Here is a 71,295-nt window from a genome sequence, read left to right on the forward strand (position 1 = left end):
CCCACTCTCTCTCTGCTGCCCCTTTATACCGGCCCCGCTGGGGGGGTATCCCACTCTCTCTCTGCTGCCCCTTTATACCGGCCCCGCTGGGGGGGGGAATCCCAGTCTCTCTCTGCTGCCCCTTTATACCGGCCCCGCTGGGGGGGTATCCCACTCTCTCTCTGCTGCCCCTTTAGACCGGCCCCGCTGCGGGGGAATCCCACTCTCTCTCTGCTGCCCCTTTATACCGGCCCCCCTGGGGGGGTATCCCACTCTCTCTCTGCTGCCGCTTTATACCGGCCCCCCTGGGGGGGAATCCCACTCTCTCTCTGCTGCCCCTTTATACCGGCCCCGCTGGGGGGGAATCCCACTCACTCTCTGCTGCCCCTTTATATTGGCCCCCCTGGGGGGGAATCCCACTCTCTCTCTGCTGCCCCTTTATACCGGTCCCCCGGGGGGGAATCCCACTCTCTCTCTGCTGCCCCTTCATACCGGTCCCCCTGGGGGGGAATCCCACTCTCTCTCTGCTGCCCCATTGTACCGGCCCCCCTGGGGGGGAATCCCACTCTCTCTCTGCTGCCCCTTTATACCGGCCCCCCTGGGGCGGAATCCCACTCTCTCTCTGCTGCCCCTGAATTCTGGCCCCCCTGGGGGGGAATCCCACTCTCTCTCTGCTGCCTCTTTATACCAGCCCCCCTGGGGGGGAATCCCACTCTCTCTCTGCTGCCCCTTTATACCGGCCCCCCTGGGGGGGAATCCCATTCTCTCTCTGCTGCCCCTTTATACCGGCCCCCTGGGGGGGAATCCCACTCTCTCTCTCTGCTGCCCCTTTATACCGGCCCCGCTGGGGGGGGAATCCCACTCTCTCTCTGCTGCCCCTTTATACCGGCCCCGCTGGGGGGGTATCCCACTCTCTCTCTGCTGCCCCTTTATACCGGCCCCGCTGGGGGGGGGAATCCCAGTCTCTCTCTGCTGCCCCTTTATACCGGCCCCGCTGGGGGGGTATCCCACTCTCTCTCTGCTGCCCCTTTAGACCGGCCCCGCTGCGGGGGAATCCCACTCTCTCTCTGCTGCCCCTTTATACCGGCCCCCCTGGGGGGGTATCCCACTCTCTCTCTGCTGCCGCTTTATACCGGCCCCCCTGGGGGGGAATCCCACTCTCTCTCTGCTGCCCCTTTATACCGGCCCCGCTGGGGGGGAATCCCACTCACTCTCTGCTGCCCCTTTATATTGGCCCCCCTGGGGGGGAATCCCACTCTCTCTCTGCTGCCCCTTTATACCGGTCCCCCGGGGGGGAATCCCACTCTCTCTCTGCTGCCCCTTCATACCGGTCCCCCTGGGGGGGAATCCCACTCTCTCTCTGCTGCCCCATTGTACCGGCCCCCCTGGGGGGGAATCCCACTCTCTCTCTGCTGCCCCTTTATACCGGCCCCCCTGGGGCGGAATCCCACTCTCTCTCTGCTGCCCCTGAATTCTGGCCCCCCTGGGGGGGAATCCCACTCTCTCTCTGCTGCCTCTTTATACCAGCCCCCCTGGGGGGGAATCCCACTCTCTCTCTGCTGCCCCTTTATACCGGCCCCCCTGGGGGGGAATCCCATTCTCTCTCTGCTGCCCCTTTATACCGGCCCCCTGGGGGGGAATCCCACTCTCTCTCTCTGCTGCCCCTTTATACCGGCCCCCCTGGGGGGGAATCCCACTCTCTCTCTGGTGCCCCTTTATACCGGCCCCCCGGGGGGGAATCCCAGTCTCTCTCTGCTGCCCCTTTACACCGGCCCCCCTGGGGGGGAATCCCACTCTCTCTCTGCAGCCCCTTTATACCGGCCCCCCTGGGGGGGAATCCCACTCTCTCTCTGCTGCCCCTTAAAACCGGCCCCCCTGGGGGGGAAATCCCACTCTCTCTCTGCTGCCCCTCAATACTGGCCCCCCTGGGGGGGAATCCCACTCTCTCTCTGCTGCCCCTTTATACCGGTCCCCCGGGGGGGAATCCCACTCTCTCTCTGCTGCCCCTTTATACCGGCCCCCCGGGGGGGGGGAATCCCACTCTCTCTCTGCTGCCCCTTCATCCCGGCCCCCCTGGGGGGTAATCCCACTCTCTCTCTGCTGCCCCTTTATACCGGCCCCCCTGGGGGGGAATCCCACTCTCCCTCTGCTGCCCCTTTATACCGGTCCCCCTGGGGGGGAATCCCACTCTCTCTCTGCTGCCCCATTGCACCGGCCCCCCTGGGGGGGAATCTCACTCTCTCTCTGCTGCCCCTTTATACCGGCCCCCCTGGGGCGGAATCCCACTCACTCTCTGCTGCCCCTTTATATCGGCCCCCCTCGGGGGGAATCCCACTCACTCTCTGCTGCCCCTTTATATCGGCCCCCCTCGGGGGGAATCCCACTCACTCTCCGCTGCCCCTTTATAGCGGTCCCCCGGGGGGGAATCCCACTCTCTCTCTGCTGCCCCTTTATACCGGCCCCCCGGGGGGGGGGAATCCCACTCTCTCTCTGCTGCCCCTTCATACCGGCCCCCCTGGGGGGTAATCCCACTCTCTCTCTGCTGCCCCTTTATACCGGCCCCCCTGGGGGGGAATCCCACTCTCCCTCTGCTGACCCTTTATACCGGCCCCCCTGGGGGGAAATCCCACTCTCTCTCTGCTGCCCCATTGTACCGGCCCCCCTGGGGGGGAATCCCACTCTCTCTCTGCTGCCCCTTTATACCGGCCCCCCTTGGGGGGAATCCCACTCTCTCTCTGCTGCCCCTTTATACCGGCCCCACTGGGGGGGGAATCCCATTCTCTCTCTGCTGCCCCTTTATACCGGCCCCCTGGGGGGGAATCCCACTCTCTCTCTCTCTGCTGCCCCTTTATACCGGCCCTCCTGGGGGGGAATCCCACCCTCTCTCTGCTGCCCCTTTATACCGGCCCCCCGGGGGGGAATCCCAGTCTCTCTCTGCTGCCCCTTTACACCGGCCCCCCTGGGGGGGAATCCCACTCTCTCTCTGCTGCCCCTATATACCGGCCCCCCTGGGGGGGAAATCACACTCTCTCTCTGCTGCCCCTTAATACTGGCCCCCCTGGGGGGGAATCCCACTCTCTGCTGCCCCTTTATACCGGCCCCCCGGGGGGGAATCCCAGTCTCTCTCTGCTGCCCCTTTATACCGGCCCCCCTGGGGGGAATCCCACTCTCTCTCTGCTGCCCCTTTATACCAGCCCCCCTGGGGGGGAATCCCACTCTCTCTCTGCTGCCCCTTTATTCCGGCCCCCCTGGGGGGGAATCCCACTCTCTCTCTGCTGCCCCTTTATACCGGCCCCCCTGGGGGGGAATCCCACTCTCTCTCTGCTGCCCCTTTTTACCGGCCCCCCTGGGGGGGAATTCCACTCTCTCTCTGCTGCCCCTTTATACCGGCCCCCCTGGGGGGGAATCCCACTCTTTCTCTGCTGCCCCTTTATACCGGCCCCCCAGGGGGGTAATCCCACTCTCTCTCTGCTGCCCCTTTATACCGGCCCCCCTGGGGGGGAATCCCACTCTTTCTCTGCTACCCCTTTATCCCGGCCCCCCTGGGGGGGAATCCCATTCTCTCTCTGCTGCCCCTTCATACCGGCCCCCCTGGGGGGGAATCCCACTCTCTCTCTCTGCTGCCCCTTTATACCGGCCCCCCTGGGGGGGAATCCCACTCTCTCTCTGCTGCCCCTTGATACCGGCCCCCCTGGGGGGAATCCCACTCTCTCTCTGCTGCCCCTTTATACCGGCCCCGCTGGGGGGGGAATCCCACTCTCTCTCTGCTGCCCCTTTGTACCGGCCCCGCTGGGGGGGTATCCCACTCTCTCTCTGCTGCCCCTTTATACCGGCCCCGCTGGGGGGGTATCCCACTCTCTCTCTGCTGCCCCTTTAGACCGGCCCCGCTGCGGGGGAATCCCACTCTCTCTCTGCTGCCCCTTTATACCGGCCCCCCTGGGGGGGTATCCCACTCTCTCTCTGCTGCCGCTTTATACCGGCCCCCCTGGGGGGGAATCCCACTCTCTCTCTGCTGCCCCTTTATACCGGCCCCGCTGGGGGGGAATCCCACTCACTCTCTGCTGCCCCTTTATATTGGCCCCCCTGGGGGGGAATCCCACTCTCTCTCTGCTGCCCCTTTATACCGGTCCCCCGGGGGGGAATCCCACTCTCTCTCTGCTGCCCCTTTATACCGGCCCCCCGGGGGGGGGAATCCCACTCTCTCTCTGCTGCCCCTTCATACCGGCCCCCCTGGGGGGTAATCCCACTCTCTCTCTGCTGCCCCTTTATACCGGCCCCCCTGGGGGGGAATCCCACTCTCCCTCTGCTGCCCCTTTATACCGGTCCCCCTGGGGGGGAATCCCACTCTCTCTCTGCTGCCCCATTGTACCGGCCCCCCTGGGGGGGAATCCCACTCTCTCTCTGCTGCCCCTTTATACCGGCCCCCCTGGGGCGGAATCCCACTCTCTCTCTGCTGCCCCTGAATACTGGCCCCTCTGGGGGGGAATCCCACTCTCTCTCTGCTGCCTCTTTATACCAGCCCCCCTGGGGGGGAATCCCACTCTCTCTCTGCTGCCCCTTTATACCGGCCCCCTGGGGGGGAATCCCACTCTCTCTCTCTGCTGCCCCTTTATACCGGCCCCCCTGGGGGGGAATCCCACTCTCTCTCTGGTGCCCCTTTATACCGGCCCCCCGGGGGGGAATCCCAGTCTCTCTCTGCTGCCCCTTTACACCGGCCCCCCTGGGGGGGAATCCCACTCTCTCTCTGCAGCCCCTTTATACCGGCCCCCCTGGGGGGGAATCCCACTCTCTCTCTGCTGCCCCTTAATACTGGCCCCCCTGGGGGGTAATCCCACTCTCTCTCTGCTGCCCCTTTATACCGGCCCCCCTGGGGGGGAATCCCACTCTCCCTCTGCTGCCCCTTTATACCGGTCCCCCTGGGGGGGAATCCCACTCTCTCTCTGCTGCCCCATTGTACCGGCCCCCCTGGGGGGTAATCCCACTCTCTCTCTGCTGCCCCTTTATACCGGCCCCCCTGGGGCGGAATCCCACTCTCTCTCTGCTGCCCCTTAATACTGGCCCCCCTGGGGGGGAATCCCACTCTCTCTCTGCTGCCTCTTTATACCAGCCCCCCTGGGGGGGAATCCCACTCTCTCTCTGCTGCCCCTTTATACCGGCCCCCCTGGGGGGGAATCCCATTCTCTCTCTGCTGCCCCTTTATACCGGCCCCCTGGGGGGGAATCCCACTCTCTCTCTGCTGCCCCTTTATACCGGCCCCACTGGGGGGGGAATCCCATTCTCTCTCTGCTGCCCCTTTATACCGGCCCCCTGGGGGGGAATCCCACTCTCTCTCTCTCTCTCTCTGCTGCCCCTTTATACCGGCCCTCCTGGGGGGGAATCCCACCCTCTCTCTGCTGCCCCTTTATACCGGCCCCCCGGGGGGGAATCCCAGTCTCTCTCTGCTGCCCCTTTACACCGGCCCCCCTGGGGGGGAATCACACTCTCTCTCTGCTGCCCCTATATACCGGCCCCCCTGGGGGGGAAATCACACTCTCTCTCTGCTGCCCCTTAATACTGGCCCCCCTGGGGGGGAATCCCACTCTCTGCTGCCCCTTTATACCGGCCCCCCGGGGGGGAATCCCACTCTCTCTCTGCTGCCCCTTTATACCAGCCCCCCTGGGGGGGAATCCCACTCTCTCTCTGCTGCCCCTTTATTCCGGCCCCCCTGGGGGGGAATCCCACTCTCTCTCTGCTGCCCCTTTATACCGGCCCCCCTGGGGGGGAATCCCACTCTCTCTCTGCTGCCCCTTTTTACCGGCCCCCCTGGGGGGGAATTCCACTCTCTCTCTGCTGCCCCTTTATACCGGCCCCCCTGGGGGGGAATCCCACTCTCTCTCTGCTGCCCCTTTATACCGGCCCCCCAGGGGGGTAATCCCACTCTCTCTCTGCTGCCCCTTTATACCGGCCCCCCTGGGGGGGAATCCCACTCTTTCTCTGCTACCCCTTTATCCCGGCCCCCCTGGGGGGGAATCCCATTCTCTCTCTGCTGCCCCTTTATACCGGCCCCCCTGGGGGGGAATCCCACTCTCTCTCTCTGCTGCCCCTTTATACCGGCCCCCCTGGGGGGGAATCCCGCTCTCTCTCTGCTGCTCCTTGATACCGGCCCCCCTGGGGGGAATCCCACTCTCTCTCTGCTGCCCCTTTATACCGGCCCCGCTGGGGGGGGAATCCCACTCTCTCTCTGCTGCCCCTTTGTACCGGCCCCGCTGGGGGGGTATCCCACTCTCTCTCTGCTGCCCCTTTATACCGGCCCCGCTGGGGGGGTATCCCACTCTCTCTCTGCTGCCCCTTTAGACCGGCCCCGCTGCGGGGGAATCCCACTCTCTCTCTGCTGCCCCTTTATACCGGCCCCCCTGGGGGGGTATCCCACTCTCTCTCTGCTGCCGCTTTATACCGGCCCCCCTGGGGGGGAATCCCACTCTCTCTCTGCTGCCCCTTTATACCGGCCCCGCTGGGGGGGAATCCCACTCACTCTCTGCTGCCCCTTTATATTGGGCCCCCTGGGGGGGAATCCCACTCTCTCTCTGCTGCCCCTTTATACCGGTCCCCCGGGGGGGAATCCCACTCTCTCTCTGCTGCCCCTTTATACCGGCCCCCCGGGGGGGGGAATCCCACTCTCTCTCTGCTGCCCCTTCATACCGGCCCCCCTGGGGGGGAATCCCACTCTCCCTCTGCTGCCCCTTTATACCGGTCCCCCTGGGGGGGAATCCCACTCTCTCTCTGCTGCCCCATTGTACCGGCCCCCCTGGGGGGGAATCCCACTCTCTCTCTGCTGCCCCTTTATACCGGCCCCCCTGGGGCGGAATCCCACTCTCTCTCTGCTGCCCCTGAATACTGGCCCCCCTGGGGGGGAATCCCACTCTCTCTCTGCTGCCTCTTTATACCAGCCCCCCTGGGGGGGAATCCCACTCTCTCTCTGCTGCCCCTTTATACCGGCCCCCCTGGGGGGAATCCCATTCTCTCTCTGCTGCCCCTTTATACCGGCCCCCTGGGGGGGAATCCCACTCTCTCTCTCTGCTGCCCCTTTATACCGGCCCCCCTGGGGGGGAATCCCACTCTCTCTCTGGTGCCCCTTTATACCGGCCCCCCGGGGGGGAATCCCAGTCTCTCTCTGCTGCCCCTTTACACCGGCCCCCCTGGGGGGGAATCCCACTCTCTCTCTGCAGCCCCTTTATACCGGCCCCCCTGGGGGGGAATCCCACTCTCTCTCTGCTGCCCCTTAAAACCGGCCCCGCTGGGGGGGAAATCCCACTCTCTCTCTGCTGCCCCTTAATACTGGCCCCCCTGGGGGGTAATCCCACTCTCTCTCTGCTGCCCCTTTATACCGGCCCCCCTGGGGGGGAATCCCACTCTCTCTCTGCTGCCCCATTGTACCGGCCCCCCTGGGGGGTAATCCCACTCTCTCTCTGCTGCCCCTTTATACCGGCCCCCCTGGGGCGGAATCCCACTCTCTCTCTGCTGCCCCTTAATACTGGCCCCCCTGGGGGGGAATCCCACTCTCTCTCTGCTGCCTCTTTATACCAGCCCCCCTGGGGGGGAATCCCAGTCTCTCTCTGCTGCCCCTTTACACCGGCCCCCCTGGGGGGGAATCCCACTCTCTCTCTGCTGCCCCTATATACCGGCCCCCCTGGGGGGGAAATCACACTCTCTCTCTGCTGCCCCTTAATACTGGCCCCCCTGGGGGGGAATCCCACTCTCTGCTGCCCCTTTATACCGGCCCCCCGGGGGGGAATCCCAGTCTCTCTCTGCTGCCCCTTTATACCGGCCCCCCTGGGGGGAATCCCACTCTCTCTCTGCTGCCCCTTTATACCAGCCCCCCTGGGGGGGAATCCCACTCTCTCTCTGCTGCCCCTTTATTCCGGCCCCCCTGGGGGGGAATCCCACTCTCTCTCTGCTGCCCCTTTATACCGGCCCCCCTGGGGGGGAATCCCACTCTCTCTCTGCTGCCCCTTTTTACCGGCCCCCCTGAGGGGGAATTCCACTCTCTCTCTGCTGCCCCTTTACACCGGCCCCCCTGGGGGGGAATCCCACTCTCTCTCTGCTGCCCCTTTATACCGGCCCCCCAGGGGGGTAATCCCACTCTCTCTCTGCTGCCCCTTTATACCGGCCCCCCTGGGGGGGAATCCCACTCTTTCTCTGCTACCCCTTTATCCCGGCCCCCCTGGGGGGGAATCCCATTCTCTCTCTGCTGCCCCTTTATACCGGCCCCCCTGCGGGGGAATCCCACTCTCTCTCTCTGCTGCCCCTTTATACCGGCCCCCCTGGGGGGGAATCCCACTCTCTCTCTGCTGCCCCTTGATACCGGCCCCCCTGGGGGGAATCCCACTCTCTCTCTGCTGCCCCTTTATACCGGCCCCGCTGGGGGGGGAATCCCACTCTCTCTCTGCTGCCCCTTTGTACCGGCCCCGCTGGGGGGGTATCCCACTCTCTCTCTGCTGCCCCTTTATACCGGCCCCGCTGGGGGGGTATCCCACTCTCTCTCTGCTGCCCCTTTAGACCGGCCCCGCTGCGGGGGAATCCCACTCTCTCTCTGCTGCCCCTTTATACCGGCCCCCCTGGGGGGGTATCCCACTCTCTCTCTGCTGCCGCTTTATACCGGCCCCCCTGGGGGGGAATCCCACTCTCTCTCTGCTGCCCCTTTATTCCGGCCCCGCTGGGGGGGAATCCCACTCTCTCTCTGCTGCCTCTTTATACCAGCCCCCCTGGGGGGGAATCCCACTCTCTCTCTGCTGCCCCTTTATACCGGCCCCCCTGGGGGGAATCCCATTCTCTCTCTGCTGCCCCTTTATACCGGCCCCCTGGGGGGGAATCCCACTCTCTCTCTCTGCTGCCCCTTTATACCGGCCCCCCTGGGGGGGAATCCCACTCTCTCTCTGGTGCCCCTTTATACCGGCCCCCCGGGGGGGAATCCCAGTCTCTCTCTGCTGCCCCTTTACACCGGCCCCCCTGGGGGGGAATCCCACTCTCTCTCTGCAGCCCCTTTATACCGGCCCCCCTGGGGGGGAATCCCACTCTCTCTCTGCTGCCCCTTAAAACCGGCCCCGCTGGGGGGGAAATCCCACTCTCTCTCTGCTGCCCCTTAATACTGGCCCCCCTGGGGGGTAATCCCACTCTCTCTCTGCTGCCCCTTTATACCGGCCCCCCTGGGGGGGAATCCCACTCTCTCTCTGCTGCCCCATTGTACCGGCCCCCCTGGGGGGTAATCCCACTCTCTCTCTGCTGCCCCTTTATACCGGCCCCCCTGGGGCGGAATCCCACTCTCTCTCTGCTGCCCCTTAATACTGGCCCCCCTGGGGGGGAATCCCACTCTCTCTCTGCTGCCTCTTTATACCAGCCCCCCTGGGGGGGAATCCCACTCTCTCTCTGCTGCCCCTTTATACCGGCCCCCCTGGGGGGGAATCCCATTCTCTCTCTGCTGCCCCTTTATACCGGCCCCCTGGGGGGGAATCCCACTCTCTCTCTCTGCTGCCCCTTTATACCGGCCCCCCTGGGGGGGAATCCCACTCTCTCTCTGGTGCCCCTTTATAGCGGCCCCCCGGGGGGGAATCCCAGTCTCTCTCTGCTGCCCCTTTACACCGGCCCCCCTGGGGGGGAATCCCACTCTCTCTCTGCTGCCCCTTTATACCGGCCCCCCTGGGGGGGAATCCCACTCTCTCTCTGCTGCCCCTTTATACCGGCCCCCCTGGGGGGGAAATCCCACTCTCTCTCTGCTGCCCCTTAATACTGGCCCCCCTGGGGGGGAATCCCACTCTCTCTCTGCTGCCCCTTTATACCGGCCCCCCTGGGGGGGAATCCCACTCTCTCTCTGCTGCCCCTTTATACCGGCCGCCCTGGGGGGAATCCCACTCTCTCTCTGCTGCCCCTTTATACCGGCCCCCCCGGGGGGGAATCCCACTCTCTCTCTGCTGCCCCTTTATACCGGCCCCCCTGGGGGGGAATCCCACTCTCTCTCTGCTGCCCCTTTATCCCGGCCCCCCTGGGGGAATCCCACTCTCTATCTGCTGCCCCTTCATACCGGCCCCGCTGGGGGGGAATCCCACTCTCTCTCTGCTGCCCCTTTATACCGGCCCCCCTGGGGGGGTATCCCACTCTCTCTCTGCTGCCCCTTTATACCGGCACCGCTGGGGGGGAATCCCAGTCTCTCTCTGATGCCCCTTTATACCGGCCCCGCTGGGGGGGTATCCCACTCTCTCTCTGCTGCCCCTTTATACCGGCCCCCCTGGGGGGGAATCCCACTCTCTCTCTGCTGCCCCTTTATACCGGCCCCGCTGGGGGGGGAATCCCACTCTCTCTCTGCTGCCCCTTTATACCGGCCTCGCTGGGGGGGTATCCCACTCTCTCTCTGCTGCCCCTTTATACCGGCCCCGCTGGGGGGGAATCCCACTCTCTCTCTGCTGCCCCTTTATACCGGCCCCGCTGGGGGGGTATCCCACTCTCTCTCTGCTGCCGCTTTATACCGGCCCCCCTGGGGGGGAATCCCACTCTCTCTCTGCTGCCCCTTTCTACCGGCCTCCCTGGGGGGGAATCCCACTCTCTCTCTGCTGCCCCTTTATACCGGCCCCCCTGGGGGGGAATCCCAGTCTCTCTCTGCTGCCCCTTTATACCGGCCCCGCTGGGGGGGTATCCCACACTCTCTCTGCTGCCTCTTTATACCGGCCCCGCTGGGGGGGAATCCCACTCTCTCTCTGCTGCCCCTTGATTCCGGCCCCGCTGGGGGGGTATCCCACTCTCTCTCTGCTGCCGCTTTATACCGGCCCCCCTGGGGGGGAATCCCACTCTCTCTCTGCTGCCCCTTTATACCGGCCCCCCAGGGGGGAATCCCACTATCTCTCTGCTGCCCCTTTATACCGGCCCCCTGGGGGGGGGAATCCCACTCTCTCTCTGCTGCCCCTTTATCCCGGCCCCCCTGGGGGCGAATCCCACTCTCTCTCTGCTGCCCCTTTGTACCGGCTCCGCTGGGGGGGGAATCCCACTCTCTCTCTGCTGCCCCTTTATACCAGCCCCCCCTGGGGGGAATCCCACTCTCCCTCTGCTGCCCCTTTATACCGGCCCCCCTGGGGGGGAATCCCACTCTCTCTCTGCTGCCCCTTTTACCGGCCCCCCAGGGGGGGAATCCCACTCTCTCTCTGCTGCCCCTTTATACCGGCCCCCCTGGGGGGGAATCCCACTCTCTCTCTGCTGCCCCTTTATACCGGCCCCCCTGGGGGGGAATCCCACTCTCTCTCTGCTGCCCCTTTATACCGGCCCCCCTGGGGGGGAATCCCACTCTCTCTCTGCTGCCCCTTTGTACCGGCCCCCCTGGGGGGGAATCCCACTCTCTCTCTGCTGCCCCTTTGTACCGGCCCCCCTGGGGGGGAATCCCACTCTCTGCTGCCCCTTTTTCCCGGCCCCCCTGGGGGGGAATCCCACTCTCTCTCTGCTGCTCCTTAACACTGGCCCCCCTGGGGGGGAATCCCACTCTCTCTCTGCTGCCTCTTTGTACAGGCCCCCCTGGGGGTGAATCCCACTCTCTCTCTACTGCCCCTTTATACCAGCCCCCCTGGGGGGGAATCCCAGTCTCTCTCTGCTGCCCCTTTATACCGGCCCCCCTGGTGGGGAATCCCACTCTCTCTCTGCTGCCCCTTTATACCGGCCCCCCTGGGGGGGAATCCCACTCTCTCTCTGCTGCCCCTTTATACCGGCCCCCCTGGGGGGGAATCCCACTCTCTCTCTGCTGCCCCTTTATACCGGCCCCCCTGGGGGGAATCCCACTCTCTCTCTGCTGCCCCATTATACCTGCCCCCCTGGGGGGTAATCCCACTCTCTCTCTGCTGCCCCTTTATACCGGCCCCCCTGGGGGGGAATCCCACTCTCTCTCTGCTGCCCCTTTCTACCGGCCTCCCTGGGGGGGAATCCCACTCTCTCTCTGCTGCCCCTTTATACCGGCCCCCCTGGGGGGGAATCCCACTCTCTCTCTGCTGCCCCTTTATACCGGCCCCCCTGGGGGGGAATCCCACTCTCTCTCTGCTGCCCCTTTATAACGGCCCCGCTGGGGGGGTATCCCACTTTCTCTCTGCTGCCCCTTTATACCGGCCCCCCTGACTGAATCCCACTCTCTCTCTGCTGCCCCTTTATACCGGCCCCGCTGGGGGGGGAATCCCACACTCTCTCTGCTGCCTCTTTATACCGGCCCCGCTGGGGGGGAATCCCACTCTCTCTCTGCTGCCCCTTTATAACGGCCCCGCTGGGGGGGAATCCCACTCACTCTCTGCTGCCCCTTTATATCGGCCCCCCTGGGGGGGAATCCCACTCTCTCTCTGCTGCCCCTTTATACCGGCCCCCCAGGGGGGAATCCCACTATCTCTCTGCTGCCCCTTTATACCGGCCCCCTGGGGGGGGGGGAATCCCACTCTCTCTCTGCTGCCCCTTTATCCCGGCCCCCCTGGGGGGGAATCCCACTCTCTCTCTGCTGCCCCTTTGTACCGGCCCCGCTGGGGGGGGAATCCCACTCTCTCTCTGCTGCCCCTTTATACCGGCCCCCCTGGGGGGGAATCCCACTCTCTCTCTGCTGCCCCTTTATACCAGCACCGCTGGGGGGGAATCCCAGTCTCTCTCTGCTGCCCCTTTATACCGGCCCCGCTGGGGGGGTATCCCACTCTCTCTCTGCTGCCCCTTTCTACCGGCCCCCCTGGGGGGGAATCCCACTCTCTCTCTGCTGCCCCTTAATACTGGCCCCCCTGGGGGGGAATCCCACTCTCTCTCTGCTGCCCCTTTATACCGGCCCCCCTGGGGGGGAATCCCACTCTCTCTCTGCTGTCGCTTTATACCGGCCACCCTGGGGGGGAATCCCACTCTCTCTCTGCTGCCCCTTTATACCGGCCCCCCGGGGGGGAATCCCAGTCTCTCTCTGCTGCCCCTTCATACCGGCCCCCTTGGGGGGGAATCCCACTCTCTCTCTGCTGCCCCTTTATACCGGCCCCCCTGGGGGGGAATCCCACTCTCTCTCTGCTGCCCCTTAATACTGGCCCCCCTGGGGGGGAATCCCACTCTCTCTCTGCTGCCTCTTTATACCGGCCCCCCTGGGGGGGAATCCCACTCTCTCTCTGCTGCCCCTTTATACCGGCCCCCCTGGGGGGGAATTCCACTCTCTCTCTGCTGCCCCTTTATACCGGCCCCCCTGGGGGGGAATCCCACTCTCTCTCTGCTGCCCCTTTATACCGGCCCCCCTGGGGGGGAATCCCACTCTCTCTCTGCTGCCCCTTTATACCGGCCCCCCTGGGGGGAATCCCACTCTCTCTCTGCTGCCCCTTTATACCGGCCCCCCTGGGGGGGTATCCCACTCTCTCTCTGCTGCCCCTTTCTACCGGCCCCGCTGGGGGGGAATCCCACTCTCTCTCTGCTGCCCCTTTATACCGGCCCCCCCTGGGGGGGAATCCCACTCTCTCTCTGCTGCCCCTTTATACCGGCCCCCCTGGGGGGGAATTCCACTCTCTCTCTGCTGCCCCTTTATACCGGCCCCCCTGGGGGGGAATCCCACTCTCTCTCTGCTGCCCCTTTATACCGGCCCCCCTGGGGGGGAATCCCACTCTCTCTCTGCTGCCCCTTTATACCGGCCCCCCTGGGGGGAATCCCACTCTCTCTCTGCTGCCCCTTTATACCGGCCCCCCTGGGGGGGTATCCCACTCTCTCTCTGCTGCCCCTTTCTACCGGCCCCGCTGGGGGGGAATCCCACTCTCTCTCTGCTGCCCCTTTATACCGGCCCCCCCTGGGGGGGAATCCCACTCTCTCTCCGCTGCCCCTTTATACCGGCCCCCCCGGGGGGGAATCCCACTCTCTCTCTGCTGCCCCTTTATACCGGCCCCCCTGGGGGGGAATCCCACTCTCTCTCCGCTGCCCCTTAATACTGGCCCCCCTGGGGGGGAATCCCACTCTCTCTCTGCTGCCCCTTTTTCCGGCCCCCCTGGGGGGGGGGGGGGGGGGGGGGGGGGGGAAGTCCCACTCTCTCTCTGCTGCCCCTTTATACCGGCCCCTCTCGGGGGGAATCCCACTCTCTCTCTGCTGCCCCTTTATACGGGCCCCCCCCTGTGGGGGAATCCCACTCTCTCTCTGCTGCCCCTTTATACCGGCCCCCCTGGGGGGGAATCCCACTCTCTCTCTGCTGCCCCTTTATACCGGCCCCGCTGGGGGGGAATCCCACTCTCTCTCTGCTGCCCCTTTATACCGGCCTCGCTGGGGAGGAATCCCACTCTCTCTCTGCTGCCCCTTGATACTGGGCCCACTGGGGGGGATTCCCCCACTTTCTCTGGGCTGCTCTCTCTCTTTCCCTCTCCCTCTGCTGCTCCTTTATACCGGGCCATGGGTTTGGGGGGGGGGGGATTCCAGCGCTCAGTTTACGTGAAAGCTGCATTGATACACGCTGCATGAGTTGTTTATTTTTCTTAAAAGAAGTTAACCCCTTCCAAGGTCGCCGACATCTGTTTTACTTCACCAGGCAACAATCATTGCATTTATTTAAAATAATTGGCATAATTTAAGTGGATATTTCCCCATGGTGTCAGAATGAAATCATGAAATGACAAATTAACCCCTTGGGCTCTCAAGAGGAGCCACAATGAATTTTCTGTTTTTCATTTTAAACAGGGACCATGGTTTTCAGGGCCGCAAAATTGTTGGTGCAGGAAATGATCCGGTGCCGTTAAGATTTTAAGGCTTTATCTGCAGATATCAAATGTCACAGCGTGGTTACGTTTTGGACTAAGACTTAAGCCCTATTAAAAATTCAAAATTACATAGAAGGAAAAGCAATCATCAGCCTTGATCAAATTTCTTCTATACTTCTCTAACAATAAACCAATTTGCTTTTCCTCTTTTGAAATCATTTTGATTTGTTTTGCTCTAACTCATTTATTTTCCGAGACACAGTGCTTCAGGGTGGGGGGTGGGAGAGGGACGATATATCCAAAAGTAATTACATGCACTTCTGTCTCTACTGTAAAACCACCAAGCCTGGACATAATTTGTTTTCAAAATTGTAACTGATAAGATAAATTGACACGAGTTGCTGTTCAAGCACTCGAGAAGGGAAAATTCACCTGAAATTTAAGGGCAAAATCAAATTTATTTAAAATAAAAAGGAGTCCAGTCCAAGTGGTTCCTGTGCAATGCTGTGTATCAAGGAAGAAAGTATGAACATTGACAAGTCCTGTCAGTCCAACAATACTGCTCTCTGGAATTGGGACAATTTTGAAATGATAAAATGGAACTCTGAAAGAGTATGGCACTCCTGCAAAGGACAAGGAGAATATGCTGCGTGACTACTTCCAACCGATTGATGATAGCTATGTCTGATCACTATCCCTAATTCCTGCTTCTTATCTCGAGAGATAACCCAGATAGATAATGCCGTACTCATACCTGTCCCGACTCACAATGTTACCAACATTACTGCAGAGATAGGTCTACAAAAGGAGACATTACTGAACAGCTTGTGCAGTAGTTCAGTCACCCCACACATCCCGTCCCTGAATCTGAAGCGTATTTTGGAACGTACTGCTACATCTGAGAAACATCTGATACATATGCAACAGGACAAGGAAAACACTGAAGAGGGTAGATAAGTTGGGGAATGCAGAGTGGTGGGAGGTGGTATATAAAACAGGACAATATCCTTGGGCAAAAATGTTCCTTTAGTAATTTTGGAAGCTATTCTGACCGTAGTAACAATTATAATGATGTGCTGTAATAAAAGACTCCTCAGTGCCTATAGAAATTGATCATGTTAGAAACAACTGTGGCTGTTAACCAGATTAAAATGAAATAATGAAAGAGAATAAGAAGGTTGTAATAGGTGGGTCAGTACTAGAGCACAGCACCCATGTAAGGGGGGGAATTCGGCATCATTATCCGTTGCTGCCCTCAGTCTATTTACGAAATAGACTGAGGGCAGCAACGGCTCACGGGTGTGTTTATAACTTAAAACTGCAAACGAAGCTTTTGGAAAACTGCGGACTTGTTGTTTTCATGGGAATAGGGATAAGTTATCAGCTTCAAGCTCTGCTAAAAGACAGCCTTGTGTATGTTGTGAATATCCATTGCCTGAGGAATGACATCAGACCTTCAGACCCAGTACATATCGAGATAGAGTTAAAAACATATGTATATTGAAAATGGTGGTGTCGCGCAAGCGCACTAAATAGGATGAAAGGAGGGTGGGGATGGTGTACAAACCCAATATAAGAACAGCCAGTTAGTTAGAATTCTCAAAACTCCTAGTGACATGGGTGCTGACAGGAGGAAGACTGATCACCATCTCTCTGGACAGCTACTGAGATTGTATGTTTAGGCAAACTTATGTATGTCTTATATCATTGCTAGTAAATTGTAGTGGCATTTTTGTTGAAGTCGGTGAATAAAATTACCACCTTCAAGTTCAGCGACCCTCACTATTTAGGAGCGGAGCAGTAAGATTTAAACAACTCTTACTGTTTAAGAACACTCACCCCAGGTTGTCCCTCAGCCCAAGCCCTAAGCTCTTACCTCTTACACTCCCGAAGACAGTGTATCTTTTGAACAATTGGTACTAGCAGAAGAGGCTGCAACTCTGATTGGATGACCAGAAGGATTAACAGCCAGGAAGGGATTTTACACTCATTTCTGGGTTGTGCACAAGACTTTGAAATGTGAGAATCAGGAGTTACTGAATGTCCCACTTCCCGACCCCTCACTGAACACGCAACACCCAGAGTCTCCGGACCTTTCACCCACCTGCATCACACTGAGTGTCTCTGCTTGCTGCATTTTGCTGAGTATTGCTCGCAGTATCTGGTCGAGATTGTCTCCTAATTGTGAGCCAGCCTTTGAGATGAGAGTGGAGACCAGTCGCCCTACGAATGCCGCTGTGTACTCAGAGGTGCGGGGGTCCAGAAGCTGGCTGACCACCTGCATGACGTACCAGAGCCCGTTGTGACCCTGCTCATCGTGCCACTGTGCTATCTGCTCCAGTGCTACAGCCACGTAAGCCCTCAGACACTCGCCACCATTCTGTAAAAGAACAGAGCTCAGATGAAGTGGGGCAGATTCCATCACCTCAGGTACATCGGCTAGTATACATCACACATGAAATAACCCATGAACCTTCCAATGATCACATACTATAGAACCAGAATCATATAGCACAGGCAGCCATTTGGCCCATCATGTCTGTGCTAGATTTTTACCACAGCAATCCACAACTAATCCCACTGTCCCGCTCCCTCCTCATAGCCCTGTATCAATCCCAAACTAATCCCACTGCCCCGTTCTCCCCCATAGCCCTGTATCAATCTCAAACTAACCCCACTCTCTCCCCCCCAGCCCTGTATCAATCTCAAACTAACCCCACTCTCTCCCCCCCAGCCCTGTATCAATCTCAAACTAACCCCACTCTCTCCCCCACTAGCCCTGTATCAATCCCAAACTAACCCTGCTCTCCCCATTGCCCTGTGCCAATCCCCAAAATATTCCCACTATCACACTCTCTACCACAGCCCTAAATCAATCCCAAACTAATCCTACAGCCCCGTTCACTCCCCATCGGCCAAATCAATTCGAAACTAAACCCATTCCACCCCCCATAGTCCTGTATCAATCCCAAACTAACCTCACTGCCTCGCTCTTTCCCTACAGCCCTGTATCAATTCCACTGTCTCACTCTCCGCCCATAGCCCTGTATTACATAGAAATTATAGCACACAAACAGGCCATTTGGTCCAACTGGTCTTTGCCGATGTTTATGCTCCACACGAGCCTCCTCCTATCCTGCTTCATCTAACTCTATCCTTCTATTCCTTTCTCCTTCATGTACTTATCTAGCTTCTCCTTAAATGTATCTATACTAAAATCAAGCATTGCTTCTTTGCTTGCTGGAGTACTGATCTCTGATGCAGTCCTGCATACATTTCAGAGAACATTCATAAAATCATAGAAAGTTACGGCACAAAAGGAGGCCATTCGGCCCATCGTGTCTGTGCCGGCCGAAAAAGAGCTATCCTGCTTAATCCCACGTTCCAGCACTTGGTCCGTAGCCCTGTGGTTTATGGCACTTCAGGTGCACATCCAAGTACTTTTTAGATGCGATGAGGGTTTCTGCCTCTCCCACCCTTCCAGGCAGCGAGTTCCAGAACCCAACCACCCTCTGGGTGAAAAAATTTCTCCTCAGCTCCCCTCTAATCCTTCTACCAATTACTTTAAATCTATGCCCCCTGTTCACTGACCTCTCTGCTAAGGGAAATAGGTCCTCCCTATCCACTCTATCTAGGCCCCCAAAGAAAACAACCCCAGTCTATCCAATCTTTCCTCATAGCTAAAATTCTCCAGTCCTGGCAACATCCTCGTAAATCTCTGTACCCTCTCTAGTGCAATCACATCTTTCCCGTAACGTGGTGACCAGAATTTCATCGGATACATTACCTTTACTCCAGTCCATCTAGGTAATAGTTAACATCACCCAATATCACTGCTGTGTTGTTCTTGCACACGCTCCGAACTGTCGAGATCTCCCCTCGATCTCAACTCCACTATAATGCACATCGAGAATTGTACCAGTTCCCTTCATGTTCTTCAGCACTATTCATATAGATTCCCAGAACAGAAATTGTTTTGTGAATGTTGATTGTTATGAAGCCAATTCTCATCAGTATCAGGTACACCCAAAGCAGGTTCAGGTGTCTGATATAGTTCGATGTCATTTAATATAGATTAATGTAGTATTAGGCATGTGGGTCAGGCTAAAGCCCACAGTGTAAGCACAACGCAGGGCTTCTGTTGAGTGTCTAAAGGCTGATTACCAGTGCTCAGAGGCTGGAGCAAAAACAAATTGCATTGCAAAAAACAGTGACCATGGTCACACCTCACCTGGAATACAGTGTCCAGTATCAGGCCCCTCACATGGCGGGTGATAGAGACCCCGGAAAGGCCACTCGATTGATACCCAGTTTAAAAGCTCTTAGCTGCTACCCTTAGTTGAAGAACTGGGTCTTTTTACTCAACTAAAGTGTAATCTTCAAAGGAGGGTCAATTGAGGCCTGAGGGAGCGGCAGCCCCCCGCCCCCCCCCCCACCAACACACCGCGAGGGAGCGGCAGCCTCTGCCCCCCACCCCCCCCCCCACACACCGCGAGGGAGCGGCAGCCTCTGCCCCCCATCCCCCCCCCCACACACCGCGAGGGAGCGGCAGCCCCCCCTCCCCCCACACACTGCGAGCAAGCGGCAGCCCCCCCTCCCCCCACACACTGCGAAGCGAGCGGCAGCCCCCCCTCCCCCCACACACTGCGAGCGAGCGGCAGCCCCTCCCCCCCCACACACTGCGAGCGAGCGGCCGGACTCTCAGATGCCTGAACCCAAGAGGGTGTTTGTTTTCAGGAGATGCTCGTCACTGTGTTGCTCCTCCTACCTGCATGGTCGCGTTGTCGTCCGTGTGGAGCGTACACTGAGCAACTACAGGAAACGCCTGACAGATCAGCACCTCAGACAGCGGCAGCTTGGTGTTCCGCACCACAGTCGTCAGTATGTCGATAGCAGTCTGCAGGAAGATAAAGGGACGCTTGTCAGGACATCTCCATTTCCCAGGAGCACACTGTCAACACAATGCTAGGTGTGTGGGAATTACTCACCGCACAGAGTCCAGAGGGGATTTTATCAGAAGGGGCATGCATGATGCTAACGAGAGTTGGAATTAACCTCATCTGCATGGGGCCCTGACAGGCCTCGATCTGTGCAAGCTCCTTAAAGATATCCTGTGCCAGAGATGCCACCACTGGATCTAGGAATTCAAAGTCAGCAAACACAATGAGAAAAACATCTTTTATATATACCGTGCACAAGAACATCCTGGAGGAGTCTGCCATCAGCCCCATTAATAGAGCAGCAGTGGAATAATGCAGCCGGCACTGACTGTGGAGACTTCACACATCAAATATTCACTCAGACTAGACACAAACCAAATGTCTGCAGTGTAAACCATTGCGACAGGCCCACCACCCCAACGAAACAGGTCTCCCAAGACCCCCTGCCCCCTGATACAGGTTCCCCCGAGACCCCCTCCCCTGTCCATCAAATACATAATTTTTTTTGTTCTCCACTTTCGCACTGATCGACATATTAATTTACTTGGATCTGTTTTGTCAATCTCCTTCATAATCCTGGAAACTTCAATTAGATCGTCTCAAACTCTTCCTCAGAGAAAACAAATCCGACTTCATCAACCTTTTCTGTGATTTAATCCCCAATAGCGAGAACTGCCCTATTGCTCACCTCTGTACCTTATGCAGAGCGATCTCTTCACTATTCTCCTTTCTGCTCACTTCCATTAACCCAGCTCACACCTGGTTGATAACATTCCCTATTAAACAGGTGGGAAATGCACGAAAACAACCCTGTCCAACTCTCAGATTCACTTTGTTCAACGCTTTACAATTAATTCAAACGCCCCCCTGTGCTGCAGCCTAAATAAATCTGGATGGGGCTATCTAACTGAACCTTATTTATGGAAATCTTCAGCTTCATTACTAAGATCATCTCACAATGCTCAAAGGTTTGAAACCCTCGGATATATTTAAGTGAGATAAGATGCTGCTTCACTACTGTCATGGACTGGATAGAGTGATCTTCCTCCAAAACGTGGACTGATTCACGCTTCATTGAGATGCAGCCAAATTTCTCAGTTGTTAAGTGAACAGAAAGAGAAACAATTGAAGTAAATCTCACCACAATATGACTTGATCCTATATATCACTCCTCGTAAAGAATAAATAAAACCACATTGACCATAACAGGCTGAAAACATCAACGAGTGGGGGGGGGGGGGGGGGGGGGCGTGCAGGTGACACCCCCCCCCCCCCCAGTCAACGTGAGGTCCTTAAAACAAACTCCTGCTGTTTTCAGAATATTCTCCCAACAAAATTTGACTGGGTGGTTCATGGGGAAGATTTACCCGCCCCCATCTAATTCTAGAATCAGGCAAACTTCCAACGGGCCCAGAGGCACATCATCTTCCCCTCCCCTACCCACCTCCACCCCCTTTCCCCTCCCACCTGGATTTTAACTCTTTGTGGCATCACTTTACCATGAACTTCAACATAAATCATACCCAATTCCTGCCATGGTGAAATGGTCTAAAATCCTGATACGCTACAAGGATATTGGCCTACAATGGACAGGTTCATTTATAGGAAGATGCAGCTGCCACCTGCTCCGACCCACATACCGTTGCTGTACTTGAGGAAGATTGCAATGGTAAGGGGACAGACTTTATTTTCCACACTGATGGTGAAGGCAGGGTCCACGGTGCAGACAACACACAATGTCTCCATGACAAGGGTCAGCACTTCAGAACTGAACTGAGTGGCAAGATGAATCAAACCGTCCAGGATGTTGGGCAGGAACGGCTGTAAGACATGTGTACACTCGGAGATTTTCAACTGGTCACAGTATCTGTGGAAAAGGGAAGAGGATATATTAGACTAACTAATAGATCATAACTCCACACATATTTACACAATCAGCAATATATTAAAAATCAATTCCATTCATCACATTGCATCTGACTGGCTCAAATATATTTACGAAAAAGAAACAAAACATAATGTACAATCCAAGAGAAAAAGAGAGCGAGAGCCAGCCATCTTCTGGTTTCTGCTCAGAGAGAGTCAACATGTCTGACTGATCTGGTTGAATTTTTGAGGTGGTCACTAACATGGTGAACAGGGGAGTGTCTATGGACATTGTCTTTATGGGCTTCCAGAAGGCATTTGATCAGGGTCCACACAAGAGATTATTAGTAAAAATGAGAGCATGTGGAATTGGAGGAAACCTTATGACATGGGTTAGAAATTTGTTAGAAAGTAGGAGACAGATTGGGGATAAAGGGAATGTGCTCTGATTGGTGGGGTGTGACAAGTGATGTTCCCCAGGGATCTGTACTGGGGCCTCAGCTTTTCACCATATTTATTAATGACTTAGATGAAGGAATAGAGAGTTGTATATCCATGTTTGCAGATGACACTAGGTTAGAAGCCACAGTAAGTTGTGTGGATGGGAGCAGGAAGTTACAAAAGGACAGACAGATTAAATGAGTGGGCAAAACTGTGGCAGATGGAGTTCAATGTGGGGAAGTGTGAGGTCATCTATTTTAGTCCTGAGAAAGATAGATCAGAGTATTTTCTTAATGGTGAGAGACTAGAAACTATAGAGGAGCAAAGAAATTTAGGAGTCCAAGCACAGAAATCCCTAAAAGCTAGTGGACAGGTACAAAAAGCAAATCAAAAAAGCTAATGGAATATTGGCCTTTATCTCATGGGGGCTGGAATACAAAGGGATGGAAATTATGTTAGTTATACGAAGGTCTGGATAGACCCCATTAAAAGTACTGCATTCAGTTCTGGGCACTGCACCTCAGGAAGGATATATTGGCCTTGGAGGGGGTGCAGCACAGATTCACCAGAATGATACCGGGACTTAGAGGGTTAAATTATGAGGACAGGTTGCTTGAGTATATGAGATTGAGGGTTAATCTGATCAAGGTGTTTAAGATGATAAACAGATTCAATAGGGTAGATGCAGAGAAACTATTTCCTCTGATGGGGGAATCCAGAACAAAGGGGGGAGAATCTTAAAATTAGAGCTAGGTCATTCAGGAGCGAAATTAGGAAGCACTTTTGTTAGGTAAGGGTATCAAGGGATAGGGAGCTAAGGCAGGAAAATGGAGTTAAAATACAGATCAGCAATCATCTGATTGAATGGTGGAACAGGCTCGAGGGGCAAAATGGCCTCCTCCTGTTCCTATGACAGTTACGAGTACGGAAAAAGTTAACCCAGAATATTACTTTCAATTAAACCGTAGAAGTAGAACAACGGAAAATAGCTTTATATTAGGAAAAGGTACTTTTAGGACCAAAGTCAGGAAATTTGTCTTCAGAGTGGCCAACATGTGGAAGAGCAACGGAGGCAACCAACACACCTTACTCCACAGACCAGTCACCCTCCAAACCCAAATAGTGACTGCTCCCAACACAATGTGCCAATCGCAGGCCCCTCCAACAGCAGCTCACCGTCTCCCCCACCTCTTACCACAAAGCTTCTCTCACATTTGCAGCTTACCCCCAGATGGCTCGTACAGCAGAGATTCGCACTGATGGCGGTTGGGTCTCATGCAAACCACTGACTGTTGCTTGTAGAAACTGCTGGATCAGCTCAGGAGTCATAACAGTGGTGAATCGGCTGGCAGCCCAGAGCGCACGGCCCAGCAGGAATGGAGATACTGTGAGAGAGAGAGAGAGAGAGAGAGAGAGAGAGAGAGAGAGAGAGAGAGAGAGATACACACTTGTCACAGGCTCCTCTTTCACTGCCCCGCTCAATCTCTGCAACACGTTTCCAGGCGGCAGAGGGGTGTAATTTGAGCAGGTGCCCAGCTGTCTCTTTAACCCTTTATTACTCAACATTTATTGTGCAGTCTGTACTGTTTGGGAACACATCACAACTTATTCCTTATCTTCTTCACAAAACCATTGATCACCCTGTTCAACAACTTCTGCGCATTTTTGTCTTTATCAAACTGAGTAGCTTAGAACTGAGAAGTACTCAGTATCAAACACTCCCAGGGCAGGTACAGCACGGGTTAAATACAGAGTAAAGCTCCCTCTACACTGTCCCATCAAACACCCCAGGGCAGGAACAGCATAGGTTAGATACAGAGTAAAGCTCCCTCTACACTGTCCCATCAAACACTCCCAGGGCAGGTACAGCACGGGTTAGATACAGAGTAAAGCTCCCTCTACACTGTCCCATCAAACCCTCCCAGGGCAGGAACAGCACGGGTTAGATACAGAGTAAAGTTCCCTCTACACTGTCCCGTCAAACACTCCCAGGGCAGGTACAGCACGGGTTAGATACTGAGTAAAGCTCCCTCTACACTGTCCCGTCAAACACTCCCAGGGCAGGTACAGCACGGGTTAGATACTGAGTAAAGCTCCCTCTACAGTGTCCCATCAAACACCCCAGGGCAGGTACAGCACGGGTTAGATACAGAGTAAAGCTCCCTCTACAGTGTCCCATCAAACACCCCAGGGCAGGTACAGCACGGGTTAGATACAGAGTAAAGCTCCCTCTACAGTGTCCCATCAAACACCCCAGGGCAGGTACAGCACGGGTTAGATACAGAGTAAAGCTCCCGTTACACAGTCCCATCAGTTTGAACCATATCTGGGGCCGTTTTGTGCTTTGGCCCATTGAGCTGGGCCCAGGCTGCCTACACTTGTTTCACATAGAATCCTTACTACTGGATTCCCACTCACCTAATTGCTGGGTTCTCAGACTTATGGTGATGCTGCATTTAACATTTATTGACCCAGGTACCAAATGACATATTATTCACCAAATTAAGGCTTGGGCAGGACAGTTTTCAATGTCTAACTTCCAGAGTCTGGTCGAAAGTGAGTGACAATAAGCTCCAAGCTCTCTGGGCTCGTCACAGTACTTCCTGAATCGCATGCGATCTGCATCTGCTACCAAACCTTCCCGCAGTTCAGGGCAAGATCATTTCCCCAACTCCACCCAGTGCTGACAGTGATTTTTGCTGATAGTTTTCTATCAGTTTGTACTGGACACTGCCTGGGATAGACTGAATGGTTCAGGCCCTGGGTGAGTATGTTCAGCTGCAGTCTGCGGCCTACCTGACAGGTTGAGGTCAGCGAGAACGACATTGGTGAGGAATCCGTGCATGTCGAACTGTATCCGTCCGTTCTTCACGCTCTCGGTGATGACGCTCTTCACAGATCCCAGCACCAACATACAAGCCTCGTGAATCTTCCACCTGCCGCAAAAAGATCACAAGGGTCACTTACCTAGGGCGGACTCTCACACCAGCACAAAACATTCACTAAATCCACACACACACTGTACAGGGCTCTGCAACAAACAGCAGCCTCCGAGTGGAAGGATAGAGCACCCACCTGTCCGTCCTCAAGGTCACTGTGGGGGGCAAAACCACAGCACTGACTGCAGGCAAACTGTTAAAGAGCATCCCTGGGAGATCCGGAGGGCAGCACCTATAGAGGTGAGAGACCAGGCTGCCCGCCCTTGGCCCCAGGCCAACATCGACTTACATTGAATCGACATCACTGAAACAGACCATTCAACCCAAATGGTCTATGCCGATGTTTATGCTCCACACGAACCTCCTCCCACCCTACTCCATCTAACCATATCAGCATATTCTTCTTTTTCTTTCTTCCTCATGTGTTTATCCAGCTTCCCCTTAAACGCATCTATTCTATTCGCCTCAACTACTCCTTGTGGTAGTGAGTTCCACATTCTAACCACTCTTCGGGTAAAGAAATTTCTCCTGAATTCCCTGTTGGATTTATTAGTGACTATCCTATATTTATGGCCCCTAATTTTGGACTCGCCCATAAGTGGAAAATCCTCTCTACATCTACCCTATCAAACCCCTTTCATAATTTTGAACACCTCCATCAGGTCACCCCTCAATCTTCTCTCTTCTAGAGAAAAAGCCCCAGCCTATTCAGTCTTTCCTGACAGGTATAGCCTCTCGGTTCTGGTATCATCCTTGTAAATCTTTTTTGCACCTTCTCCAGTGCCTCTGTATCCTTTGTATAATATGGAGACTAGAACTGTTCACAGTGCTCGAAGTGTGGTCTAACCAAGGTTCTATACAAGTTTAACATAACTTCCCTGATTTTCAATTCTATCCCTCTAGAAATGAACCCGTGCTTGTTTTTTTTTTAATGGTTTTGTTACCCTGTGAAACCCTGTAACAGCAATGAATATATCACCGTTAAACGAAAACGGGTCAATCTCCCACTTCCCCATCCTTACTCTACCTGCTCAGTGTATGAAAACAATAGACTGGCCATCAGACCCCCCAGTGGAGGCTGAACCCAGAGTGTGTCTGTTGCCCTGGTGACAGTACAGTTCCTTCTCTTACCAGTGCACATTGCCATCACTCTTGGCCTGCTCCGCTTCCTGCAGGTGTTTAGTTGCGGCCGCTGCTAAGGCGATGGCACTCTCACTCTGGAAGTCACTTGCGACAGCCTGCAGTGGGGAATGAAAACCTGCTGTTAGCTCCCCTACAAGGTGCGGTTATCAGGGAGAGGAGAGGCAAGAGGAAGGGGGGCTAACGGCTCAGCTTTATGAAGGTGTCCGTACTGGCTGGGCAAAGGGATCCTTAATTCAGCCAAATAGGAGCAAGGTCTGCGTCTGCACAAGACTCAACTCAGACAGGATCGGCAACAAGACTTCATCTAAAACTAAATAATGCAGCAAATGCCAGGGTGGGGGTCAGACGGCCCTGATTCTTCCGCCAGCTCTTTTTGGTATGGGTGATCTCTATGCGCTCTTCCCTTAATCCGATCCTACCCACCCCCCACTCCCGGGCCACATCTCAGCCTCTCTCACAATGCACCCGGTCACAAGTCACCCAATCTGGTTGGGATGCATCCTAGGTTGCTGAGGGAAGGGTGGAAATTGCGGAGGTACTGGCCATAATTTTCCAAACATCCTTAGATTTGGGGGTGGTGCCAGAGGAATGGAGAATTGCCAATGTTGCACCTTTGTTCAAAAAAGGGTGTAAGGATAAACCTAGCAACTAGAGGCCAGTCAGTTTAACCTCAGTGGTGGGGAAACTTTTAGAAATAATAATCCGGGACAGAATCAACAGTCACTTGGACAAGTGTGGATTGATTAGAGAAAGCCAGCACGGATTTGTTAAAGGCAAATTATGTTTAACTAACTTGATAAGAGTTTTTTGATGAGTAACAGAGAGGGTAGATGAGGGCAGTGCGGTTGATGTGGTGTATATGGACCTTCAAAAGGCGTTTGATAAAGTGCCGCATGGTAGGCTTATCATCAAGATGGCAGCCTATGAAATAAAGGGGATATGAGCAAAATGGATACAGAATTGGTTACAGGACAGGAAACAGAGAGTAGTGGTGAACGGTTGTTTTTCGGACTGGAGGGAGGTGTACAGTGGTGTTCCCTAGGAGTCGGTGCTGGGACCACTGCTTTTCTTGATATATATTAATGACTTGGACTTGGGTGTACAGGGCACAATTTCAAAATTTACAGATGACACAAAACTTGGAAGGGTAGTAAACAGTGAGGAGGACAGCGAAAGACTTCAAAAGGATATAGACAGGCTGATGGCATGGGCGGACACGTGACAGATGAAATTTAATGCAGAAAAATGCAAAGTGATACATTTCAGTAGGAAGAACGAGGAGAGGCAATATAAACTAGAGGGCACAACTCTAAAAGGGGTACGGGAACAGAGAGATCTGGGGGTATATGTACACAAATCGTTGAAGGGGGCAGGGCAGGTTGAGAAAGTGGTTAAAAAAGCATATGGGATCCTGGGCTTTATAAATAGAGGCATAGAGTACAAAAGTATGGGAGTCATGATGAACCTTTATAAAATACTGGTTCGGCCACAACTGGAGTACTGTGTCTAGTTCTGGGCACTGCACTTTCGGAAAGATATGAAGGCCTTAGAGATGGTGCAGAAGAGATTTATTAGAATGATTCCAGGGATAAGAGACTTTAGTTATGTGGATAGACTGGAGAAACTGGGGTTGTTCTCTTTGGAGCAGAGACGGTTGCCAGGAGATTTGATGGAGGTATTCAAAATCATGAAGGGTCTAGACAGAGTAGATCGAGAGAAACTGTTCCCATTGGTGGAAGGGTCAAGAACCAGAGGACATAGATTTAAGGTGAGTGGCAAAAGAACCATAAGGTGACATGAGGAAAAACTTTTTTACACAGCGAGTGGTTAGGATCTGGAATGCACTGCCTGAGGGGATGGTGGACGCGGCAGATTCAATCATGGCCTTCAAAAGGGAACTGGATAAGTACTTGAAAGGAAAAAAATTGCAGGGCTAATAGGCTGGGGGAGTGGGACTAGCTGGATTGCTCTTCTATGGAGCCGGCACGGACTCGATGGGCCAAATGGCGGCCTCCTGTGCTGTAACCTATGACTTTATGACAGCCCAAGTCCGTTCATGATTTTATCCCAGCAGCTGGAGGGGAGGTGTTTTGGAATCTAACAGATTGGAGTGTATATTCCTGGAACCCCTCCTCCAGTTGAGCAGCTACACTCCGAGCCATTCTCCATACCCTCAGGACCTTGTTTCTGCAGCACTGTGCAGCTATACATCCTCCCTGCCCTCACCAGCAGGAGATCTTGGGCAGAGATCCGCACGGAATACGAGAAGGTGTCATCATCCTCATCCTCCACAAACTGATGCGGGTTTCCCGTCCAAACCTTAATCTGCAGAGAAAAAAAAACATACGACTGAACTCGGGCGGGATCGCCAAACATGGCACACATGCAGGCTCTCGCTACAAGATCTCATCTCAATCCAAACAATCCAATCCAAGCAAATGCCAGGCACGGCATGTTACATAAGCTGCTCAGTGATGGTCTGTCCTGTAATGGAGGGCATGGCACGTGGAAATGAAGCACAGGGAATCATGAACCCACTCTATTAACTCACCTATCTGCCTTCACTTTACTATACAGCTTTTAAACTCATTAGTATTGCATTCATGTGATGGGCCCTTTAACATTGTGATTTATATACAAGCTCCTGCAATGCAGGAGATATATTATAGGATGGCCTGGGCTGTTCCAAACTGTGCACTTGACAGGCAATAAAATATGTTCACTAAAAAAAAATCACGCTCTTCAGGCAGGATCCAGACATCAACTATGTCAAGTTAACTAAAGGCTGGGGTGGCCTTTAAGATAAAGAAGTCAAGACAATGAATTACGAGAAATGGTGGACAACATATTAGGGCCACAATCTCCCAACAAGGAGAATCAGCTCCAGCTTGTTTGGTGATCGATATAAACGGGTGCGGATCAGTGAACATTTGCTGTGACTCACAGTTCAGCGTCCTATCTCTGATCTTAGGTGATCTGGCCGCATGGAGTCCAGTACAGGAGCTGAAATCTCACCTGTTCCTCGGTGATCTGCATGTACAGGATGATGTAGTAAATCAGCTCAGGCAGGGCCTTCTTCACGGTGCTCTTAAACTTCCTGTTCTCCAGTAGTGTGTGCACAAACTCAAAAATATTGAACACCAAGTTCTCAAACCCCAGCACCTCACCTCAGAGGGAAAAACAAACAGAAATCACTCAACCTGTTCCATTAATAAGGTCAGTCACTCCGAAAGCTGGAATTGGGAACATAAGGTGCACAACTGCCAACTACAGCACTGCAGCTTTCCCAGGGCGCCTAGAGATTGATGAAATGAAACACTATGATTTGGATCCCACCCGCAACAGGGAATCTCAGCGAGCGTCAATCCAACTACAGCCCTAATCACCACAGCCAATCCCAGGCAGGTGGCAGCGTAACATACCAAACCCAACACCAGATTGTACATTATACCCCCAACCACAACCCCTTTAACCCCCTATTCATTCAATCGCTGCTCTCACTGAGGTTGCTCTTTTGCAGCTCCCCCCAGCCCACTGATGAGCTCACACACAGAAATACACAGTAATTCACAGGAGGCCATTCGGCCCAACCAGTCTGTTAGTGTTTATAGTCGTGGCTTTCAAAAAGGAATTGGATAAATACTTGAAGGGAAAAAGATTTGCAGGGCTATAGGGAAAAGAGCGGGGGAATGGGACTAATTGGATTGCTGTTACAAAGAGCCGGCACGGGCTCGATGGGCTGAATGGCCTCCTTCTGTGTGTAACTATTCTATGATTATATTTACCCACCCTGTTCCCATATCCCTTTATTCCCTTTTCCTTCATCTACCTGTCCAACCTAATCCTGAATGTTGACATAGTTTCTGCCTCAACCACTAACCCTGGAAGTGAATTCCACAGCCTCACAACTCTGAAGAAGTTAATCCTGCCCTCTGCTGTAAACCTCTCACATTTAATCTTGTATCTATAGCTTCTCATTCTAACTTCCATACCGGGTTAATTTCCTCTGGTTAAAGTTGGAGTAACAATTTCCCAGCACTCAGTGTTTAGCTCCCACTTACCATCCGAATCCACCGGATCATCCACCTCTTCCATGTAATTCACCTCTGTCCTTACGTAAGTGTCATAACGTTAAGGGAAACAGCAAGTGGTTAACAACCTCAATCCTTAGATTGCCTCAGTCCCCATGACCCACTATGGACATAAATAAAGATCACAAACGCTGCCTATATGTCACTTATTAATCTCATCACTCCACAGATTTCCTTACTCACCACTGAACAGGCTGTTTGGAACTATTCTCACTACAGGTCAGGGTCTTGCTAGTCACCAATCGGCAACACATCAGCCATTCCACGAGTAAAGTAGGTGAACAGGCTACTGTCACACAGCCTGAGCAGTGTTCAGACCTGCACCTGTCTGGGGAGATGAGGCATCGTGAGCTAGAGGGAGGAGAGAGAACTTCATAGAAGACACTGTGGCAAGAAACGGAGAGCAAATCAAGACCGGTAAAAATAAAAACATTAATAATTAAATTCTACATGTGCTAACCTCCATTCCCATTAAGGAGCAGATCAGGTGCCAACCCACCCTGAACTGGGCTGGGGACCTGCGATAGGAATCCATCCTAAAGCTGAGGAATCACGATTTAGCCAACCCCTCTCAGACTGCATGGAGGGAGCTGTTACCATCCGCTGGTACCTCACAGCACTGTGGGGCTGGAACTTACTCAGTTTAATATCAAGGGCACTTGAGATGCATTACAAGCAACAGGCTTGAAGCATGGTGGAATCAAGGTGAGAGGACCATCCCACTCCTGGAGCACTCCGGCCTGACAATCCAGCACCAACTCGGTGAATATTTACAGCCCAGCTTTGATTCAAAAGATTAATATCTCAGGAACGTTCTCATTCTTCTGAGTTTGAGGAGATCGACAGACCTGCACTAAGAACAGTTTAAACCAATGGCAAGATAAACCATTTACAAAAAAAGAAATCCCACCTATTTCTGCCCACACTACTTCCTTACACATTGCTGGGTTGCGGATAAGGTTTGAAGGGGAGTGGCACTGAGCTGTGTGAAGGATATATGGCCGCACTCTCTGTCAGTGTACTCCACACGATCGGCAGAATCTGCTGCATCGATGAAACCATGTGCTTCGGAAAGTTCTTCACCAGGGCTGTTACTGCCTGAAACAGAGAGGGAGGGGGAGAGAGAGAGAGCACATATGAATGACCGTCATTGTCTGCAACACAGAAAGAATCAGGAGTGTTACATGGCCCCTCCGTCACACGGCCAGTATTCCTTGAGCTCCCCCCGTGGCCCTGGTCTGACCATCAGTAAATGGGACAGTGTTCAGTCCCATGAAGGGATCAGCCATCTGCTACAAAAGACTCATTTTACAGAACACAGACGCATGCGATTAGCGGCCGACTGTTCCTGTCCAAATCACAAGAACGCACACGGTGTCCCGAGGAAAACTCACTGTCTGGGTGGAAGGTTCTCAGAGGGGCAGGCACCTCTGGGTTTCCTGGTTTCATTCCTTCCTGGAGCCCAGGGTTTGTGCAGTATTACTGAACACAGAATATAAATCATTAAATGGCTCCACTTTCCTTACCGACAACGAAAGAGATTATTCGGTATCATGGGCCCAGACTGCCAGCTTTGGTTACAAGTGTTGCCTCCTTCCTCCTCACTACCCACCTTCAGCACCTCCATCTTCAGCCCGCTGTCAGAGCTTGGGCCATCATGCATCTGCAGGGCCTGTACAAATGCTTCTGTGAACTGCTGGACCACAGGGAAGATCAATGCCTTGGCCGCACCCTGGCAGATATACAGAAAAAACCTTCAGGTATATTATGTCGCATCGCGCGCGGACACAGGCGCCACGCCCACGCGGACACAGGCGCCACGCCCACGCGGACACAGGCGCCACGCCCACGCGGACACAGGCGCCACGCCCACGCGGACACAGGCGCCACGCCCACGCGGACAGTGATACCAGTAAATTACGGATACCTTATGCATGGCATCAGTTGTCCTTATGCTCAAAATTTTGCATTGTATGTACTGTAAAAAATTTTCCCAATGATCTTGAAGAACCAGCTGAGATTATGATCAGCACCTAATCAACTGCACCAATGCTAAGAATCCCCCTCCCACACACCAGCGTTCAGCTCTGTTCACAACAGTTTTGCAGTCTAAATTCCAGTTTCATTTCAAACCACTCTCACTTGGAGCAGAGTGTAACTTCAGTAATGAACTGCGTTTCTCAGTTCAATTTACCAGCACTGGCAGTCATGGGACAAAGTGGGAAATGTGATGACAGGTTGTGCCGGTATTCTGAAGCTGCCAAAGGCAAGTCTTAGAACAGATTGAGAACATTTGTGAGGGAAAACAACAGGTCACGCTATGTGTAGGAGTGAAACTGCAGTTTTCTGGTTGAGCAGCAAGTCTGCAGGAAGACTGACAGAGTTGGGACACTCAGGCCTGTCCATCGCTCAATAGAGCTGCAGAGAGACAGAGGCCCGGGACAGCCGTCCACCTTCACTCCCCAAAGACCCTCAAAGAAGCGGGTCCACCTTCAGAAGCCGAGGGAAAGAAGACGATGGCGGGGTCAGGGGTCAGAGCTGCCCGCGGGATCTAGATAAAGTAAAAAAGGAGAAACTGTTTCCAGTGGCAGAAGGGTTGGTAACCAGAGGACACAGGTTTAAGGTGATTGGCAAAACAGCCAGAGGTGACATGAGGAAACTATTTTTTACGCAGCGAGTTGCAATGATCTGGAATGCACTGCCTGAAAGGCTGGTGGAAGCAGATTCAAAGGGAATTGGATAAATATTTGAAGGGAAAACATTTACCTTGGGCTATGGGGAAAGAACGGGGGAGTGGGACTAATTGGATAGCTCTTTCAAAGAGCTGGCAGAGGCACGATGGGCCAAATGGCCTCCTTCTGAGCTGTACTTACTATGATATATCACAAACCCACATACATGTAAATATAATCACACACATATACATACATACATCAAACACATATCTCTCACACACAGTAATGAGTGGCACCAACCCACACCCACAGTACAGGAAAGTACATTCAGGGCACAACATACTGCAATATTTAGTTGATGCTGCAGTTTTACTTTAACCTCTAATATTACTGCTGCAAATATTCACCCCACTTTCCCGTTGGACGCCACCCCCTCCATTCCCCTAGTGAATATGTGGAACAAAGAACCACAGAAAGTATTTAATTCTGGGGCAATCAACACTTTAAAAGGAACTGAATCAATCTTCATCGGGAGAAGGGATTGAGGACTCTACAGATTGAATGGATCTGTTTGATTGACATGATGATTTGGAGGAGTATCTGGGGGGGGGGGTAATGAAGAATCCATGATTGAGGTAGTGATGCTTGGAGTTTGGAAGGAGTAGGCCCGATGAGCCTATTGACAGTTTTATTCTAAGCTTTAAGCCTTTCACTTACCTTCTCAACCTCCTCAATGGCACAAATAAGGTTGGCACATGTGGTGAAGATCTCAACTGCACGCGCTCTAGTCCGAATGCTGTAAACCTGCAGAAACAAACTGCAATCAACACCCACAGCTTCTCAACACATCATCTCCATTCGCATTGAATTACCAGTCACAGCACATGGGTATCGGTGGATCTGTTTGGGTAGAAAAGGAGTGTGACCGAGTGTGAGTGAATGTCGAGTGTGAGAGTGCGTGTCTACGAGTGCGAGCAAGAGAGCCAGTCTGCGTGTAAGCGTAAGAGCCCGGGACCAACAGGGGTAAGTCTATTTCTGAAAAGCCAAGGTTCCTCGTTCCGCCAGCCACGTGGGGGAATATGAGTGAGTTGCAATGACTTCACACAAAGATTGAAAAGTAGCAGCAGCAATCGCTGGGCAGCCTGTAGACAGGATTGTGACAGTGTTGCTGGAAGTCCAGGTGAGGTGAATGCAGGCACCATCGAGTGATCTTCTCCAGACACGTCCAGCAAACAGCCATCCTGATGGTGGGGAAAGTGTTCACTCTCAGGTAAAATGGGTAGCGGCAAGATTAGTAATCTTTCTCAGACACCCAAAGCAGAGCAACACTTGCTGATGACCAAGTACATCTGGGTGATTTCAGTCTGCGGCTGCTAGCACACTTCGCTGAGATGAACAGGTAAACTACTTTCAATTTGTCTTTTGAGAAGCTTAATATTTGGAGACCACAAATTGGCAGAATAGAAAGGAGCTGCTCTCCTCTCTCGGCCTTCTGCAACTTCTGCCAGTCAGGAGAATCAGCCATGCTCCCCATTAATGCTCCAAGCTGTATCCTGAGCACCCGTGTATATCATCCACTTGTGGTCTCACTCCCCACTGATCTACAGTGATGAGGCTTTCTCAGTTAGCAACATTCGCTAAACAGGTCACTTTGAGTGGGGCAGTTTGGGCGGGGGCTTGTTATCGCTGATTAGACTGGGTACTGGCAGCTGGCAAGAACCTTCTTGTGATAAGCCTGATGGAGGGGGAGTGCTCGGAGTATGTACATTGTGCAGAAATAGTACAAGGGGTTCCATTAGCAGGTAACCAAAGGAACATGTGCGACAGCAAACCCTTCGCACCAACTGGTGACTACCTCACTACGGCGCAGACACGATGGCCAAATGGCCTCCTTCTGTGCCATAACTTTCTATTATTCTATGTTCGGACTCACTCAGTCAGCACCATGGAGCCCAACAGGCCAGTTCAAGAGGATCACACACACTACGGGGACAAGAGATGCATAAGCAGGACCCAGGAAGCAAGGCAAGCCTCCTGAGCTGCGGTCCCAGAGGTGCATGTTCTGTACGAGCTGTGTTTGCTGATAGTCCGTAGTTTGCCCAATATGTTCACACAGTGCTCCTGCTGTACACTTGATGCTCTTTACCGATCAGCTTTCAGATAAACTATTTTCTCTGGTGGGGGAGTCCAGAACAAGAGGCAATTTCTTAAAATTAGACCTAGGCCTTTTGAGTGAAATCAAGAAGTGCCTATTCACACAAAGGGTAGTGGAAATCTGGAACACTTTTCCCCCAAAAAGCTGTGGATGCTGGGAGTCAAATGACATTTTTAAAGACTGAGATCGATAGATTTTTGTTGGGCAAGGGTATCAAGGGCTATTAAGCAAAGGCGAGTAAATGGAGTTGAGGTACAGATCAGCTATGATCTGATCGAGCCTGTTCTGCAATTCAAAGGGCCGAGTGGCCCCCTCCTGTTCCTGTGTAACCCCCTCCTGTTCCTGTGTAACAGGCTGGAGGGACCAAGTGGCCCAGTCCTGCTCCTACGTAACAGGCTCGAGGTTGCCGAGTGGCCCCCTCCTGTTCTTGTGTTACTATTAGTGATTCCAAGTTATGATAACTGTGCTGCAGGAATTCACTGATCAAACACAGATCGAAAACAGGGAATGAAAATTGTCTTGTGGGTCAGGTAAAGTTTCACCACTCCTACCTGGAAAGGGATGCAGGCAGTTGGAGAGCTGCAAAACACTGCTGACTGGAGAATTGAAGGCTCCCTCTGTTACTTTTAGGATGGGCACAATCTGATCGGAGAGATCCACCTGCATTTTCTCTACCTGTTCCATGTCTAGTCACAGAATTCAACTGACTGCACAAAACTGCACATCAGTCTGGAGAGGCCCAGTGTCCAACATGGCCACAGAACCGGGGGGGCAGCCCGCTCACTCCCACAGAACCGGGGGTGGGGGGCAGCCCGCTCACTCCCACAGAACCGGGGGTGGGGGGCAGCCCGCTCACTCCCACAGAACCGGGGGTGGGGGGCAGCCCGCTCACTCCCACAGAACCGGGGGTGGGGGGCAGCCCGCTCACTCCCACAGAACCGGGGGTGGGGGGCAGCCCGCTCACTCCCACAGAACCGGGGGTGGGGGGCAGCCCGCTCACTCCCACAGAACCGGGGGTGGGGGGCAGCCCGCTCACTCCCACAGAACCGGGGGTGGGGGGCAGCCCGCTCACTCCCACAGAACCGGGGGTGGGGGGCAGCCCGCTCACTCCCACAGAACCGGGGGTGGGGGGCAGCCCGCTCACTCCCACAGAACCGGGGGTGGGGGGCAGCCCGCTCACTCCCACAGAACCGGGGGTGGGGGGCAGCCCGCTCACTCCCACAGAACCGGGGGTGGGGGGCAGCCCGCTCACTCCCACAGAACCGGGGGTGGGGGGCAGCCCGCTCACTCCCACAGAACCGGGGGTGGGGGGCAGCCCGCTCACTCCCACAGAACCGGGGGTGGGGGGCAGCCCGCTCACTCCCACAGAACCGGGGGTGGGGGGCAGCCCGCTCACTCCCACAGAACCGGGGGTGGGGGGCAGCCCGCTCACTCCCACAGAACCGGGGGTGGGGGGCAGCCCGCTCACTCCCACAGAACCGGGGGTGGGGGGCAGCCCGCTCACTCCCACAGAACCGGGGGTGGGGGGCAGCCCGCTCACTCCCACAGAACCGGGGGTGGGGGGCAGCCCGCTCACTCCCACAGAACCGGGGGTGGGGGGCAGCCCGCTCACTCCCACAGAACCGGGGGTGGGGGGCAGCCCGCTCACTCCCACAGAACCGGGGGTGGGGGGCAGCCCGCTCACTCCCACAGAACCGGGGGTGGGGGGCAGCCCGCTCACTCCCACAGAACCGGGGGTGGGGGGCAGCCCGCTCACTCCCACAGAACCGGGGGTGGGGGGCAGCCCGCTCACTCCCACAGAACCGGGGGTGGGGGGCAGCCCGCTCACTCGCACGGAACCGGGGGGGGGGGGGGGGGGGGGGGGGGGGGGGGGGGGGGGGGCAGCTCGCTCACTCGCACAGCTGAACCTGCCAGTGTGCAAACCAAATGCTCACTAAGTTGCTACATTGATTTCCCTTCAGTTTGGCCAATTATGGTCACACTCTCCCCACAAGCCCTGAAGTTCAGAAAAATCTTATAGACCTCAGGTGCAGTCAGCGCGCGGAGCAGGATTCGGTTGGGAAGTGATTTAGCAAAAGTGGACTGGAAACAGCTACTTGAAGGTAAACCAGTGTCAGAGCAGTGGGAGACATTCAAGGGATTCAGAGTAAACATGTTCCCACAAAGAAAAAGGGACTGCCAAATCCAGAGCCCCCTCGATGACAAGGAGCATACAGGGCAAGATAAGGTAAAAAAGGGAAGCTTATGTCAGACACCGAGAGTTCAATACTGCAGAAACCCCAGAGGAGTATAGAAAGTGGAGGGGTGAAATTAAAAAAGGAAATTAACAAAGCAGAGAGGGAATGAAAAAATACAGGCAAGTAAAATTAAGGAAAACCCAAAAATGTTTTATAAATACATAAAGAGCGAGTGGATAACTAAGGAAAGAGTAGGGCCTATTAGAAACCAAAAGGGTAAACTATGTGTGGAGGCAGAAGATGTGGGTATGGTTCTAAATGAATACTTTACGTCTGTCTTCACAAAAGACAATGCAGAGACTGTAGTTGAGGAGGAGGAGTGTGAAATTTTGGATGGGATAAACATAGTGAGACAGGAGGTATTAAAGGATTTAGCATCTTTGAAAGTAGATAAATTGCCAGGCCCAAGCTGTTTAAAAAGGAAGGGAGGAAATAGCAGAGGCTCTGGCCATCATTTTCCAATCCTCACTGGCTACAGGCGTGGTGCTGGAGGATTGGAGGACTGCTAACACTGTACCTTTGTTGAAAATGGGAGAAAAGGATAGACCGAGTAATTACAGGCCAGTCAATCTAAACTTGGTGGTGGGCGAATTATAGGAATCAATTCTGAGGGACAGGATAAACCGTCATTTAGAAAGGCACGGGTTAATCAAGGACAGTCAGCATGGATTTATTAAGGGAAGGTCATGTCTGACCAACTTGATTGAATTTTTTGAGGCGGTAACAAGGAGGGTCGATGAGGGTAGGACGTTGTAGTGTACACGGATTTTAGCAAGGCTTTTGACAAGGTCCCACATGGCAGACTGGTGAAAAAAGTAAAAGCCCATGGGATCCAAGGGAAAGTGGCAAATTGGATCCAAAATTGGCTCAGTGGCAGGAAGCAAAGGGTAATGGTTGACGGGTGTTTTTGTGACTGGAAGGCTGTTTCCAGTGGGGTTCCACAAGGCTCAGTACTAGGTCCCTTGCTTTTTGTGGTATATATTAATGATTTGGACTTAAAATGTAGGGGGCAGGTTAAGAAGTTTGTAGATGATACAAAAATTGGCCATGTGGTTTCTTAGTAAGGAGGAAAGCTGTAGACTGCAGGAAGATATCAATTGACTGGTCAGGTGGGCAGAAAAGTGGCAAATGGAATTCAATCCGGAGAAGTGTGAGGTAATGAATTTGGGGAGGGCAAGCAAGGCAAGAGAATACTCAATAAATGGGAGGATACTGAGAGGTGTAGAGGAACAAAGGGACCTTGGAGTGCATGTCCGCAGATAAAGTGGTTATGGTGGCATACGTGATCCTTTCCTTTATTAGCTGAGGCACAGAATATAAAAGCAGGGAGGTTATGCTCGAACTGTATAAAACACTAGTTAGGCCACAGCTAGAGTACTGTGTACAGTTCTGGTCACCACATTACAGGAAAGATGTGATTGCACTAGAGAGGGTACAGAGGAGATTTACGAGGATGTTGCCAGGACTGGAGGATTTTAGCTATGAGGAAAGATTGGATAGGCTGGGGTTGTTTTCTTTGGAACAGAGGAGGCTGAGGGATGATTTAATTGAGGTGTATAAAATTATGAGGGGCCTAGATAGAGTGGATAGGGAGGACTTATTTCTCTTAGAGAGGACAATAATCAGGGGGCATAGATTTAAAGTAATTGGTGGAAGGTTTAGAGGGGAGCTGAAGAAAAGTTTTTTCACCTAGAGGGTGGTGGGGGTCTGGAACTGACTGCCTGAAAGGGTGGTAGAGGCAGAAACCCTCAACTCATTAAAAAAGTACCTGGATATGCACTTGAAGTGCCGTAACCTACAGGGATACGGACCAAGTGCTGGAAAGTGGGATTAGGCTGGGTTGCTTTATTTCGACCGGCATGGACATGATGGGCCAAATGGCCTCCTTCTGTGCCATAAATTTTCTATGTTTCTAATTAAGCAGTTTCATACATTTTACGTTAAAGGTGCTATATAAACACAAGTTGCTACTGAACTTAATTTTTTTATACATAAAATTCAGAAACCCAGAATTGTTTTCTGGATGATGCAGGCAGAGTGCCTTTGTTTGTAGGATTTTTGAAGTCCTGGGGATCCCAGACTTAAAGAATGCCAATCACCCACCTCAGCCATCGTAAAAATCTTGTACATTTCTGGCAATATCACAGGAGCCACCAGCGGCATCTGGGTGTCTGTCACCTCCCGGGTAAACTCTGTAGGGAAAAGCAACACAGGAGTCAGGAAGCCAGCCTGGAACTCAGAACCCCTGCCCAGAACTGCTCATTAATCGTACCTGTGAGTACGCGCATGGCCCCGTGCACCGCATTTACATCACCGCTGATCAACATCTCCATCAGCAGTCTGAAGAGCTCTGGCCACGCCTCAGGCCAGTCCCAGTGAGCTATTGCCGATATAGCATAGGCTACACTCGATCGCACCTTACTGATCGACTCTCGCAGTCCGTTCGGTAAAATCTCTCTGATGGCCGCCTTTGCCTGTAACAGAAGTTAAAATGAAAGGACAGATAGCTGCAATGGCTTTTATCAATCGTTCTCAGGGTGTGGGTAATGTTAGAAAGGCCACGTTTATTGGCGAGGCAGTGATGGGCTGCTTTCTTGGTTGGACACATCGGAGGGTACAGAGTGGGGCTGCAGTCTGATGTAGGCAGCCCAGGTTGGGTGGGCCAGGTTCCCTTGCCTGGATAGTGAGGAACTCGGTGGGTTTCACAACTTGCCAGGGTGGGATGTGAACTCAAAAGAGTTCAGATTTGCTGGTCCAGAACACCACTGTACATACATACTTCAAATCAGCTCTCAATCAGTGCGCAACATTTCAAAACCTGCACTGCTTTAAAACACAAATTTATAGTCTAATTTGGGTTGTGAACGGTCTGGTTCAGCCTGAGACTGCGGCCGGGGAGGGGGGATTGAGTTGGCAGCGAGGGCCAAACTCAATGGCTTCAGTCTGCCCCAACTGGGAGTTCAACAAACCTGCAACTCTTGCAAGTTGGATACTGAACAAGCAGTTTGACTGCACAAGGCAATCGAGGGTCAAGGGAAGTGGTGGGGGGGATGCTGGGTGTTATCTGCATACATGTGGACACACGTCAGGCCCCCTGCCCCAATCCACAAGCACGACAAGCAACCTACAGACTCCACAATTGCAGCATTAGCACAAGATCACAAGCTTGTGTGGGAGGGGATGATCTCCCATGCAAGGAACCACACCGATGGGACAATTGAGAAACAGCAAACCCCCACATGGAAGGCTCCCAGGTTGGAGTGCTCACTAGTGCTAGAACTCACAGCGACAAGCGAAGGTGTGACGTCAGGGTCTGAACAAGGGCGTCTATTTGATTTACGCAGCGAGTTGTTATGATGTAGGATGCACTGCCTGAAGGAGCAGTGGAAGCAGATTCAATAGGTGATTTCAAAAGGTAAAATTTACAGGGCTATGAGGAAAGGGTAGAGGGATGGGACCAATTGGACAGCTCTGTCAAAGAGCCGGCACAGGCAGGATGACATGAATAGCCTCCTTCTGTGCTGCATGATTCTGTGAACTCCAAACTGTTTCTATTAACAGATTAGTACAGGAGACATATTCTCGTTGTCTTCTTACCCTCTCGGTGGTCTCTGGAGGGTGGAATTTCTCAGACTGATTACACCAATGATTCTCCACGTACTGTTTGAGAATTACAGATGCAAGCTGTGGAGTAGAGGAACCTGGTTAAATGTATTTGATCATTTACATTCCTTAATAAACACAGTACCAACCAAAAGGAGGGCGCGCGGTCTCAATCCCTGGGAGACAGTGGTTTATCTGCCACTACGGATGCTGGGTATAGAGCTCTCCTTTCCACAAAACCCATTGCTGCCTCACACTGACCGTGTCCGGTGTTTTAAATTGTGAAAGAGTTGTGCATCGTAGGCTGTGCGTAGTTTGTAATTTGGAGTATCCGTGGTTTCAGAGTGCCTCTTGTTTATTTACCATGCAAGTTATTTGCGTCTCAATATGCAGGTGTCTATTTATACAGGTTTAACATTTAGATATAAATTAACCAAACGCCCTCCTACGCCAAATATTCAAAAATCTTCAAACTGTTTCCTGTGGCAGAAGGGTTGGTAACCACATGGCACACATTTACGGTAAAAGAACCAGAGGAGAGATGAGAATTTTTTTTTACGCAGCGAGTTGTTATGATCTGGAATGCACTGCCCTGCCTGAAAAGGCAGTGGAAGCAGATTCAATAGTAAAGGGAATTGGATAAATACTTGAAGGAAAAATTTACAGCACTATGGGGAAAGGGCAGAAGAGTGGGACTTATTGGAGAGCTCTTTCAAGAGCCAGCACAGGCACAATGGGCCAAATGGCCACCTCCTGTTCTGTACCATTCCATGATGCTATCCTAGGATCCCTCGTTCTATTATCCTGTACCAGGCCAACGTTGCCGTGAGATTCTCCACATACCTGCCGGATAGCCAGTGCACCCCGGGGATCGACTGTCAGCTCGGCCAGGTGAACACCAAACTCTGAAACACAACACGCCAACCTGTCAGCAAGAAAACATTTCACCAAGTCACCAGCAGGGATACGAGGGGTGGCGGGGGTCCGCCCCACACGGCGAGGGGGGTGGGTCCACCCCGCAATAGGAGGGGACCAAGGATAGATCCTTGGGGGACTCCAGAGGTAACGGTGCGGGAGCCTCTCATTCTTCTGAACTCCCATCCCCGGGATTAACCGAGTGAACCTTCTTTGTACTGCCTCGAGAACAAGTATGTCTTTTCTTAAGTATGGACACCAAAACTGTATGCAGTATTCCAGGTGCGGTCTCACCAATACCTTATATATATTTTTTTTATTCGTTCACGGGATGTGGGCGTCGCTGGCAAGGCCGGCATTTATTGCCCATCCCTAATTGCCCTCGAGAAGGTGGTGGTGTGGCTTGCTAGGCCATTTCAGAGGGCAATTAAGAATCAACCACATTGCTGTGCGTCTGGAGTCACATATAGGCCAGACCGGGTAAGGACGGCAGGCTTCCTTCCCTAAAGGACATTAGTGAACCAGATGGGTTTTTACAACAATCCGGTAGTTTCATGGCCATCATTACTGATACTAGTATTTTCAGTAATGATGGCCATGAAATAACTGCAGCAATACCTCCCTGTTTTTATATTCTATCCCCCGAGCAATAAAAGCCAACATTCCGTTGGCCTTCTTGATCACCTGCTGCACCTGCATACTAACCTTTTGATTTTCTTGCACTCGGACCCCCAGATCCCTTTGTACTGCAGTACTTCCCAGTTTCTCGCCATTAAGATAATAACTTGCTCTCTGATTTTTCCTGCCAAAGTGCATAACCTCACATTTTCCAATATTGTATTGCACCTGCCAAATCTCCGCCCACTCACCCAGCCTGTCCATATCCCCTTGTAGGTTTTTTATGTCCTCCTCACTCTCCACTTTCCCTCCCATCTTCGTATCATCTGCAAACTTTGATATGTTACACTCGGTCCCCTCCTCCAAATCGTTAATATAGATTGTAAAGAGTTGGGGACCCAGCACCGACCCCTGCGGAACACCACTGGCTACTGGTTGCCAGTCCGACAATGAACCATTTATCCCAACTCTCTGCTTCCTGTTAGATAACCAATCCTCCACCCATGCCAGAATATTACCCCCAATCCAGTGATTCTTTATCTTGAGCAATAATCTTTTATGTGGCACCTTGTCGAATGCCTTCTGGAAGTCTAAATACACTACGTCCACTGGTTCCCCTTTATCCACCCTGTACGTTATGTCCTCAAAGAACTCAAGCAAATTTGTCAGGCATGACTTCCCCTTCGTAAAGCTATGCTGACTTTGTCCTATTAAATTATGTTTATCCAAATGTTCCGCTACTGTCTCCTTAATAATAGACTCCAAAATTTTACCCACCACAGATGTTAGGCTAACTGGTCTATAATTTCCAGCCTTTTTAAATAAGGGTGTTACATTAGCAGTTTTCCAATCTGCCGGGACCTCTCCTGAGTCCAGAGAATTTTGGAAAATTACCAAAGCATCCACAATCCCTACCGCCACTTCCCTCAAGACCCTCAGATGTAAGCCATCAGGTCCAGGGGATTTATCCGCCTTGAGTCCCATTAATTTACTGAGTACCAATTCCTTAGTGATTTTAATCGTATTAAGCTCCACCCCCCCTGGAGCCCCCTGTTTGTCCAGTGTTGGGATATTCTTAGCGTCCTCTACCGTAAAGACAAACAAAATATTTGTTCAGCATTTTTGCCATCTCCATGTTTCCCACCATTAATTTCCCGGTCTCATCCTCTAAGGGACCTACGTTTGCCTTAGCCACCCTTTTTCTTTTTATATAACTGTAGAAACTCTTGCTATCTGTTTTTATATTTTTTGCTAATTTATTTTCATAATCTATCTTCCCTTTCTTAATCAATCCTTTAGTTACTTTTTGCTGTCTTTTGAAGACTTCCCAATCTTCTATCCTCCCACTAAGTTTGGCTACCTTATATGTCCTTGTTTTTAGTCGGATACTATCCTTAATTTCTTAACTTAGCCACGGATGGCTGTCATTTCTTTTACACCCTTTTTTCCTCAGTGGAATATATATTTTTTGAAAGTTGTAAAATAACTCCTTGAATGAACACCACTGCTCATGTACCGTCTTACCCTTTAATCTATTTTCCCAGTCCACTTTAATCAATTCCGCTCTCATACCATCATAGTCTCCTTTATTCAAGCTCAGTACACTTGTTTGAGAACCAACCTTCTCACCCTCTAATTGAATATGGAATGTAACCATGTTATGGTCACTCATTCCAAGGGGATCCTTAACTAGGACATTAATTAATTAATCCTGGCTCATTACACAGGACCAGGTCCAAGGTTGCTTGCCCCCTTGTAGGATCAGTTACATACTGCTCAAGAAATCTATCCCTAATACACTCAATAAACTCTTCCTCAAGGCTGCCCTGCCCAATTTGATTTGTCCAGTTAATGATAGTTAAAATCCCCCATAATTATAGCTGTTCCCTTATTACATGCCCCGACTATTTCCTGATTAATACTTCTTCCAGCAGAGTTGCAACTATTAGGAGGCCTATATACTACGCCCACTAGTGTTGTTTTCCCCTTATTATCCCTTATCTCTACCCAAACTGTTTCATTATCCTGATCCTTTGTCCCAATATAATTTCTCTGTATTACAGTGATTCCTTCCTTTATTAACATAGCCACCCCACCTCCCCTTCCTTCCTGCCTGTCCTTCCTGATTGTTAAATACCCTGGCATATTTAATTCCCAGTCGTTGTTACCCTGCAGCCATGCTTCTGTAATGGCCACAAGATCATACCCAGACATAGTTATTTGTGCCGTTAACTCGTCCATTTTGTTACGAATGCTACGTGCATTCAGATAAAGAACTTTCAAATATGTTTTGTGACACTTAGTTCCTGCTTTTTCCTTTTTTAACACTTTACCTTTTACTCCATACCTTCTGTCCCTTCCTGACATGCTTTCCTCTGTCTCCCTGCTCAGGTTCCCAACCCCCTGCCACAGCTTTGATGCTGGGTTAATCGCCTTACGCCTTCTAGTTTTTATTTTATCTGTCGTGCCTAAAGTGCACTTTCTTTCCGCTGCTCTACGCTTTCCCTTTCACTTGTTCTTGAACAACTGTTTGTACTATTTATATTGTAGATTGCTCCAGGGTCTTCCCCTCTCTATATGTTGATTCTATAGGATACTGATACCATTATACTCCACTAGACTTTCTGTAGCGTTCCATAAGAACATAAGAAATAGGAGTAGGAGCAGGAGTAGGCCAATCGGCCCTTCGAGCCTGCTCCGCCATTCAATAAGATCATGGCTGATCTGATCCTAACCTCAAATCTAAATTCATGTCCAATTTCCTGCCCGCTCCCCGTAACCCCTAATTCCCTTTACTTCGAGGAAACTGTCGATTTCTGTTTTAAATTTATTTAATGATGCAGCTTCCACACGAAGACATCTCAAAGTCTTTTAGATTTTGTCTCTGGGGTCACTGTATGGGATTCCTATTGGTTCACAGGGGAAGGGTCCCAGGACTCTCGCACCCCTTTGCCTGCCTTCTACCCCTCCCTTCAGGCCACAATCCCCCCCCCCGCCGGACTCTTCCCTCCATCGGCTCCCCTTTCCTGGACTCTCCCCTCCCCCTTCCTGGACTTCCTTCCGGGGGGGGGGGGGGTGCTGCTGCTATCACGGGAGGGGGTGGGGGCTGCTATCACGGGAGGGGGGGGGGGCTGCTATCACGGGAGGGGGGGGGGGCTGCTATCACGGGAGGGGGGGGGGGCTGCTATCACGGGAGGGGGGGGGGCTGCTATCACGGGAGGGGGGGGGGGCTGCTATCACGGGAGGGGGGGGGGGCTGCTATCACGGGAGGGGGGGGGGCTGCTATCACGGGAGGGGGGGGGGCTGCTATCACGGGAGGGGGGGGGGCTGCTATCACGGGAGGGGGGGGGGCTGCTATCACGGGAGGGGGGGGGGCTGCTATCACGGGAGGGGGGGGGGCTGCTATCACGGGAGGGGGGGGGGGCTGCTATCACGGGAGGGGGGGGGGGGCTGCTATCACGGGAGGGGGGGGGGCTGCTATCACGGGAGGGGGGGGGGCTGCTATCACGGGAGGGGGGGGGGCTGCTATCACGGGAGGGGGGGGGGCTGCTATCACGGGAGGGGGGGGGCTGCTATCACGGGAGGGGGGGGGCTGCTATCACGGGAGGGGGGGGGCTGCTATCACGGGAGGGGGGGGGGCTGCTATCACGGGAGGGGGGGGGGCTGCTATCACGGGAGGGGGGGGGGCTGCTATCACGGGAGGGGGGGGGGCTGCTATCACGGGAGGGGGGGGGCTGCTATCACGGGAGGGGGGGGGGCTGCTATCACGGGAGGGGGGGGGGGCTGCTATCACGGGAAGGGGGGGGCTGCTATCACGGGAGGGGGGGGGCTGCTATCACGGGAGGGGGGGGGCTGCTATCACGGGAGGGGGGGGGCTGCTATCACGGGAGGGGGGGGGGCTGCTATCACGGGAGGGGGGGGGGCTGCTATCACGGGAGGGGGGGGGGCTGCTATCACGGGAGGGGGGGGGGCTGCTATCACGGGAGGGGGGGGGGCTGCTATCACGGGAGGGGGGGGGGCTGCTATCACGGGAGGGGGGGGGGCTGCTATCACGGGAGGGGGGGGGGCTGCTATCACGGGAGGGGGGGGGGCTGCTATCACGGGAGGGGGGGGGGGCTGCTATCACGGGACGGGGGGGGGGGCTGCTATCACGGGACGGGGGGGGGGGCTGCTATCACGGGACGGGGGGGGGGGGGCTGCTATCACGGGACGGGGGGGGGGGCTGCTATCACGGGACGGGGGGGGGGCTGCTATCACGGGACGGGGGGGGGGGCTGCTATCACGGGACGGGGGGGGGGGGCTGCTATCACGGGACGGGGGGGGGGCTGCTATCACGGGACGGGGGGGGGGGGCTGCTATCACGGGACGGGGGGGGGGGCTGCTATCACGGGACGGGGGGGGGGGCTGCTATCACGGGACGGGGGGGGGGGGCTGCTATCACGGGACGGGGGGGGGGGGCTGCTATCACGGGACGGGGGGGGGGGGGCTGCTATCACGGGAGGGGGGGGGGGGCTGCTATCACGGGGGGGGGGGGGGGGGGCTGCTATCACGGGAGGGGGGGGGGGGGCTGCTATCACGGGGGGGGGGGGGGGGCTGCTATCACGGGGGGGGGGGGGGGGGCTGCTATCACGGGGGGGGGGGGGGGGCTGCTATCACGGGAGGGGGGAAACCCCCTCGGCCACAATCCCCATGACCGTAAACCGCTCCCCAGATCTGCTGCCCCATTCCCGGCTCCTCCCTGTTTGGACCCCGTTCCTCCGGCCTCCCCCGACACTCACCCTCGGTCACCTCCAGCACTTTGATCTGTTCCTCCCCGGCGGCCCGCACCTCCTGCACGGGGGAGAGGATGGAGCCGAGCGCCTCGAACAGCGCCTCCTTCAGCCCCTGCTGCACGGGCCCTGTCCCGGGGGTTGGAGGGCCTGGTCCGGCCGCGGCTCCAGGCACAGGTCGAGGCCGCCGCCGCGGCCCAGACCCGGACCCGGGCCCCGCCGTCGCCGCCGCTCCCGCTCCCCCCGCCGCCGCCATTTTCTCTTCTTCTTCCCGCCGAGACCGAGCGGCTCGAGCGCCCAACGCACGGCCCGGCCCCGCGCGCCGGAAGTACTGAGTGCGCACGCGTCAGACACGGGCCCTGTCAGAGGGCGGGCGGGGGCCGGGGATCGGGCCGGGCTCCCGGGGATCGGGGATCGGGCCGGGCTCCCGGGGATCGGGGATCGGGCCGGGCTCCCGGGGATCGGGGGCCGGCCGCTCCACAGATCCGCTTCTTCAGATCAGATGGAGTGAAGCGGATTGTCCGGTCAGGCCGCAGGTTCAGTGGGATGACCCAGTCAGCGAGTGCTCGGACCGGGACAGAAATCGGAGGCAGAGCTCGAGATTTGCAGATGTTGAGATTGCACCAAAATACAGAAAACATAAAGAGGATTAGAGAGTGAGAGTGATCAGAGAGTGAGAGTGATCAGAGAGTGGGTCAGAGAGAGAGAGTGATTAGAGAGTGAGAGTGCGTCAGAGAGAGAGAGTGATCAGAGAGTGAGAGTGATTAGAGAGTGAGAGTGATCAGAGAGTGAGAGAGTGGGTCAGAGAGAGAGAGTGATCAGAGAGAGAGAGTGATTAGAGAGTGAGAGTGCGTCAGAGAGAGAGAGTGATCAGAGAGTGAGAGTGATTAGAGAGTGAGAGTGATCAGAGAGTGAGAGAGTGGGTCAGAGAGAGAGAGTGATCAGAGAGAGAGAGTGATTAGAGAGTGAGAGTGCGTCAGAGAGAGAGAGTGATCAGAGAGTGAGAGTGATTAGAGAGTGAGAGTGATCAGAGAGTGAGAGAGTGGGTCAGAGAGAGAGAGTGATCAGAGAGAGAGAGTGATTAGAGAGTGAGAGTGCGTCAGAGAGAGAGAGTGGGTCAGAGAGTGAGAGTGATTAGAGAGTGAGAGTGATCAGAGAGTGAGAGAGTGGGTCAGAGAGAGAGAGTGATCAGAGAGAGAGAGTGATCGGAGAGAGAGAGTGATCGGAGAGAGAGAGTGATCAGAGAGTGAGAGTGCGTCAGAGAGAGAGAGTGATCAGAGAGTGGGTCAGAGAGTGAGAGTGATTAGAGAGTGGGTCAGAGAGAGAGAGTGATCGGAGAGTGGGTCAGAGAGTGAGAGTGATCAGAGAGTGAGAGTGATCAGAGAGTGAGAGAGTGGGTCAGAGAGTGAGAGTGATCAGAGAGTGGGTCAGAGAGTGAGAGTGATTAGAGAGTGGGTCAGAGAGAGAGAGTGATCGGAGAGTGGGTCAGAGAGTGAGAGTGATCGGAGAGTGATCAGAGAGTGAGAGTGATCAGAGAGAGAGAGGGTCAGAGAGTGAGAGTGATCAGAGAGTGGATCAGAGAGTGAGAGTGATCAGAGAGAGAGAGAGTGGGTCAGAGAGTGAGAGTGATCAGAGAGAGAGTGCGTCAGAGAGTGAGAGTGATCAGTGAGTGGGTCAGAGAGTGAGAGTGATCAGAGAGAGAGTGGGTCAGAGAGTGAGAGTGATCAGAGAGTGAGAGTGGGTCAGAGTGAGAGTGATCAGAGAGTGGGTCAGAGAGTGAGAGTGATCAGAGAGTGAGAGTGGTCAGAGAGTGAGAGTGGGTCAGAGAGTGAGAGTGATCAGAGAGTGGGTCAGAGAGAGAGAGTGATCGGAGAGTGGGTCAGAGAGTGAGAGTGATCAGAGAGTGAGAGTGATCAGAGAGAGAGTGCGTCAGAGAGTGAGAGTGATCAGAGAGTGGGTCAGAGAGTGAGAGTGATCAGAGAGAGAGTGCGTCAGAGAGTGAGAGTGATCAGAGAGTGGGTCAGAGAGTGAGAGTGTTCAGAGAGAGAGTGGGTCAGAGAGTGAGAGTGATCAGAGAGTGAGAGTGGGTCAGAGTGAGAGTGATCAGAGAGTGGGTCAGAGAGTGAGAGTGATCAGAGAGTGAGAGTGGTCAGAGAGTGAGAGTGGGTCAGAGAGTGAGAGTGATCAGAGAGTGGGTCAGAGAGAGAGAGTGATCGGAGAGTGGGTCAGAGAGTGAGAGTGATCGGAGAGTGAGAGTGATCAGAGAGAGAGTGGGTCGGAGAGTGAGAGTGATCAGAGAGTGAGAGTGATCAGAGAGTCAGAGAGTGGGTCAGAGAGTGGGTCAGAGAGTGAGAGTGATCTGAGAGTGAGAGTGGATCAGAGAGTGAGAGTGATCAGAGAGTGAGAGTGATCAGAGAGAGAGAGGGTCAGAGAGTGAGAGTGATCAGAGAGTGAGAGTGATCAGAGAGTGAGAGTAATCAGAGAGTGAGAGTGATCAGAGAGAGAGTGGGTCAGAGAGTGAGAGTGATCAGAGAGAGAGAGAGTGGGTCAGAAAGTGAGAGTGGTCAGAGAGTGGATCAGAGAGTGAGAGTGATCAGAGAGAGAGTGGGTCAGAGAGTGAGAGTGATCAGAGAGTGAGAGTGATCAAGAGAGTGAGAGTGATCAGAGAGTGAGAGTGGGTCAGAGAGTGAGAGTGATCAGAGAGTGAGAGTGGTCAGAGAGTGATCAGAGAGAGAGAGTGGGTCAGAGAGTGAGAGTGATCAGAGAGTGGATCAGAGAGTGAGAGTGATCAGAGAGAGAGTGGGTCAGAGAGTGAGAGTGATCAGAGAGTGAGAGTGGGTCAGAGAGTGAGAGTGATCGGAGAGTGAGAGTGATCAAGAGAGTGAGAGTGATCAGAGAGTGAGAGTGGGTCAGAGAGTGGGTCAGAGAGTGAGAGTGGTCAGAGAGTGATCAGAGAGAGAGTGGGTCAGAGAGTGAGAGTGATCAGAGAGTGGATCAGAGAGTGAGAGTGGGTCAGAGAGTGAGAGTGATCAGAGAGTGAGAGTGGGTCAGAGAGTGAGAGTGATCAGAGAGTGGGTCAGAGAGTGAGAGTGGGTCAGAGAGTGTGAGTGATCGGAGAGTGAGAGTGATCAGAGAGTGGGTCAGAGAGTGAGAGTGATCAGAGAGAGAGTGGGTCAGAGAGTGAGAGTGATCAGAGAGTGGGTCAGAGTGTGAGAGTGATCAGAGAGTGAGAGTGGGTCAGAGAGTGAGAGTGATCAGAGAGAGAGTGGGTCAGAGAGTGAGAGTGATCGGAGAGTGGGTCAGAGAGTGAGAGTGATAAGAGAGTGGATCAGAGAGTGAGAGTGGGTCAGAGAGTGAGAGTGATCAGAGAGAGAGAGTGATCAGAGAGTGAGAGTGATCGGAGAGAGAGAGTGATCGGAGGGTGGGTCAGAGAGTGAGAGTGATCAGAGAGAGAGAGTGGGTCAGAGAGTGAGAGTGATCAGAGAGAGAGAAAGTGGGTCAGAGAGTGAGAGTGATCAGAGAGAGAGAGAGTGGGTCAGAAAGTGAGAGTGGTCAGAGAGTGGATCAGAGAGTGAGAGTGATCAGAGAGAGAGTGGGTCAGAGAGTGAGAGTGATCAGAGAGTGAGAGTGATCAAGAGAGTGAGAGTGATCAGAGAGTGAGAGTGGGTCAGAGAGTGAGAGTGATCAGAGAGTGGGTCAGAGAGTGAGAGTGGTCAGAGAGTGATCAGAGAGAGAGAGTGGGTCAGAGAGTGAGAGTGATCAGAGAGTGGATCAGAGAGTGAGAGTGATCAGAGAGAGAGTGGGTCAGAGAGTGAGAGTGATCAGAGAGTGAGAGTGGGTCAGAGAGTGAGAGTGATCGGAGAGTGAGAGTGATCAAGAGAGTGAGAGTGATCAGAGAGTGAGAGTGGGTCAGAGAGTGAGAGTGATCAGAGAGTGGGTCAGAGAGTGAGAGTGATCAGAGAGAGAGAGTGGGTCAGAGAGTGAGAGTGATCAGAGAGTGGATCAGAGAGTGAGAGTGGGTCAGAGAGTGAGAGTGGGTCAGAGAGTGAGAGTGATCAGAGAGTGGGTCAGAGAGTGAGAGTGGGTCAGAGAGTGTGAGTGATCGGAGAGTGAGAGTGATCAGAGAGTGGGTCAGAGAGTGAGAGTGATCAGAGAGAGAGTGGGTCAGAGAGTGAGAGTGATCAGAGAGTGGGTCAGAGTGTGAGAGTGATCAGAGAGTGAGAGTGGGTCAGAGAGTGAGAGTGATCAGAGAGAGAGTGGGTCAGAGAGTGAGAGTGATCGGAGAGTGGGTCAGAGAGTGAGAGTGATAAGAGAGTGGATCAGAGAGTGAGAGTGGGTCAGAGAGTGAGAGTGATCAGAGAGAGAGAGTGATCAGAGAGTGAGAGTGATCGGAGAGAGAGAGTGATCGGAGGGTGGGTCAGAGAGTGAGAGTGATCAGAGAGAGAGAGTGGGTCAGAGAGTGAGAGTGATCAGAGAGAGAGAAAGTGGGTCAGAGAGTGAGAGTGATCAGAGAGAGAGAGTCGGTCAGAGAGTGAGAGTGATCAGAGAGTGAGAGTGATCAGAGAGTGGGTCAGAGAGAGAGTGATCGGAGAGTGGGTCAGAGAGTGAGAGTGATCGGAGAGGGAGAGTGATCAGAGAGAGAGTGGGTCAGAGAGTGAGAGTGATCAGAGAGTGGGTCAGAGAGAGAGTGATCGGAGAGTGGGTCAGAGAGTGAGAGTGATCGGAGAGTTATCAGAGAGTGAGAGTGATCAGAGAGAGAGTTGATCAGAGAGTGAGAGTGATCAGAGAGTGAGAGTGATCAGAGAGTGGGTCAGGGAGTGAGAGTGATCAGAGAGTGGGTCAGAGAGTGAGAGTGATCAGAGAGTGAGAGTGATCAGAGAGTGGGTCAGAGAGTGAGAGTGATCAGAGAGTGAGAGTGATCAGAGAGACAGAGTGGATCAGAGAGTGAGAGTGATCAGAGAGTGATAGTGATCAGAGAGAGAGAGGGTCAGAGAGTGAGAGTGATCAGAGAGTGGATCAGAGAGTGAGAGTGATCAGAGAGAGTGGGTCAGAGAGTGAGAGTGGATCAGAGAGTGGATCAGAGAGTGAGAGTGATCAGAGAGAGAGTGGGTCAGAGAGTGAGAGTGATCAGAGAGAGAGTGCGTCAGAGAGTGAGAGTGATCAGAGAGTGGGTCAGAGAGTGAGAGTGATCAGAGAGTGAGAGTGGTCAGAGAGTGAGAGTGATCAGAGAGTGACAGTGATCAGAGAGTGACAGTGATCAGAGAGTGACAGTGATCAGAGAGTCAGAATGATCTGAGAGTGATCAGAGAGTGGGTCAGAGAATGAGAGTGATCAGAGAGTGGGTTAGAGAGTGAGAGTGATCAGAGAGTGGGTCAGAGAGTAAGAGTGATCAGAGAGTGGGTCAGAGAGTGAGAGTGATCAGAGAGTGAGAGTAATCAGAGAGTGGGTCAGAGAGTGAGAGTGATCAGAGAGTGGGTCAGAGAGTGAGAGTGATCTGAGAGTGAGAGTGATCAGAGAGTGGGTCAGAGAGTGAGAGTGATCAGAGAGAGAGAGGGTCAGAGAGTGAGAGTGATCAGAGAGTGGATCAGAGAGACAGAGTGGGTCAGAGAGTGGATCAGAGAGTGAGAGTGGATCAGAGAGTGAGAGAGATCAGAGAGTGAGAGTGATCAGAGAGAGAGAGGGTCAGAGAGTAGGAGTGATCAGAGAGTGGATCAGAGAGTGAGAGTGATCAGAGAGTGAGAGTGATCAGAGAGACAGAGTGGGTCAGAGAGTGGATCAGAGAGTGAGAGTGATCAGAGAGTGAGAGTGGTCAGAGAGTGAAAGTGGGTCAGAGAGTGAGAGTGATCAGAGAGTGAGAGTGATCAGAGAGTGGGTCAGAGAGTGAGAGTGATCAGAGAGTGAGAGTGATCAGAGAGAGGGTCAGAGAGTGAGAGTGATCAGAGACTGGATCAGAGAGTGAGAGTGATCAGAGAGTGAGTGATCAGAGAGAGAGAGAGTGGGTCAGAGAGTGAGAGTGATCAGAGAGTGGGTCAGAGTGAGAGTGATCAGAGAGAGAGTGGGTCAGAGAGTGAGAGTGATCAGATAGTGAGAGTGGGTCAGAGAGTGAGAGTGGGTCAGAGAGTGAGAGTGGGTCAGATAGTGAGAGTGATCAGATAGTGAGAGTGGGTCAGAGAGTGAGAGTGGGTCAGAGAGTGAGAGTGATCAGAGAGTGAGAGTGGTCAAAGAGTGAGAGTGGGTCAGATAGTGAGAGTGATCAGAGAGTGGGTCAGAGAGAGAGAGTGATCGGAGAGTGGGTCAGAGAGTGAGAGTGATCGGAGAGTGAGAGTGATCAGAGAGAGTGGGTCAGAGAGTGAGAGTGATCAGAGAGTGAGAGAGTGGGTCAGAGAGTGAGAGTGATCAGAGAGTGGGTCAGAGAGTGAGAGTGATCAGAGAGTGAGAGTGGATCAGAGAGTGAGAGTGATCAGAGAGTGAGAGTGATCAGAGAGAGAGAGAGGGTCAGAGAGTGAGAGTGATCAGAGAGTGAGAGTGATCAGAGAGAGAGAGAGGGTCAGAGAGTGAGAGTGATCAGAGAGAGAGAGTGGGTCAGAGAGTGAGAGTGGATCAGAGAGTGAGAGTGATCAGAGAGAGAGGGTCAGAGAGTGAGAGTGATCAGAGAGTGGATCAGAGAGTGAGAGTGATCAGAGAGAGAGTGGGTCAGAGAGTGGATCAGAGAGTGAGAGTGATCAGAGAGAGAGTGGGTCAGAGAGTGAGAGTGATCAGAGAGTGGATCAGAGAGTGAGAGTGATGAGAGAGAGTGGGTCAGAGAGTGAGAGTGATCAGAGAGTGAGAGTGATCAGAGAGTGAGAGTGATCAGAGAGAGAGAGTGGGTCAGAGAGTGATCAGAGAGTGAGAGTGGGTCAGAGAGTTTTTTTTTATTCGTTCACGGGATGTGGGCGTCGCTGGCGAGGCCAGCATTTATTGCCCATCCCTAATTGCCCTTGAGAAGGTGGTGGTGAGCCGCCTTCTTGAACCGCTGCAGTCCGTGTGGTGACGGTTCTCCCACAGTGCTGTTAGGAAGGGAGTTCCAGGATTTTGACCCAGCGACAATGAAGGAACGGCGATATATTTCCAAGTCGGGATGGTGTGTGACTTGGAGGGGAACGTGCAGGTGGTGTTGTTCCCATGCGCCTGCTGCCCTTGTCCTTCTCGGTAGGAGAGGTCGCGGGTTTGGGAGGTGCTGTCGAAGAAGCCTTGGCGAGTTGCTGCAGTGCATCCTGTGGATGGTGCACACTGCAGCCACAGTGCGCCGGTGGTGAAGGGAGTGAATGTTTAGGGTGGTGGATGGGGTGCCAATCAAGCGGGCTGCTTTATCTTGGATGGTGTCGAGCTTCTTGAGTGTTGTTGGAGCTGCACTCATCCAGGCAAGTGGAGAGTATTCCATCACACTCCTGACTTGTGCCTTGTAGATGGTGGAAAGGCTTTGGGGAGTCAGGAGGTGAGTCACTCGCCGCAGAATACCCAGCCTCTGACCTGCTCTCGTAGCCACGGTATTTATATGGCTGGTCCAGTTAAGTTTCTGGTCAATGGTGACCCCCAGGATGTTGATGGTGGGGGATTCGGCGATGGTAATGCTGTTGAATGTCAAGGGGAGGTGGTTAGACTCTCTCTTGTTGGAGATGGTCATTGCCTGGCACTTATCTGGCGCGAATGTTACTTGCCACTTATGAGCCCAAGCCTGGATGTTGTCCAGGTCTTGCTGCATGCAGGCTCGGACTGCTTCATTATCTGAGGGGTTGCGAATGGAACTGAACACTGTGCAGTCATCAGCGAACATCCCCATTTCTGACCTTATGATGGAGGGAAGGTCATTGATGAAGCAGCTGAAGATGGTTGGGCCTAGGACACTGCCCTGAGGAACTCCTGCAGCAATGCCCTGGGGCTGAGATGATTGGCCTCCAACAACCACTACCATCTTCCTTTGTGCTAGGTATGACTCCAGCCACTGGAGAGTTTTCCCCCTGATTCCCATTGACTTCAATTTTACTAGGGCTCCTTGGTGCCACACTCGGTCAAATGCTGCCTTGATGTCAAGGGCAGTCACTCTCACCTCACCTCTGGAATTCAGCTCTTTTGTCCATGTTTGGACGAAGGCTGTAATGAGGTCTGGAGCCGAGTGGTCCTGATGGAACCCAAACTGAGCATCGGTGAGCAGGTTATTGGTGAGTAAGTGCCGCTTGATAGCACTGTCGACGACACCTTCCATCACTTTGCTGATGATTGAGAGTAGACTGATGGGGCGGTAATTGGCCGGATTGGATTTGTCCTGCTTTTTGTGGACAGGACATACCTGGGCAATTTTCCACATTGTCGGGTGGATGCCAGTGTTGTAGCTGTACTGGAACAGCTTGGCGAGAGGCGCAGCTAGTTCTGGAGCACAAGTCTTCAGCACTACAGCTGGGATGTTGTCGGGGCCCATAGCCTTTGCTGTATCCAGTGCACTCAGCCGTTTCTTGATATCACGTGGAGTGAATCGAATTGGCCGAAGACTGGCTTCCGTGATGGTGGGGATATCGGGAGGAGGCTGAGATGGATTATCCACTCGGCACTTCTGGCTGAAGATGGTTGCAAACGCTTCAGCCTTGTCTTTTGCACTCACGTGCTGGACTCCGCCATCATTGAGAATGGGGATGTTTGCAGAGCCTCCTCCTCCCGTTAGTTGTTTAATTGTCCACCACCATTCACGACTGGATGTGGCAGGACTGCAGAGCTTTGATCTGATCCATTGGTTGTGGAATCGCTTAGCTTTGTCCATAGTATGTTGCTTCCGCTGTTTAGCATGCATGTAGTCCTGAGTTGTAGCTTCACCAGGTTGGCACCTCATTTTTAGGTACGCCTGGTGCTGCTCCTGGCATGCTCTTCTACACTCCTCATTGAACCAGGGTTGATCCCCTGGCTTGTTGGTCATGGTAGAGTGAGGAATATGCCAGGCCATGAGGTTACAGATTGTGCTGGAATACAATTCTGCTGCTGCTGATGGCCCACAGCGCCTCATGGATGCCCAGTTTTGAGCTGCTAGATCTGTTCTGAATCTATCCCATTTAGCACGGTGGTAGTGCCACACAACACGTTGGATGGTGTCCTCAGTGCGAAGACGGGATTTCATCTCCACGAGGACTGTGCGGTGGTCACTCCTACCAATACTGTCATGGACAGATGCATTTGCGACAGGTGGATTGGTGAGGACGAGGTCAAGTAAGTTTTTCCCTCGTGTTGGTTCGCTCACCACCTGCCGCAGGCCCAGTCTAGCAGCTATGTCCTTCAGGACTCGGCCAGCTCGGTCAGTAGTGGTGCTACCGAGCCACTCTTGGTGATGGACATTGAAGTCCCCCACCCAGAGTACATTTTGTGCCCTTGCTACCCTCAGTGCTTCCTCCAAGTGGTGTTCAACATGGAGGAGGACTGATTCATCAGCCGAGGGAGGACGGTAGGTGGTAATCAGCAGGAGGTTTCCTTGCCCATGTTTGACCTGATGCCATGAGATTTCATGAGGTCCAGAGTCAATGTTGAGGACTCCCAGGGCCACTCCCTCCTGACTGTATATCACTGTACCGCCACCTCTGGTGGGTCTGTCCTGCCGGTGGGACAGGACATACCCAGGGATGGTGATGGAAGAGTCTGGGACGTTGGCTGAAAGATATGATTCTGTGAGTATGGCTATGTCAGGCTGTTGCTTGACTTGTCTGTGGGACAGCTCTCCCTATTTTGGCACAAGTCCCCAGATGTTAGTAAGGAGGACCTTGCAGGGTCGACTGGGCTTGGTGTTTTGCCTTTGTCGTGTCCGGTGCCTAGTGGTCCGATGCCGGGTGGTCCGTCCGGTTTTATTCTTATTATGACTTTTCGTAGCGAGATTTTACAACTGAGTGGCTTGCTAGGCCATTTCAGAGGGCAATTAAGAATCAACCACATTGCTGTGGGTCTGGAGTGAGAGTGATCAGAGAGTGAGAGTGGTCAGAGAGTGAGAGTGGGTCAGAGAGTGAGAGTGATCAGAGAGTGGGTCAGAGAGAGAGAGTGATTAGAGAGTGGGTCAGAGAGAGAGAGTGATCGGAGAGTGGGTCAGAGAGTGAGAGTGATCGGAGAGTGAGAGTGATCGGAGAGTGAGATTGATCAGAGAGAGTGAGAGTGATCAGAGAGTGAGAGTGATCAGAGAGTGAGAGTGATCAGAGAGTGAGAGTGGGTCAGAGAGTGAGAGTGATCAGAGAGTGGGTCAGAGAGTGAGAGTGGTCAGAGAGTGATCAGAGAGAGAGAGTGGGTCAGAGAGTGAGAGTGATCAGAGAGTGAGAGTGGGTCAGAGAGTGAGAGTGATCAGAGAGTGGGTCAGAGAGTGAGAGTGATCAGAGAGAGAGTGGGTCAGAGAGTGAGAGTGATCGGAGAGTGGGTCAGAGAGTGAGAGTGATCAGAGAGAGAGTGGGTCAGAGTGTGAGAGTGGTCAGAGAGTGGGTCAGAGAGTGAGCGTGATCAGAGAGTGGATCAGAGAGTGAGAGTGGGTCAGAGAGTGAGAGTGATCAGAGAGAGAGTGGGTCAGAGAGTGAGAGTGATCGGAGAGTGGGTCAGAGAGTGAGAGTGATCAGAGAGAGAGAGTGATCGGAGAGAGAGTGATCGGAGAGTGGGTCAGAGAGTGAGAGTGATCAGAGAGAGAGAGTGGGTCAGAGAGTGAGAGTGATCAGAGAGAGAGAAAGTGGGTCAGAGAGTGAGAGTGATCAGAGAGTGAGAGTGATCAGAGAGAGAGTCGGTCAGAGAGTGAGAGTGATCAGAGAGTGAGAGTGGGTCAGAGAGTGAGAGTGATCAGAGAGTGGGTCAGAGAGAGAGAGTGATCGGAGAGTGGGTCAGAGAGTGAGAGTGATCAGAGAGAGAGTGGGTCAGAGAGTGAGAGTGATCAGAGAGTGAGAGAGTGGGTCAGAGAATGAGAGTGATCAGAGAGTGGGTCAGAGAGAGAGAGTGATCGGAGAGTGGGTCAGAGAGTGAGAGTGATCGGAGAGTGAGAGTGATCAGAGAGAGAGACTTGATCAGAGAGTGAGAGTGATCAGAGAGTGAGAGTGATCAGAGAGTGGGTCAGAGAGTGAGAGTGATCAGAGAGTGGGTCAGAGAGTGAGAGTGATCAGAGAGTGAGAGTGATCAGAGAGACAGAGTGGGTCAGAGAGTGGATCAGAGAGTGAGAGTGATCAGAGAGAGAGGGTCAGAGAGTGAGAGTGATCAGAGAGTGGATCAGGGAGTGAGAGTGATCAGAGAGTGAGAGTGATCAGAGAGAGAGAGTGGGTCAGAGAGTGAGAGTGGATCAGAGAGTGAGAGTGGATCAGAGAGAGAGAGAGAGTGGGTCAGAGAGTGAGAGTGATCAGAGAGTGGATCAGAGAGTGAGAGTGATCAGAGAGAGAGTGGGTCAGAGAGTGAGAGTGATCAGAGAGAGAGAGTGGGTCAGAGAGTGGGTCAGAGAGAGAGAGTGATCGGAGAGTGGGTCAGAGAGTGAGAATGATCGGAGAGTGAGAGTGATCGGAGAGTGAGAGTGATCAGAGAGAGAGAGTGTGGGTCAGAGAGTGAGAGTGATCAGAGAGTGAGAGTGATCGGAGAGTGAGAGTGATCAGAGAGAGAGAGTGGGTCAGAGAGTGAGAGTGATCAGAGAGTGAGAGTGATCAGAGAGTGAGAGTGATCAGAGAGAGAGAGTGGGTCAGAGAGTGAGAATGATCAGAGAGTGGATCAGAGAGTGAGAGTGGGTCAGAGAGTGAGAGTGATCAGAGAGTGAGAGTGATCAGAGAGAGAGTGCGTCAGAGAGTGAGAGTGATCAGAGAGTGGGTCAGAGAGTGAGAGTGATCAGAGAGTGAGAGTGGTCAGAGAGTGAAAGTGGGTCAGAGAGTGAGAGTGATCAGAGAGTGAGAGTGATCAGAGAGTGGGTCAGAGAGTGAGAGTGGGTCAGAGAGTGAGAGTGATCAGAGAGTGACAGTGATCAGAGAGTGAGAGTGATCAGAGAGTGGGTCAGAGAGTCAGAATGATCAGAGAGTGAGAGTGATCAGAGAGTGGGTCAGAGAATGAGAGTGATCAGAGAGTGGGTTAGAGAGTGAGAGTGATCAGAGAGTGGGTCAGAGAGTGAGAGTGATCATAGAGTGAGAGTAATCAGAGAGTGGGTCAGAGAGTGAGAGTGATCAGAGAGTGAGAGTGATCTGAGAGTGAGAGTGATCAGAGAGTGAGAGTGATCAGAGAGTGGGTCAGAGAATGAGAGTGATCAGAGAGTGAGAGTGAGAATGATCAGAGAGTGGGTCAGAGAGTAAGAGTGATCAGAGAGTGAGAGTGATCAGAGAGTGAGAGTGGGTCAGAGAGTGAGAGTGATCAGAGAGTGGATCAGAGAGTGAGAGTGATCAGAGAGTGGATCAGAGAGTGAGAGTGATCAGAGTGGGTCAGAGAGTGACAGTGATCAGAGAGTGGGTCAGAGAGTGAGAGTGATCAGAGAGGGTCAGAGAGTGACAGTGATCAGAGAGTGGGTCAGAGAATGAGAGTGATCAGAGAGTGGGTTAGAGAGTGAGAGTGATCAGAGAGAGAGAGTGATCGGAGAGTGGGTCAGAGAGTAAGAGTGATCAGAGAGTGGGTCAGAGAGTGAGAGTGATCAGAGAGTGAGAGTGATCAGAGAGTGAGAGTGATCAGAGAATGATCAGAGAGTGAGAGTGATCAGAGAGTGGGTCAGAGAATGAGAGTGATCAGAGAGTGGGTTAGAGAGTGAGAGTGATCAGAGAGAGAGAGTGATCGGAGAGTGGGTCAGAGAGTAAGAGTGATCAGAGAGTGGGTCAGAGAGTGAGAGTGATCAGAGAGAGAGTGATCAGAGAGTGGGTCAGAGAGTGAGAGTGATCAGAGAATGATCAGAGAGTGAGAGTGATCAGAGAGTGAGAGTGATCAGAGAGTGGGTCAGAGAGAGAGTGATCAGAGAGTGAGAGTGATCAGAGAGTGGTCAATGGTAGATTAAATTCAATAGAGAGAGTTTGACGCTGCTCATTTTGGTGGGAGGAATAAGGAGGCCGCTTATTCCTTGGAAGGTAAGAAACTAAATGGGGCAGAGGAGCTGGGATCTGGGAATACAGATAATAAATCACTAAAAGTACCAACACTGCTTGATAACAACAACTTGCATTTATGCAGCGCCTGAAACGGTGCTCACTCACTGCAGCAGTGTGACTGAAGATAACAATCAAATGGATTGAAGACACCTCACAGGAGCCACATAAGGAGATATGAGGACAGGTGACCAAAAGCTTGATCAAAGAGGGAGGTTTTAAGGAGGGTCTTAAAGGAGGAGAGAGGAGGAGAGGCAGAGAGGTTTAGGGAGGGAATTCCAGAGCTCAGGGCCTGGGCAGCTGAAGGCACAGCGCCAATGATGGAGTGATTAAAATCAGGGATGCGCAAGAGGCCAGAATTGGAGGAACGCAGAGATCTCGTAGGGTTGGAGGAGGTTACAGAGATAGGGAGAAGCGAGGCCGTGGAGGGATTTGAAAACGAGGATAAGAATTTTAAAATTGAGGCGTTGCCGGACCGGGAGCCAATATAAGTCAACGAGCACGGGGGTGATCGGGACTTGGTGCAATGAAGAGTGAAAACAAAGTACTGGGGTTCATTTCTAGAGGAAGAGAATACAAAAGCAGGGAGGTTATGTTAAATTTCTATAGGACCCTGCTTAGACCACACTTGGAGTACTGTGCGCAGTTCTGGTCTCCATATTACTGAAAGGATATTGACGCACTGGAGAAGATGCAGAAAAGATTTACAAGAATGTTCCCAGAATTGAGAGAAAAGATTGAGCAGGCTGGGACTCCATTCTCTGGAGAGGAGACTGAGAGGAGACCTGATCGAGATCTTTAAAATTATGAAAGGGTTGATGTGGAGAAACTGTTTCCACTTGTGGGTGAGTCGAGAACAAGGGGCATAAATATAAGATCGTCACTAATGGACCGAATAAAGAGCTGAGGAGGAATGAATACTTTGCATCGGTCTTCACTAGAGAAGAGGATGCTGCCATTGTAGCAGTGAAGGAGGGGGTAGTAGCGATATTGGATAGGATAAAAATAAAGAGGAGGGACTTAAAAGATTGGCAGTAGTCAAAGTAGATAAGTCACTCAGTCCAGATGGGATGGATCCTCGGTTACTGAGAGAGGTCAAGGTGGAAATTGCGGAGGCTCTGGCCACAATCCTCCAATCCTCCTTCGATATGGGGATGGTGCCGGAGGACTGGAGGATTGGAAATGTTACACCTCTGTTCAAAAAAAGGGGAGAGGGATAAACCCGGCAATTACAGGCCAGTCAGCCTAATGTCGGTGGTGGGGAAACTTTTAGAGACAATAATCCAGGACAAAATTAATTGTCACTTGGAAAAGTCTGGGATAGTAAATGAAAGTCAGCACGGATTTGTTAAAGAAAGATTGTGTTTGGTTAACTAGACTGAGTTGTTTGATGAAGTAACGGAGAGGGTTGATGGGGGTAGTGCAGCTGATGTTGTGTATATGGACTTTCAAAAGGCATTTGATAAAGTGTCACATAATAGACTTGTTTGCAAAATCCTATTAAAGTGATTTAAAGTGATAGACACCATTTTGGGACTTAACGATCAACTCAACGCACAGTCTTAACCCCAACCATCTGAATGTGTTGGAGTGCCTGGAGGACCCCCCACCAGCGCTATTTACAGGGACCATGCAGGATTTACAGGTTAGTGGCTGGATTATTGCTTCTGGCTGCCGAGACATTTGTAACTGTTTTTGGAGGTCTCCTGGACGTGCAGGAGTGAAGTTAGGGAATGCTTCTACACACAAAGGGTGGGAGATGTTTGGAATGCTCTTCTGCAGACAGCAGTTGATGCTAGCTCACTTGTGAAAGTTAAATCTGAGATTGATAGATTTCTGTGAACCAAGAGTATTAAGGGATAAGGGGCTAAAGCAGGTACATGGAGTTAGGTCACAGGTCCACCATGATCTCATTGAATGGCGGAACAGGCTCGAGGGGCTAAATGCCACGGCCACTTGCTGCCGCCTGTCATGGTTGAATAGCATGTGTGTGGTCTGTGAGTTGTGGGTGGGCGGCTTGCAACAGTGGTAATGTGTAAGGGTGAGATAAAGCATCTGATGGGAAGAGTTGAGTACTGATGGAAAGAGTTTGTTGGTATGTGGGTGATGGGGGTGTAGTGCACGGAGCAGTGGATGTGGCTAGTGGTGCAGTTGGTGGGAGACGCCACTTGACAGTTGACCTCACTCACCTTGACCACTCGTGTCAGAGCATTGAACTTCTTCCTGCACTGCATCCATGGTCATGATGCTGTGCTCCTGGCATTGACTTCATCCCCCGCTGGATGTATGTCTGGAGGGCCTCTTGACCACCCCCACCCCCACCCCCCCCCCCACTGCGGATATAGGATGTCCCTCCTTCTGTCCACCTCTTGCACCAAGGTCTCTAGTCCATCAGCAGAGACCCTTGGTGCATGCACTCTCACAGGCCTGGTACCAACTCAGATCGGCAGATTGGTGAGGTCAGGCGTGCAGATTGGAGGATGTGGGATTTAGTAGTGTGCAACCTTTATTCGATGTTTTAACATAAGACATCAGTGTGTAAACAAAGGGATGGGACCTGCATCTGTGTTTTACATGTGCGATGTCTGATCTCTGTTCAGACTCTGTGCAGACAGTGGACTGTTATTTTCAGCAAATAACAGGTACCAGCTACCTTTAAGAGATTTCGAAGAAACATCCTCCCTTTAAGAGATTGAGCTCCCCCGATGGTGGAAAATGCGAATTGCATGGAATCCTCATTCACGCTGATTCCCAGCGCAGATTGCAGGTAAAGTTCTCAAGCCTGATGAAAGACTCGTCCTGCCTGCGGAGGGGCCATTGGGCACGGGGTAATAGTGGATTGTGCTACCCGTGCCCAGTAATAGGCCCTATCCAATTTTTTTTTTCACCTACAAAACCTATTAAAACGGAGGCCCTCAGCCTCCTTAAAAGATTTAACTGACTGACCCGCCTTCTGAGAGCGGGTTGGTCGAATGCCCTTCATCCCCCTTCCGTTAAAACCTGAAGTGGGCGGGTTGGAGTCGGGTTTACTTTTTTACAATTTTTACCTTCCCACCCGCCCGTGGAGTTAAAATTTACCCATGGCAGATAAAATGGGATCCAGGGCTTTATTAATAGAGGCATAGAGTACAAAAGCAAGGAAGTTATTCTAAACCTTTATAAGACACTGGTTAGGCCTCAGCTGGAGTATTGTGTTCAATTCTGGGCACCACACTTTAGGAAGGATGTGAAGGCCTTAGAGAGGGTGCAGAGGAGATTTACTAGAATGGTACCAGGGATGAGGGACTTCAGTTATGTGGAGAGACTGGAGAAGCTGGGGTTATTCTCCTTAGAACAGAGAAGGTTAAGAGGAGATTTGATCGAGGTGTTCAAAATCATGAACGGTTTTGACAGAGTAAATAAGGAGAAAATGTTTCCAGTGGCAGAAGGGTCGGTAACCAGAGGACACAGATTCAAGGAGATCGGCAAAAGAGCCAGAGGGGAGATGAGGAAACATTTTTTTTACACAGTGAGTTGTTACGATCTGGAATGCGCTGCCTGAGGGGGTGGTGGAGGCAGATTCAACAGTAACTTTCAAAAGGGAACTGGATAAATACTTGAAAGCAAAGAATTTGCAGGGCCATGGGGTAAGAGCAGGGGAGTGGGACTAATTGGATAGCTCTTTCAAAGAGCCGGCACAGGCACAATGGGCCAAATGGCCTCCTATTGTGCTGTAATATACTATGATACTAAGAATGTCTTTCGTCAGAGAATGGTGAGAATGTGGAACTCACTGAAAGGAGTGGGTGAAACAGACAGGATTGATACATTTAGGGGAAGTTAGATGCATACATGAGGGAGATAGGAATAGAGGGATACGGGGGGAGGGAATAGAGGGATACGGGGGGAGGGAATAGAGGGATAAGGGGGGAGGGAATAGAGAGATACGGGGGGAGGGAATAGAGGGATACGGGGGGAGGGAATAGAGAGATAAGGGGGGAGGGAATAGAGAGATACGGGGGAGGGAATAGAGAGATACGGGGGGAGGGAATAGAGAGATAAGGGGGGAGGGAATAGAGGGATACGGGGGGAGGGAATAGAGGGATACGGGGGGAGGGAATAGAGGGATACGGGGGGAGGGAATAGAGAGATAAGGGGGGAGGGAATAGAGAGATACGGGGGAGGGAATAGAGAGATACGGGGGGAGGGAATAGAGAGATAAGGGGGGAGGGAATAGAGGGATACGGGGGGAGGGAATAGAGGGATACGGGGGGAGGGAATAGAGAGATACGGGGGGAGGGAATAGAGGGATAAGGGGGGAGGGAATAGAGGGATAAGGGGGGAGGGAATAGAGAGATAAGGGGGGAGGGAATAGAGAGATACGGGGGGAGGGAATAGAGGGATAAGGGGGGAGGGAATAGAGAGATAAGGGGGGAGGGAATAGAGAGATACGGGGGGAGGGAATAGAGGGATACGGGGGGAGGGAATAGAGAGATAAGGGGGGAGGGAATAGAGGGATACGGGGGGAGGGAATAGAGAGATAAGGGGGAGGGAATAGAGGGATACGGGGGGAGGGAATAGAGAGATACGGGGGGAGGGAATAGAGGGATACGGGGGGAGGGAATAGAGAGATAAGGGGGGAGGGAATAGAGGGATACGGGGGGAGGGAATAGAGAGATAAGGGGGGAGGGAATAGAGGGATACGGGGGGGAGGGAATAGAGAGATACGGGGGGAGGGAATAGAGGGATACGGGGGGAGGGAATAGAGAGATACGGGGGGAGGGAATAGAGAGATAAGGGGGGAGGGAATAGAGAGATAAGGGGGGAGGGAATAGAGGGATAAGGGGGGAGGGAATAGAGAGATAAGGGGGGAGGGAATAGAGAGATAAGGGGGAGGGAATAGAGAGATACGGGGGGAGGGAATAGAGAGATAAGGGGGGAGGGAATAGAGGGATAAGGGGGGAGGGAATAGAGAGATAAGGGGGGAGGGAATAGAGAGATAAGGGGGGAGGGAATAGAGAGATAAGGGGGGAGGGAATAGAGAGATACGGGGGGAGGGAATAGAGGGATACGGGGGGAGGGAATAGAGGGATACGGGGGGAGGGAATAGAGGGATAAGGGGGGAGGGAATAGAGAGATAAGGGGGGAGGGAATAGAGAGATAAGGGGGGAGGGAATAGAGGGATAAGGGGGGAGGGAATAGAGGGATAAGGGGGGAGGGAATAGAGAGATAAGGGGGGAGGGAATAGAGAGATAAGGGGGGAGGGAATAGAGGGATAAGGGGGGAGGGAATAGAGGGATAAGGGGGGAGGGAATAGAGAGATACGGGGGGAGGGAATAGAGAGATAAGGGGGGAGGGAATAGAGAGATAAGGGGGGAGGGAATAGAGGGATAAGGGGGGAGGGAATAGAGGGATAAGGGGGGAGGGAATAGAGAGATACGGGGGGAGGGAATAGAGAGATACGGGGGGAGGGAATAGAGAGATACGGGGGGAGGGAATAGAGGGATACGGGGGGAGGGAATAGAGGGATAAGGGGGGAGGGAATAGAGAGATACGGGGGGAGGGAATAGAGGGATAAGGGGGGAGGGAATAGAGGGATAAGGGGGGAGGGAATAGAGAGATACGGGGGGAGGGAATAGAGAGATACGGGGGGAGGGAATAGAGAGATACGGGGGGAGGGAATAGAGAGATAAGGGGGGAGGGAATAGAGGGATAAGGGGGGAGGGAATAGAGGGATAAGGGGGGAGGGAATAGAGGGATAAGGGGGGAGGGAATAGAGAGATAAGGGGGAGGGAATAGAGAGATAAGGGGGGAGGGAATAGAGGGATACGGGGGGAGGGAATAGAGAGATACGGGGGGAGGGAATAGAGAGATAAGGGGGGAGGGAATAGAGGGATACGGGGGAGGGAATAGAGGGATAAGGGGGGAGGGAATAGAGAGATACGGGGGGAGGGAATAGAGAGATACGGGGGGAGGGAATAGAGAGATAAGGGGGGAGGGAATAGAGGGATAAGGGGGGAGGGAATAGAGAGATAAGGGGGAGGGAATAGAGAGATACGGGGGGAGGGAATAGAGGGATACGGGGGGAGGGAATAGAGAGATACGGGGGGAGGGAATAGAGAGATACGGGGGGAGGGAATAGAGAGATACGGGGGGAGGGAATAGAGGGATACGGGGGGAGGGAATAGAGGGATACGGGGGGAGGGAATAGAGAGATAAGGGGGGAGGGAATAGAGAGATAAGGGGGGAGGGAATAGAGGGATACGGGGGGAGGGAATAGAGGGATACGGGGGAGGGAATAGAGAGATAAGGGGGGAGGGAATAGAGAGATAAGGGGGGAGGGAATAGAGAGATAAGGGGGGAGGGAATAGAGAGATACGGGGGGAGGGAATAGAGAGATAAGGGGGGAGGGAATAGAGAGATAAGGGGGGAGGGAATAGAGAGATAAGGGGGGAGGGAATAGAGGGATACAGGGGAGGGAATAGAGGGATACAGGGGGAGGGAATAGAGGGATACGGGGGGAGGGAATAGAGAGATAAGGGGGGAGGGAATAGAGAGATACGGGGGAGGGAATAGAGAGATAAGGGGGGAGGGAATAGAGGGATACGGGGGGAGGGTGGGAATTGAGGGATACGGGGGGAGGGAATAGAGGGATACAGGGGGAGGGTGGGAATTGAGGGATACGGGGGGAGAGAATAGAGGGATACGGGGGGAGGGTGGGAATTGAGGGATACGGGGGGAGAGAATAGAGGGATACGGGGGGAGGGTGGGAATTGAGGGATACGGGGGGAGGGAATAGAGAGATACGGGGGGAGGGATAAGGGGGAGGGAATAGAGGGATACGGGGGGAGGGAATGGCGGGATGGGGAGGGAATAGAGGGATACAGGGGGAGGGTGGGAATTGAGGGATACGGGGGGGAGAGAATAGCGGGATGGGGAGGGAATAGAGGGATACGGGGGAGGGTGGGAATTGAGGGAGGGTGGGAAGAAGTAATTAGAGAGGGAGGAGGCTCGTGTGGAGTATAAACACCGACATAGACCAGTTGGGCCTAATGGCCTGGAGCTATGCTCTAGATTCTCTGTAATTCGATGTGACTCACGTGCTGGGATCCAGGATGGGGATACTCATGGAGCCTCTGTCTTCTGTTGGTTGCCACCATCATTGTGGTGGGGCTACAGAGCTTTGTTCTGATTCATTGGTTGTGAGATCGCTTAGCTGTTTCTGTAGCCTACTGCTTTTGATAGCCCCAAGTAGTCGCTTCATCAGGTTGGTACCTCATTTTAAAGTATGCCTGGTGCTATTCCTGGCATATCCTTCTACACTTCACATTGAACCAAGCTTGGTTTCCTGGCTTCATGGTGATCAAAGTGACCATGTGCGTGGGAGGGGGCGGCGGGTGGATGCGTTCGGCCACAATGTTACAAATTGTGGTGACATATAATTCTGCTGCTGATGGTCCATAGTGCCTCATGGATGCCTAGTTTTTGGCTGCTAGATCTGTCCTTGAGTCTGTCCATCTTAGCATGATAGTGGTGTCATGCTACTTGATGGAGGATGCTCATGGTGAAGACAAGACCTTGTCCTCACAAGGACTGTGCAGTGGTCACTCCTACCACTACCACCATATACCATTAAAAGAAAAGGAGACGACTTCACGTTTCAAGATACGGTGGATCAATAGAGGTTAGAAACAAACTAAGATTAAAGAAGAAGGTGTATGAGGCATATCTGTACGATACAAATGAGAGATTATGAGAAAATAATGAAGGAGGCTAAGAAAGGGATAAAGAGTGAGTCTGAAGAGAATCTCAAAAAATAACAAAATGAACAGTGAAATATTCTACAAATATATCAGTGAAGAGAATCATTGAATGTGAGGTGAGACCCCTGATAGGAGAGGATAGTGGGTTAGACGAGGATAAGTGGAAATTGACGGGATACTTAACAAGTTCTTCACTGCAGTGTTTACAGAAGAAAATGATATCAGGGAGGAGGTAAATCCTGAATTGGTTAAAAGTGTGATGAGAGATATAATAAAAGGAAAGCATTTGAGAAGTTAGTTAAGCTAAAGGAGGACAAAGTGCCGGGTCCTGACGGGACACATCCAAGGATCCTGAGGGAGATGGGAAGAAATGGCAGAGACCCTAGAAATTATATTTCAGGCTCTACTGAGTGTGAAGCTGGAGGACTGAGGACCAGGAGACCCATTTTATAAAAGGGAGGCAGAGATAACCTGGGCAATTACAAGACAGTTAGTTTAACATCTGAGGTAGGCAAAATTTTGAAATTATGAATTATCTGAATGAGAAAATAATTCACAACAAACATGAATTTCAGAAAGGAGATCATGCCTGAGAAACCCAATGGAGATCTTTGAGGAGGTGACAGGTATGGGGGATGGGGGAATGCAGTGGATGTGGTGTTCATGGACTTTAGGAAATAACCACACAGGAGACTATTGGAGGAGATTATGGGGTATAGAATTAGGGGGAGGGTAGCAAACTGGATTAAAAATTGGTGAGAAGAGAGAAATCAGAGAGTAGGAGTTAAGGGCAGTTTCTCAGAGCGGTTGGAAGTGCATGGTGATGTCCCACGGGGTTCAGTTCTGTTCTCTGTGTGGATCAATGATTTGGATCAATGATTTGGATCAATGATTTGGATCAATGATTTGGATCAATGATTTGGATCAATGATTTGGATCAATGATTTGTATCAATGATTTGGATCAATGATTTGGATCAATGATTTGGATCAATGATTTGGATAGAGGAGGTGGTGACCAAATTTGCAGATGATACCAAAATAGTAAATAATTCTGAAGACCAAAGAAAGCTGAGAGGGTATATTGATAAAATGGTGGAATGGGCAAAAAAGTGGCGGATGGAATTCAGTGTCAGTAAACGTGAAGTGGTACATTTTGGCTAAAAAATCTAAAAGTAATAATAATACTTTGAATGGGGGAGCAGAGGGATTTGGGGCTTCAGATTCACATAACATTAAAATCAGCATCTTAAGGTGATGAGGCCATAAAAAGGACTTAGGGCAAGAGGTATAGAATATAAAAGAGGTGATTTAATGGTGAATTTATATAAAACCTTAGCAAGACCACAGTTAGAGTACTGTGTGCAGTTTTGGGCTCCACGTTATAATGTAAGCGATTTAGGACAGAGAGCAGGAGCAGCTTTTTACACAAAGGGTTATGCAACTGTGGAATGTATGGCCGGAGTCAGTGATTGAAGGGGGCACCCAGTCAACGTTTAAGAGTAGATTAGAGAGGTGGTTGAAGGAAAGGGAGATAAAAGGATAGGGGAACAGGGCAGATATATGGGATTAGGATCCTGCTCGTGTGGAGGGTGAACGCTAGCACAGACTGGTTGGGCCGAATGGCCTGTTTCCATGTTGTAATTTCTTTGTAACTCTATGTAAAGGTGGGAGATTTTCTAGTCACGGAAGGCTGGCTGTAACTGTAGGTACTGGGTGGTTAAATGAAGTTAAATCCGTCGGGTAAAATGAAAGGCGGATTCGGTCCTTGTTTCTTGTCTTGCCTTTATTTCAGTGTTACAGTGCGATCAGCAGGATACAGTCAAGCCTAGGCACGAGCTCTTCAGACAGTACCCCCCTAACAGCCAAAGTGTGGTCCCTTTATGCCATCTTTGCTCATACCTTGGATATGCCCACAGAAACCCACGTAATACACACAGACTGGGTATCTTTGTCTGCCACTCAAACAACGCTTAAAACCAACTGGCTTTGGAACAGTCATTTCCCCCACAAAGATTGCTCTGTCTTTGTTCTCCTCAATTAGTTGTGAGTTTTCTCCCATCAAACCCGACCTTGTGCAGATTACTGTGTCCTGTGTAGAGTCATGTGTGACTTCCCTGGATTTGACTGATCTTGGTTTCCTAGACTGGCTGTCTCCGTTTGTCATTCACCAAGTAGCAAGTTCAAAGTTAATTATCTTATGTACATTTTTCCCAAGCTTTGAGTAATACCCCAATTTGAATCTGTACATTAGGAAGTCAACTGTAAGGCGAGGATATGTCTCGACTTGTCTTTAGTTGGGTGGCTGTTCAACCCCATCAGTCTTCACACTGTTTCTTCCCCCTAATCCATGTCTCAACAATGGGATCTTAGCTTTCTGCTCTCAAGAGCTGCACCATTGGGAGGCTGAGGAGAACTGTGCAATCGAACCATGTAGGAAAAGTTGAAGCCTGTTGCACCTTTTCAGCAAGTGGAGAATGCAGTATTTCTCAGTGGGTGGGGTTATTAGGAGATGCTGATTGTCCAACAGAGACTGTCCCATCAATTTGCATTAGAGGAATATTCGCAGTGAGAAAAACACAAGATTTTGTACCCAAGGTCCCATTGACAGGTCCAGCTGAGACCTGTCTTCAAAAATGTGGGGATGATGGATGTCTGGGTACCTCAGCGCGGACCCTGTACAAGGGCTGTGAGCTTCATGTGACGTCAGTGTACTGCGTGGGGCGATGGGAAAGATGTGCCTGGTTTTATTTAATGGTTTGCAGCAAAAATGCCCGATTGGGAGATGGCCATTTTAGGCCCCATGGTGGAGCGGCCCCTAAAGGGAATGATGGGAAACCGCCCATGGAGAAGAGGTGACCCAGTGACTCAGACCGTTCATCTTACTGCCGGTTCACTTTGAAGCACAGGGACTTGTACTGACATACCTAAAGTTCAGCCAGAGACTCCAGTTTTTAATCTTATTCTGATTTCTGAAAATGGTTTAATTCATCAGACAAAGCAATGACTGTATTTATCTGCTGGTTTACTGTGGAGCTGTGTGTACAGCAAGGTACTGGTTCTGGGCTCGACTAGCAGCCTAGAGACCACTTGAATTCAATAAATCTGGGCTGGTGCCAGAAAAATTACAATACATTTTCTGCCAGATTATTGTAAAAACCCAACTGATTCACAGATGTCCTTCATGGACTTACCTGGTCCGCCCCACATGTGGTGCCAGTCCCACACTGTGATCTTAATGCCACCGGCGTACTAGAGCAATAAATGCTGGTCATTCAGTCTCACCCAAGAACAAATAAAATTCTTTTTCATGATAAAGTCAGTTAGTAAGTCAGTTATTCCCCCTTTCTGGTGTGTATCCAGTGCTATCTGGCTGCATTAACTGTGAAGCACACAATTCCCAGCCACTTCACGTACAAAGTTCAGTTTCTGTTC

The 71,295-nt window shown here is 52.5% G+C and overlaps 1 protein-coding gene across 1 annotated transcript; it reads right to left on the bottom strand.

The window, feature by feature from the left end:
* Window positions 1-16,761: 16,761 nt before the first annotated feature.
* ipo9 (importin 9) lies at window positions 16,762-47,371 on the bottom strand (the record flags this gene model as incomplete). Its single annotated transcript, XM_067978461.1, has 18 exons — window positions 47,059-47,371; window positions 41,591-41,652; window positions 40,742-40,828; window positions 39,417-39,618; window positions 39,248-39,336; window positions 33,470-33,556; window positions 31,690-31,809; window positions 31,075-31,175; window positions 30,048-30,106; window positions 29,002-29,153; window positions 28,213-28,311; window positions 25,975-26,081; window positions 24,701-24,840; window positions 23,130-23,289; window positions 21,238-21,464; window positions 19,646-19,794; window positions 19,426-19,554; window positions 16,762-17,037 (listed from the first exon to the last, which is right to left on the bottom strand). Coding segments are annotated over exons 1-18 (2,493 nt in total), but the record flags the coding sequence as incomplete, so codon positions are not given.
* Between the last annotated feature and the right edge of the window lie 23,924 nt (window positions 47,372-71,295).

This window comes from Heptranchias perlo, unplaced genomic scaffold, assembly GCF_035084215.1.
Source record: "Heptranchias perlo isolate sHepPer1 unplaced genomic scaffold, sHepPer1.hap1 HAP1_SCAFFOLD_295, whole genome shotgun sequence".
In the NCBI taxonomy this organism is placed as follows: domain Eukaryota; kingdom Metazoa; phylum Chordata; class Chondrichthyes; order Hexanchiformes; family Hexanchidae; genus Heptranchias; species Heptranchias perlo.